General features: G+C 39.8%; 1 protein-coding gene across 1 annotated transcript; it reads right to left on the reverse strand.

Moving 5' to 3' along the window:
* Positions 1 to 17,475: 17,475 nt before the first annotated feature.
* LOC139749901 (glucose-induced degradation protein 4 homolog) lies at positions 17,476 to 41,571 on the reverse strand. Its single transcript, XM_071664298.1, has 4 exons — positions 41,348 to 41,571; positions 36,442 to 36,609; positions 33,222 to 33,454; positions 17,476 to 26,255 (listed from the first exon to the last, which is right to left on the reverse strand). The coding sequence occupies exons 1-4, from the start codon at positions 41,501 to 41,503 to the stop codon at positions 26,192 to 26,194; spliced, it is 621 nt and encodes a 206-aa protein (XP_071520399.1). The 5' UTR covers positions 41,504 to 41,571; the 3' UTR covers positions 17,476 to 26,191.
* Between the last annotated feature and the right edge of the window lie 30,518 nt (positions 41,572 to 72,089).

Here is a 72,089-nt window from a genome sequence, read left to right on the forward strand (position 1 = left end):
AGGTCAGACAGAAGAAAGATACGGCAAAGTGTTCAAATATATTGTTAACAACTAGTTAACATGTCTCGTACGAGTTTACTCTGGATTGATATTCCACTAACACATGTACATCTCCCAGATTATATCAAACTTGATTGTGATAAAGGTAAATACTCAGGTATGGTTAAGTTAGATCTACCACAAAAAGATTTTGATACAGTAAACCATTTCCCCTTGTCTAAATGAAACTGTGTTGGGCTTAATGAAAATTCTTTACTTGGGTTTCAGTCATACCCACCTGGCAAACCACAGGTCGTAGATGATGGTACACAGTCTGATGCTAAGAGTATAAAATGTAGAGTTCCACAGGGTTTCATATTTGGAGGTCTTCTGTTTTGGGAATATGTTAACGACATAATGGCAGCAGCTGTAGCAGCAGTGAAGTGTCAGTTCTACCGTACGCAGCCGACTCGGTTTGTTGATGTCTGGAAAGACTATATCTAGTGGAGACCTTGAATGTGGAGTATGGTCGTTACTTCTCATTTTTTATTGTTTGAAGATTGAGCATGAGATGTTATTAACATTTCCTATTACCTATTTTGTGATGCGTATGTGTACTAGCAAGATATATAAATATTACTCAGGGCTGAAAAAAATGTAGATAATTGACTGGTGGTTTCCTATCAACTGTACAGGCTGCATAACTACAAGCCATAAACTTTTAATGAAATAAACTGTTGTGAAAAGGATACTGCAAACTGGTTTATTAAATTAACCAATCTCTGCTGCCTGACTCTAACAGTAACTCATGAAGAGGGAGGGTTCTTGAGTATCGACCCCGACCACATCTTTGTCCCTCTGACAGGGATCAGGAGTGTCGACCCTTTCCACATTGTTTCTCTGACAGGGTTCGGGAGTATCGACTCCCTCCCACATCTTTTTTTCCTCTGACAGGGTTCCAGAGTGTCGACCCCTCCCACATTATCCGTCTGACAAGGTTCAGGAGTATCGACCCCACCTACATCTTTGACAAATCCGACTTTTTCCATTCGTCTCATCAGTATTCGTAGTCTTTCTAGTAACCTCTCTTTTGTTGAACTGCATCCAACTAGAACTTCTTATAATATCCTACTTAATTCTTTAACTCTTGTCACTTTTTTAACTATAATCTTAAGTCATGATTCAGCTTTAAAGAATTTTCTAACTTTGATATCAAGTTGCACAAGATTTATCATCCCAACTACCATTATTTTCCTTATTTCTCCTTTGCTCTCGTAACTTATAAATTGTACTAAATTCCTGCCATGGAGGCGTGACATCATCTCACCCTCAAACTGAGGTCTTCTACATCGGAGGCTTCAACGTACATCATAGGATATGGTTGAATTCCTACCATACGTTCTCTATTCTTAATAATCTGAGCACCTTATGACCAATCTAACCCACATTCCTGAATGCTGTGACCACTATTCTTACACTCTAGATCTATTTTTGCCCATAATCATTAGTGCTGTTCTTTCAATATGTTGGGATCTTGTCACAGACAATAGTCCACATCAAGGCTGTCCCTTAATTGAAACATACAGAGGTTAATGATATGAAAAAAAGAGATGAGATGAAGTATCAACGATTTCTAGAGAAGGTGAAATTTTTTTTTTTTACTTTTATTTATCATACTTTGTCGCTGTCCCCCGCGTTCGCGAGGTAGCGCAAGGAAACAGACGAAAGAATGGCCCAACCCACCCACATACACATGTATATCATTCCTATGAGTCCACGCGCAAAACTGTGATCCTTTCCAACATGTATATACATACACGTCCACACACGCAAATATACATACCTATACATCTCAACGTATATATATATATATATATATATGTATATATATATATATATATATATATATATATATATATATATATATATATATATATATATATATCTTTCTTTTTTTCTTTTAAACTATTCGCCATTTCCCGCGTTAGCGAGGTAGCGTTAGGAACAGAGGACTGGGCCTTTTTTGGAATATCCTCACCTGGCCCCCCTCTGTTCCTTCTTTTGGAAAATTAAAAAAAAAACGAGAGGGGAGGATTTCCAGCCCCCCGCTCCCTCCCCTTTTAGTCGCCTTCTACGACACGCAGGGAATACATGGGAAGTATTCTTAATCACGTATCCCCAGGGATAACACACACACACACACACACACACACACACACATACATATATATATATATATATATATATATATATATATATATATATATATATATATATATATATATATATATATACATATATATACATATATATATATATATATATATATATATATATATATATATATATATATATATATATATATATATATATATATATATATATATATATATATATATATATATATATATATATTTTTATTATTATTATTATACTTTGTCGCTGTCTCCCGCGTATGCGAGGTAGCGCAAGGAAACAGACGAAAGAAATGGCCCAACCCCCCCCCCCATACACATGTATATACATACGTCCACACACGCAAATATACATACCTACACAGCTTTCCATGGCTTACCCCAGACGCTTCACATGCCCTGCTTCAATCCACTGACAGCACGTCAACCCCGGTATACCACATCGCTCCAATTAACTCTATTCCTTGCCCTCCTTTCACCCTCCTGCATGTTCAGGCCCCGATCACACAAAATCTTTTTCACTCCATCTTTCCACCTCCAATTTGGTCTCCCTCTTCTCCTTGTTCCCTCCACCTCCGACACATATATCTCTTGGTCAATCTTTCCTCACTCATCCTCTCCATGTGCCCAAACCACTTCAAAACACCCTCTTCTGCTCTCTCAACCACGCTCTTTTTATTTCCACACATCTCTCTTACCCTTACGTTACTCACTCGATCAAACCACCTCACACCACACATTGTCCTCAAGCATCTCATTTCCAGCACATCCATCCTCCTGCGCACAACTCTATCCATAGCCCACGCCTCGCAACCATACAACATTGTTGGAACCACTATTCCTTCAAACATACCCATTTTTGCTTTCCGAGATAATGTTCTCGACTTCCACACATTCTTCAAGGCCCCCAGGATTTTCGCCCCCTCCCCCACCCTATGATCCACTTCCGCTTCCATGGTTCCATCCGCTGCCAGATCCACTCCCAGATATCTAAAACACTTCACTTCCTCCAGTTTTTCTCCATTCAAACTCTCCTCCCAATTGACTTGACCCTCAACCCTACTGTACCTAATAACCTTGCTCTTATTCACATTTACTCTTAATTTTCTTCTTCCACACACTTTTCCAAACTCAGTCACCAGCTTCTGCAGTTTCTCACATGAATCAGCCACCAGCGCTGTATCATCAGCGAACAACAACTGACTCACTTCCCAAGCTCTCTCATCCCCAACAGACTTCATACTTGCCCCTCTTTCCAAAACTCTTGCATTTACCTCCCTAACAACCCCATCCATAAACAAATTAAACAACCATGGAGACATCACACACCCCTGCCGCAAACCTACATTCACTGAGAACCAATCACTTTCCTCTCTTCCTACACGTACACATGCCTTACATCCTCGATAAAAACTTTTCACTGCTTCTAACAACTTTCCTCCCACACCATATATTCTTAATACCTTCCACAGAGCATCTCTATCAACTCTATCATATGCCTTCTCCAGATCCATAAATGCTACATACAAATCCATTTGCTTTTCTAAGTATTTCTCACATACATTCTTCAAAGCAAACACCTGATCCACACATCCTCTACCACTTCTGAAATCACACTGCTCTTCCCCAATCTGATGCTCTGTACATGCCTTCACCCTCTCAATCAATACCCTCCCATATAATTTACCAGGAATACTCAACAAACTTATACCTCTGTAATTTGAGCACTCACTCTTATCCCCTTTGCCTTTGTACAATGGCACTATGCATGCATTCCGCCAATCCTCAGGCACCTCACCATGAGTCATACATACATTAAATAACCTTACCAACCAGTCAACAATACAGTCACCCCCTTTTTTAATAAATTCCACTGCAATACCATCCAAACCTGCTGCCTTGCCGGCTTTCATCTTCCGCAAAGCTTTCACTACCTCTTCTCTCTTTACCAAATCATTTTCCCTAACCCTCTCACTTTGCACACCACCTCGACCAAAACACCCTATATCTGCCACTCTATCATCAAACACATTCAACAAACCTTCAAAATACTCACTCCATCTCCTTCTCACATCACCACTACTTGTTTTCACCTCCCCACTTGCGCCCTTCACCGAAGTTCCCATTTGCTCCCTTGTCTTACGCACCCTATTTACCTCCTTCCAGAACATCTTTTTATTCTCCCTAAAATTTAATGATACTCTCTCACCCCAACTCTCATTTGCCCTTTTTTTCACCTCTTGCACCTTTCTCTTGACCTCCTGTCTCTTTCTTTTATACATCTCCCACTCAATTACATTTTTTCCCTGCAAAAATCGTCCAAATGCCTCTCTCTTCTCTTTCACTAATACTCTTACTTCTTCATCCCACCACTCACTACCCTTTCTAATCAACCCACCTCCCACTCTTCTCATGCCACAAGCATCTTTTGCGCAATCCATCACTGATTCCCTAAATACATCCCATTCCTCCCCCACTCCCCTTACTTCCATTGTTCTCACCTTTTTCCATTCTGTACTCAGTCTCTCCTGGTACTTCCTCACACAGGTCTCCTTCTCAAGCTCACTTACTCTCACCACCCTCTTCACCCCAACATTCACTCTTCTTTTCTGAAAACCCATACAAATCTTCACCTTAGCCTCCACAAGATAATGATCAGACATCCCTCCAGTTGCACCTCTCAGCACATTAACATCCAAAAGTCTCTCTTTCGCACGCCTGTCAATTAACACGTAATCCAATAACGATCTCTGGCCATCTCTCCTACTTACATAAGTATACTTATGTATATCTCGCTTTTTAAACCAGGTATTCCCAATCATCAGTCCTTTTTCAGCACATAAATCTACAAGCTCTTCACCATTTCCATTTACAACACTGAACACCCCATGTATACCAATTATTCCCTCAACTGCCACATTACTCACCTTTGCATTCAAATCACCCATCACTATGACCCGGTCTCGTGCATCAAAACCACTAACACACTCATTCAGCTGCTCCCAAAACACTTGCCTCTCTTGATCTTTCTTCTCATGCCCAGGTGCATATGCACCAATAATCACCCACCTCTCTCCATCAACTTTCAGTTTTACCCATATTAATCGAGAATTTACTTTCTTACACTCTATCACATACTCCCACAACTCTTGTTTCAGGAGTATTGCTACTCCTTCCCTTGCTCTTGTCCTCTCACTAACCCCTGACTTTACTCCCCAGACATTCCCAAACCACTCTTCCCCTTTACCCTTGAGCTTCGTTTCACTCAGAGCCAAAACATCCAGGTTCCTTTCCTCAAACATACTACCTATCTCTCCTTTTTTCACATCTTGGTTACATCCACACACATTTAGGCACCCCACTCTGAGCCTTCGAGGAGGATGAGCACTCCCCGCGTGACTCCTTCTTCTGTTTCCCATTTTAGAAAGTTAATACAAGGAGGGGAGGATTTCTGGCCCCCCGCTCCCGTCCCCTCTAGTCGCTTTCTACGACACGCGAGGAATATATATATATACATATATATATATATATATATATATATATATATATATATATATATATATATATATATATATATATATGCATATATATATATATATATATATATATATATATATATATATATATATATATATATATATATATATATATATATATATATTTTGCTTTGCTGCTGTCTCCCGCGTTAGCGAGGTAGCGCAAGGAAACAGACGAAAGAATGGCCCAACCCACCCACATACACATGTATATACATACATGTCCACACACGCAAATATACATACCTATACATCTCAATGTATACATATATATATATACACACACAGACATATACATATATACACATGTACATAATTCATACTGTCTGCCTTTATTCATTCCCATCGCCACCCCGCCACGCATGAAATAACAACCCCCTCCCTCCTCGTGTGTGAGGTAGCGCTAGGAAAAGAAAACAAAGGCCCCATTCGTTCACACTCAGTCTCTAGCTGTCATGTAATAATGCACTGAAACCACTGTTCCCTTTCCACATCCAGGCCCCACAGAACTTTCCATGGTTTACCCCAAACGCTTCACATGCCCTGGTTCAATCCATTGACAGCACGTCGACCCCGGTATACCACATCGTTCCAATTCACGCTATTCCTTGCACGCCTTTCACCCTCCTGCATGTTCAGGCCCCGATCACTCAAAATATATATATTCTTTTTTTTTTTTTTTTTTGCTTTGTCGCTGTCTCCCGCGTTTGCGAGGTAGCGCAAGGAAACAGACGAAAGAAATGGCCCAACCCAACCCCATACACATGTATATACATACGTCCACACACGCAAATATACATACCTACACACATTTCCATGGTTTACCCCAGACGCTTCACATGCCCTGATTCAATCCACTGACAGCACGTCAACCCCGGTATACCACATCGCTCCAATTCACTCTATTCCTTGCCCTTCTTTCACCCTCCTGCATGTTCAGGCCCCGATCACACAAAATCTTTTTCACTCCATCTTTCCACCTCCAATTTGGTCTCCCTCTTCTCCTCGTTCCCTCCACCTCTGACACATATATCCTCTTGGTCAACCTTTCCTCACTCATTCTCTCCATGTGCCCAAACCATTTCAAAACACCCTCTTCTGCTCTCTCAACCACGCTCTTTTTATTTCCACACATCTCTCTTACCCTTACGTTACTTACTCGATCAAACCACCTCACACCACACATTGCCCTCAAACATCTCATTTCCAGCACATCCATCCTCCTGCGCACCACTCTATCCATAGCCCACGCCTCGCAACCATACAACATTGTTGGAACCACTATTCCTTCAAACATACCCATTTTTGCTTTCCGAGATAATGTTCTCGACTTCCACACATTCTTCAAGGCTCCCAGAATTTTCGCCCCCTCCCCCACCCTATGATTCACTTCCGCTTCCATGGTTCCATCCGCTGCCAGATCTACTCCCAGATATCTAAAACACTTCACTTCCTCCAGTTTTTCTCCATTCAAACTCGCCTCCCAATTGACTTGACCCTCAACCCTACTGTACCTAATAACCTTGCTCTTATTCACATTTACTCTTAACTTTCTTCTTTCACACACTTTACCAAACTCAGTCACCAGCTTCTGCAGTTTCTCACATGAATCAGCCACCAGCGCTGTATCATCAGCGAACAACAACTGACTCACTTCCCAAGCTCTCTCATCCCCAACAGACTTCATACTTGCCCCTCTTTCCAAAACTCTTGCATTCACCTCCCTAACAACCCCATCCATAAACATATATATATATGTATATATATATATATATACTGATAAATTATGAAAGAATGCATTTTTCTATGTATATGCTTATGGAAAGTCTAATAGTTTACCCTAATATTCACTGCAAGTCCAACTCACTATCCTCATCATTGCTTTGGTTTTCCAACAATAAAGATGGCCGAGCACACTTCTCCTGCAACTCACGCCAAGATCCTGAATGAACAAGGCAGACAAGAACAACAGTCACGTTGTCACACCCTAAACCACCCATCTGACAGTCAGGGGCCAGGCACCTTGTCATAAGGTCTTCACAAACATCCTCAGGTTCCATTCCTTGGGAAAGTCATAGTCTGACAAAATTTATGACTTCCTCATTTGTCATAACATCCCATATGCCATCACATGCTAACACTATGAACTCCCACTCTTCTGTTAAGTCTCGAACTATCACATCTGGACATGCTGTAACAATCTGCTCCTCTGGGCTTTTAAGTTCATTCTTCTTAACCTTTCATGGACACATAATAAATAATAAACAAATAACAAAGTCTACCTCTTGGAAACTGCCAGTCCTATTTGAATATCATAAATTCTTCTCTTCACAACAGTTGCTTCATTTATATGAAGGATTGATTCATCCTTGCATGGAGTACTGTACTCATATCTAAGGAGGCTATAACTATACATATTTACTGGACACAGCTCGACATTAAACCCTTCTAGTCTAATCTAACAACTTGACCCACTTGAAGCTATAATGTTGGTTCACTTTCCACTTCTGTGGGTATTTTTGTTATGTGCTGCCTCCTTTAGTTAGGTCCCTTAATACTCGACTATCTAATGTGTCACATGATCACTGTGGGGCCCCACTCAAGGGGAATGGGGTCATTTTGATGTCAGTGTCTGTCCCAACACCTCAAAGCTTTGGAACACTCTGCCTTCTCTTCCCTAAAACCTATAAAGTAACCTTTTTTGAATGGCAGGCTTTCTGTTTCCCCCCATATCCATAAAGTATCTATTCACTTTCATTTCCCTCTCAATAACCTCTTCACCGTAAGACCCAGCCTTGATGTAGACATTTGCCTGTAACTGAAACCTTTAACATAAATAAAGCTCTGTCTACATAAATCAATTGGGATACTACTTTCTTACACTTCTTGCTGCAGTAGTCTTACTGACATACATTTTGTGGAGGATATTCTCAAATTTTTTAAAGGAAAAATCCATTAGTTTATTATGATGATTAAACAAGGTGAAGATTTGTAAAGGTTTTTAGAAAAGAAGAGAATGTTGGGGAGAAGAGAGTGGTGAGAGTAAGTGAGCTTGGAAAGGAGGCTTGTGTGAGAAAGTACCAGAAGAGATTGAGTGCAGAATGGAAAAAGGTGAGAGCAAATGATGTAAGGGAAGTGGGGGAGGAATGGGATGTATTTAGGGAAGCAGTGATGGCTTGCACAAAAGATGCATGTGGCATGAGAAAGGTGGGAAGTGGGCAGATTAGAAAGGGTAGTGAATGGTGGGATGAAGTAAGATTGTTAGTGAAAGAGATGAGAGAGGCATTTAGATGATTTTAGCAAGGAAGTAGTGCAAATGACTGAGAGATATATAAACGAAAGTGGCAGGAGGTCAAGAGAAAGGTGCAAGAGAGAATAAAAAGATGTTTTGGAAGGTAAATAGAGTGCATAAGACAAGAGAACATATGGGAACATAGGTGAAGGGGGCAAATGGGGAGGTAATAATAAGTAGTGATGAAGTGAGAAGATAGGGTGAATATTTTGAAGGTTCGTTGAATGTGTTTGATGATTGAGTGGCAGATATATGGTGTTTTGGTCAAGAGTGGTGAGGAGGGTCAAGGAGAATGTTTTGGTGAACAGAGAAGAGGTAGTGAAAGCTTTGTGGAAGATGAAAGCCAGCAAGGCGGCAGGTTTGGATGGTATTGCAGTAGAATTTACTAAACAAAAGGGGGTGACTGTGTTGTTGATTGATTGGTAAGGATATTCATTGTATGTATGAATCATGGTAAAGTGCCTGAGAATTGGCAGAATGCATGCATAGTGCCATTGTACAAAGGCAAGGGGGATAAAGGTCAGTGTCCAAATTACAGAGGCATAAGTTTGTTGAGTATTCCTGGGAAATTATATGGGAGGGTATGGATTGAGAGGTTAAAGGCACGTACAGAGCATCAGACTGGGGAAGAGCAGTGTGGTTTCAGAAGTGGTAGAGGATCTGTGAATCAGGTGTTTGCTTTGAAGAATGTATCTGAGAAGTACTTAAAAAAACAAATGGACTTGTATGTAGCATTTATGGATCTGGAGAAGGCATATGAGGGGGTGGATAGAGAAGCTTTGTGGAAGGTATTAAGAGTACATGGTGTGGGAGGTAAGTTGCTAGAAGTAATGATAAGTTTCTACCAAGGATGTAAGGCATGTGTACAAGTAGGAAGAGAGAAAAGTTATTGATTCCCAGTGAATGTCGGTTTGCAGAAGGGGCTCATTATATCTTCATGGCTGTTCAATTTGATTATGGATGGGGTGGTTAGGGAGGTGATTTTAAGGTTTTGGAGAGGGGCAAGTATGCAGTCTGTTCTGGATGAGAGGGCTTGGGAAATGAGTCAGCTGTCGTTCGCTGAAGATACAGCACTGGTGGCTGAATCAGGTGAGAAACTGCAGAAGTTGGTGACTGAGTTTAGTAAAGTGTGTGAAAGAAGAAAGTTGAGAGTAAATGTGAAAAAGAGCAAGGTTATTAGGTTCAGTAGGGTTGAGGGACAAGTAAATTGAGAGGTAAGTTTGAATGGAGAAAAACTGGAGGATGTGAAGTGTTTTACATATCTGGGAGTGAACTTCTCAGCGGATGGAACCAGGGAAGCAGAAGAGAGTCACAGGGTGGGGGAGGGAGCAAAGGTTCTGGGAGCATTGAAGAATGTGTGAAAGGCAAGAATGTTATCTCGGAGGGCAAAAATGGGTATGTTTGAAGGAATGGTTTCAACGTTATACGGTTGCGAGGCATGGGCTATAGATAAGGTCGTGCGGAGGAGGATGGATGTGTTCGAAATTGAATGTTTGAGGACAGTATATGGTGAGGTAGTTTGATCGAGTAAGTAATGAAAGAGTGAGAGATGTGTGGTAATAAAAAGTGTGGTTGAGAGAGCAAAGAGGGTGTGTTGAAATGGGTTGGACACATGAGTGAGGAAAGATTGACAAAAGAGGATATATGTGTCAGAGGTGGAGGGAAGAGGGAGAAGTGGGAGGATGGAAGGATGGAGTGAAAAAGATTTTGAGCAATTGGGGCCTGAACATACAGGAGGGTGAAAGGCGTGCAAGGAATAGAGTGAATTGGAACGATGTGGTATATCAGGATCGACGTGCTGTCAGTGGATTGAACCAGGGCATGTGAAGCATCTGAGGTAAACCATGGAAAGTTCTGTGGGGCCTGGATGTGTAAAGGGAGCTATGGTTTCAGTGCATTACACATGACAGCTAGTGACTGAGTGTGAACAAATGTGGCCTTTTTGTCTGTTCCTGGCGCTGCCTCGCTGGAGGTGGGGGATGCTATTTCATGTGTGGCGAGGTGGGGACAGGAATGGATGAAATCAGCAAGTATGGATATGTACACGTGTATATATGTGTATCTGTGTATATCTACGTATGTATATGTTGAGATGTATATGTATGTATATGTGCATGTGTGGGCTTTTATGTACATACATGTGTATGTGGATGGGTAGGGCCATTCCTCGTCTGTTTCCTTGTGCTTCCTCACTAACACGGGAGATGGCGGTTAAGTATAATAAAATGAAATAAATACAATTTTCTAAATAATAGGAAATACAGTTTAAGTTGGTGAAACAATGTTTACAGCCTCTATGTGCCCTTTAATTTATCCTACTCTTTTGTTAGGATTATGAGGTACTCTACTGTACTGTTTTGGGATGTTTTTTTGTCATGAGTGCCAAGGGTTTTCATCACTAATATCCACAATCTTGTAAGGGCGTTAACAATTCACAATTGTATAACATGAGGGCACACATTTGTACACACTTTCTTGACATCACATACACTAATCAGCATATGGAAAAAAATTTAGGCTATAGCATCTGGGAACACCATGTGGAATGCCACTAGAAATATTAATGACCATATATTTCGCCCTACAGCAGAGGTGGGTGATTCAAATATTAATAAAACACATGCCCCCTGCTATAGTCATAAAAAAGAAGTAAAAAAAGTACTAGGTCGTATATGTTCCAGCCAGAGTGAGATTCAAAATTTTACTTAATTTCATAGGGGGATAGGGGATAGGGGAGAAAGAATACTTCCCACGTATTCCCTGCGTGTCGTAGAAGGCGACTAAAAGGGAAGGGAGCGGGGGGCTGGAAATCCTCCCCTCTCAGTTTTTTTTTTTTTTTTTTTTTCCAAAAGAAGGAACAGAGAAGAGGGCCAGGTGGGGATGTTCCCTCAGAGGCCCAGTCCTCTGTTCTTAATGCTACCTCGCTGTCGCGGGAGGTGGCGAATAGTATGAAGAAGAAAAAAAAAATATGTAAGTGGAAACTGTTATACCTTCTAGTTTGCTCTCTCAATATAAAAATTTCGTTTGTAAATGTCTGAGTTCTGATGTTCATATCTGGAACACAAAATGTGCAGATCTTGTGACCCCTGTGTTGAGAAACATTTCTGTATAAGCTACCTTTCCTGTAATATTGCTACACACTGACAGGTTATCTGATGATTTCATAACTTCAAAAAATGAAGGACATGGTATCTTTATCATTATTCATAATTAATAGGTATTCAGTCAAACCACTTGTAAAGGTTTCAGTTTTATGATGTTCAAAACAACTAACATTGGCTCTGGTAGGCTTCCACAGCTTCTCAAATATTCACAGAATATTCAAAAGCAGCATAAAAATACAACATTCCAGGCTTCTGAAATCCCTAACATATCTTGTGATACTGAGACACTTTCTTTTAATACAGTATCACTCATATCCTCAACCACAACATGAAAAATCACCCATTTTAAGAGTAAGAACCCAGCTTAGATGGAACTAGCCCATCTAGTGCAAGTATGTATGCTCCATCAAAGCAGAGTTACATACAAAACTGTGCTTAATATTGGTATATGATGGATGTTCTGCATGAGCCATCCAGTGTAAACTTGAAAGCTTATATGACACAAAAAAAAGTTTATATAACATTCTAGTACATCTTTCCTAGTTACTTATGTGATTTTTTTTTTTTCAGAAACTAAGTACTGACTTCAAGAGGAGAATGCATTATAGTATCAGTTAACCTATACATGTAGACTTGTTAGTTAACTGGGTGTGATAGACTCTGCATGTAGTGCCTGAGGACATGTCTATATATCATACTTACAAAATGTCAGCCATGGTATACACCATCTACAGATTACATCCACCAAATACTTGTAGGGCATGCAGCATCTGCAGATTACACCCAAAATCATTTACCATGGCTGCAGATTCCCCTCCCACCCCCCAACAACGAAAAAGTGGACAGCATCTACAAAGCTTTGTAAAACACTTGCCAGGATGTGCAACATCTGTATACCAGCTGCACAAAACAGCTGCCAAGGAATACATCATCTGTAGATCCAAACATAACCTCTCACAGTGTATAGCCTCTGTAATACCAAAGCAAAACACTTGCCAGGATATACAACAGCAAGATACAACAGATTCATATCACTCTGGGTATAAATGATAAAGCTGCATAACTAAACATTCCTAATCAATATAAAAAAAAATTGATAATCACACAAATGAATGGGAATACTAAACATTTATACCCTGACTCAAGAATAACACTAAAATATCCATGGAAAAACACCCAGGGGCAATTTTTTATTATATAACCCCAAGACCTCTCTTACTGGGCTTCTGCAGCTCTAAGGTCATACTACGATCAACAGTAAAGTTCTTTGATGAGATTGTCCTCTGTTTGTCCAGACAACAATACAGTCATGTTATGATTTTTCAATTACGAAGTAACCTCTTGCAGGTGGATTCTAACATCAACACATGCAAAGACATTCAACACCTGTCCACTGAAACAGAATACTTTCAATACAATCAATACAATGTCACTTCAATATGCTCAGCACCCAATTCTTTGCAACAGCCCTAGACCCTTCCATCCAAATCTAACCATAACCAATTACCAACACCTCCTAAAAAAAAAATACTGTTGCTTCTTTCTTTGCAATCTATACTCACAAATTGCACCCTCCCCAACAAATGTGACACTGATAAAGCACATACACTGAGTAAAATCCTCAAAAAACACTAAAAAAGTGCCCTCCCAACCCACTCTAAAATTTCACTCAACTAAACATACACATATTTGAAACTACATACATCATGCATGTGCAAGTGGCAGTCTCTCATCTCCATTATGGATACCATCCATCTCTACAACATTATAAACACAGATTCATGATGTTATAGGACCCATCATGCTTAAAATGTAACTTTCATGCTGACGACACTGAACATTTACTCCTTAACTATCTTGCACTCACCTCACATAAACACTCATCACCACACCTGCTGACCTGTAATCCTGTCCAGAGGACATGACAAGCTTCCTGTGCACTGCAGGAGCTTCATGGAAAGGGTTCCTGGGGCAGGAAAGTAAAGTATATATATATATATATATATATATATATATATATATATATATATATATATATATATAATCATTTCCTCAGAAATAATTTAAGCAAAATAACATCACTGTAAGTTGTGATTAACACTGATATGCTGTTATTGCTAAGAACATACTGATAATGTATGCACTATAGTAATGCACAATATAAAAACTCATGAGTACAATTTTAAACTTTTTGAAAACTTCCTATAAACAAAAAGGCATTTGTGTCACAACCTTCTAAGTGGGTCATTTTTTTTTTACGGTTTCCAGTTATCAGCCTACATTGTGCCATGTCTCACATCATTGCTACTTAGTGCTTGAGAATCTGGAATGATTGTACATCAGCCTGGGTAGATATCATGACCACATGCTTAGGAAATGTGGCTTTAAATTTCAAGGTCTGGAGTTGATCCTCAGACTCACTCAATCAAAATATGAATAGTTACCAGCTTATCTGAGAAAGTAAGCTACAATCCTTGAGGCCTATTAGTTGTGTCCACGCATTCTAATTTTGTCCAATTAGAACCAAGAAGATGGAGTTGGCACAGCCTACACCCCAAATCAAAATACTTCTGTTCAATCTTATAAATTTTCCATAACACTTGAATGATGACTTTCATACTAATCCTGAATCCTGAATGGCTGCATGGACAATTTTCTTTTCCTTAAGTCTTTCAATACTGTATAATCCACTAATAAAAAGCTTAACTGCACGAGCAAAAACTAATATCAATATTGTACAAACTGATGCTATAATCAATCTAGGTTCATAAATTTTCTAACTTCAAGATTAATGAAGCAAAGTAAAACTCACTTGTAAGATCCTTAAAACTTTTCCAGCAAACTTCAAGATTAATGAAGCAACATAAAACTCACTTATAAGATCCTTAAAACTTTTCCTGCAATCCAGTAAAAATTACCCCATTCTGTATTTAAATTCCTAAAGCCAATGTTTATAAACTACAGTATCAAATATGTGACTTTGCTTACTATACAGCCTTATGAAACCAGTCAAATATCTGTTGTTCTAAAATGACATCTATATACCTACAAGTCCTTTTAAACCTCTGGACTGAAATTGGATATGTAAACCACAATCTGGATGAATGTTGCAGCATAACACAGATCTCACTATTCATTTCAGTTCTTATGCTCCTAATGAGAATAAAGACACAATTTGCCACAAAACAACAAATAATTGTCATTTCATGATATCTTAGAGACACTGAGATAATGCAAATATACTGCATGACTCTGCTCTTATAAACTGTAAAAACATACAATGGATAACTAACCATTTCTTGAGGGCACAGTGTTTCCATTGTATTACTACAGTACACATAACTTGCTGTGGCAAGTCTTCAAATTGCATGTCACAACAGACCAACCCAGCACAACTGTTCACTGCCAAACCTTGCTTCACTGACACATGTTTGGAAAGAAAGAAAATAATTTGCCATGTATTCTTTCCCATATATCAGTGAATTAATCTGCACATATGAAAAGTGCACTACCTTACAGTAGTTTGAGCCTACCCATGAATATAATCTATACATATAGTAAATTTTCTAAAACTTGTAATGCTAAAAAGAAAATATCTCACTTATTATCACAAAATATCAACATTTCATTCATGATACCAAGTTAAACACAACATGTTTGGGGGTATTTGTGTTGTTGATGGTGACTAAGAGGGGTTAGAGCAGGGAGGGCTGACAGTCCTCCCCAACTGTATCATCACTTTCTAAATGCAGTAAAAGAAGAATGTGCTAAGCAAAACTTTTCCTCCAAGGCTTGGTTGTTTGTTCCTAATGCAACCTCACTAAGACAGGTAAAGGCAAAAATCATAAAACAAGGATGGCATACAATAAATGGATCACAGTCTTCACATGAATATGAACTAAATGAAGGCCGTGTTCTTCAAATTTCCAGGAAGATTCTTTTTACTATTACAGTATATCATCACAAGACCCAAGATATGTCCATTGTCTATTAGAATAGGTATCCAATAAAGTACCTAGGAGTATTAAATGTGGTGTATGGTCATATTCCTTCCTTTTTCATTATGACAAAAACACCTGGCTGGTTTTAATACCTTACAGTTTGTGCCATACATGTCAACTCTTGTTACCTCATAACATCACTCTCTCTTATGCTCCTTACCAAGCTAAATGTAATATCTCCATACTTGCAAAATACACCTGTTTTTTTAACTTTGTCTTCACATTCACTCACCCTCCCTTTCTCATTTTGCAAGGCCTGATCCTAATGAGAACTTCAGTCCACTACTAGAACCCTTTAAGTGGGGGGGGGGGGGGGGGGGGGGCCCCCCCAAATCCATTAATGCATATTTGTTTTTTGTTATGCTGGCTCTGTTATTCCAAAAATTTTTACAATAATTCCTCCTCAGGTGATAAGCATTCTCCTGGGGGTGACTACTTACAACTAGCTTCCTTTTAAATAATATAGGTATATAAGTCCACATACTAATAGTAGAAGTCTTACATGATGCATGTAAAACATCAACTATCATAAACACCGTGGTGATTACTTGCAACTTTACTAAACTAAACATTTGGAATCTATAATTTTTAGCACTAATGAGAGCACTGATTTCAGTTCAAAAGTCACAGAAATATCACTGACAAATTAGATGAATTTCCTGAGGCTACCGTATTATCTATGAGACTCTATGTAACACCAGATAATACAGGTAATCACCAATTACAAAGTTGGCTTCAAAGACATGAAATGAAGGTAAGGGAAACTCGCTTTTGGTGGGATGCTGAGGTGCTCATTAGTAAGCATCTGCATATGAAGTTAAAAATTGTGGACACACATCTGCATGCAGTCACAATAGGTAATAGAAAATTCTTCCTCTACTTCATAGATGCAAACTTAGAATACATCACAGTAAGATCCTCAACATTCTTTCCAAAATTATGAGCCAAATTCCTTTACATTGTTATAAAACCATTAATGAAATAGAATAGGCATGTAGGTACTATATTCAGACAAATGATTTCTTCTGCAATTAAGCACAATTTTTGTTCAATAAATATAATCACAATTTAACATATCCATCCATATCCAGTATGCTGTCTCCCATGATCCAGTTAGGTGGCACACAGTGTTTTCTTCATGCATTTTTCTTTCCTTATGCAATGCCAAACAACCTGCTGAACCTAATACTTCCTCACTCTGCTTTATATTATGTGAGGAACTATCTTTTGTTCTTTTTGCTTAAAAGGAAGCAGTCTTCCCTCTAACATCCCTTTTATCTATACTCTTAAATTGTAAACATTCAACTCTGCATTTCAATCATTAATCCTTTCTTATCTCAATGCTTCTTTTTTCTCTAGATGTAAAGCTTAGGATATTCATCTCAAGAGCTTGCACTACTTCATTCTCTTGCTGCAAAGCTGGCAACCTGTGTTACACTCTCATACATAAGGGCAGGCTAGAATACATCTGAAATGCCCTAACACACTTAGAAACTTGCATATTTACTGATCATAACATTCTTGGGTACTGAGAATCAATGTGAATAAAAGCATGGTTATCAGGTTTACTGGGGTTGGGGGTCAGGTTAGTAGGGATGTGAGTTTGAATAGAGAAAAAGTGAAGGAAGTAAAACGTTTTAGTATTGGAAGTAAACCTGGTGGTAAAGTGAAAGTGAGTCATAGGGCGGGTGAAGGGGCAAAGGTTCTGGGAACAGTAAAGACTGCATGGAATGTGAGATAATTGTTTGGGAGGGTAAAAATAGGTGTGTTTGAAAGCAGGGTAGTTCCAACAATGCTATATGGTTGCAAGGCATGGGCCATAGATGAAAACGTGCTGAGGAGCGAGGATGAGTTGAAAATGATATGTCTGAGGACAATATGTGGTGTGAGGAGGTGTGATCGAGTAAGTAATAAAAGAGTAAGAGAGGGGGGTGTGATAATAAAAAGTGTGGTTGAGAGAGCTGAAGAGGGGGTGATGAAATGGTTTGAACGTACTGAGAGAATAAGCTGGGAAAAATTGACAAAAAGGATATATGTACCAAAAGTGCAGGGAACAAAGAGTAAGCGGGAAGACCAATTTGGAGATGGAAGGATGGAGTGAAAAAGATTTTGAGTATTCGGGGCCACAATATGCAGTGGGTAAAAGGCATGCACGGGATATAGAAAATTGGAATAATATGGTGTGCATGGGTCAACGTACTGTAAGTGGACTGAATCAGTGCATATGAACAGGCTCAAATAAAGCTTGGAAAGGTCTGTGGGGCCTGGTTATGGGTAAGGAGCTGTGGTTTCAGTCCATTACACATGAAGCTATCGAATTGATTTCAGCTCATGTGGTTGTTCTTCGTCTGTTCCTGGCACTACCTTTCTAATGCAGGAAACAGCAATCAAGCATGAAAAACAAAGCATTTGTCAGAAATCTTTTAACCACCTAAACACCTGTGGATCTATTCCTCTGCCTTCAAGAAGTGATAATTGAATACCTGAATTCCAAATATGCACTTACCCTCCATACATATCAATAGTCAATCTCCCTGTCTCAAACCACCATTACCTTCCACTACAAGCATTCACTTCCAGCTTCTTACTCTCATGCCAACTTCCAAATTCTACTGATGCGACTTCCATTTCCATAATGAGCCCCTTGACTTACATCATCTTTAAAGAACTCCCTCTCCCCTTCATCCTTTCCTAGTCTCACTCTACCTTTACCTCCTGCCAACACCTTCATAGCTCCATTTGCAAGCCATCAAACAACCATGGACATTCAACACACAAATACAAAACCCTAACCTTAAAAACCCAAAACTCTCAATCCTCCACATGTACTGACACTTGCACTCTCATTGTTAAAAAGAAACCTTCATGACTCGCAGCAGCTTTCTTTGATGCCATGATTTCTGAAACATAATTCATCTACTACTGACGTGCATAATTCTTCCAAGTCCATACAGTTGTTTTACCAATAATTCCTCACAATCACTCAGAAAACATCTAGTGCATTTAACTATACCCTTCCATAAACATAAATTCATCCTTCTCATTTCTTATCCTGACACTATGATCCTTTTAATTTTCTCGAGTGCTACTGTCCCACATACCTCTCACTTATACTTAACCTTTTTGGTGAGCAACTGAATCTCTTGGCCTTGTGTGCAAAATAACTATTTTTAACTTTATGATTTATGAAAAAGCACAAAAATTAAAAAAAATTTTCTTATTACGACAACTATTCTTTGTTTACCAAAAACATTATTCATCAGATTAGCCACTGCAATGAAAACTGTAACTTATATTTATATAACTAGGTGCACACAAAAACAGAAAAACTATCAAAAGCATCATCTTTTATAAACTAAGTGTTAGACATTCCCAGTTAAGGAACAACACATTACTTACCATACTGGTCAGTCTTATGTATGGTAGCAGGGGTATAGCAGCAGGCACTTTAAGCATCAGTTTGTACCACAGACACAGAAAGTCTCAAAAGGTGTGCAACTGCCTACCATGGTCACCAATGGGTTACAGAAGCCTCCACACAACTCCAATGACTAACCCTATGTTTGGGTTGCTATCTATGGCCTGCCAACAGAGTCTACAATATGTGGGTACTCAACCTGTAGTCAAAAATTACATATACATTGATGCCAATCACACCCTGAACAGTAAGTTGTCAATTTAAGCCTGCAGCACTAATAAAGGTTAAAAACCTAATTTCCCTATAGTTCTTAAATCTTTATAAACAAATTTGCCCCTGACAAAAGTGCACTCCTTCAGCACATGACCTTTTTACCTCGTTTCACATTCTGTATATGAAAGACTCGTGCACTGATAACATCCCTTCCCCTTAAAAGCTGAAACTTTTACTGCAATCAAACATTTAATTTGGGAGGATTAAAATAGTAGAACGTCAGTTTACTGCACATTCTATTTTTTCTAATTCTACCACATGAATTAGACAAAAGGAAATTTTACAACTTAACACAAGCTTTCAAAATTCCATTCCAGAGGAATACCCCCTCCCTACCCCTTTGAAATTTGAGCATTTCCTTTAAAGCTTCAGCACACAAGAAGCCCTACTATAACACAAGTAGTGAGTAAATACAAACAATGCCTTGTTCAATCAATTCTCTTTTTTTAGCAAACACTCATGTAACTCATATTTTCCATCAACCCATACCACACACCGTTTCATAATCCACACAAGTTGCATGGACTGTACAATCTGCTCCTTCCTACACTCTACACTATCTTTTGTTGTTCTATTCAAGCAGCTTTCCCCCCAAAAAAGTTTTTCAACCTATTTGGTGAGACATGGCACATAAGAAAAAAGCTACAAAGAAAACATACATGTCCTGGCATACTAGATGGAATTGTTTTGAGAAAAAAAGTACTGCAGACAAGTTGTAAGGACTAATGGTATGAGGTTTTTAGATATTTCAGTTTACTCACAAGATGGCCAAGAGAGAATGAGGATAAAGAAAACCTTCAAATACATGTGTTCACTGTCTGCATCACATTAAGGTTCCTCTACAGAATATGGGCAGCCATGCTACTCTCATGCATTCCTTGGTTAATATGAACATGTGAAAGTATGAATTCTACTACAGAGGTTAGGATTTCTGAGACTTATTGAAGGCTCCCTATAGTCCCACCTTCAGACTTTATTTTGCTGGATCATTATATGAAGCTAAATACTTCCCAAAACTGAAGCACAGTTGCCCATTAAGAATCTTCTCTAAACACGAGATACCAGACACTCAACATCAACTTGTTAAAAAGTACAAGAAATCTACATGGAAAATGGAAGAGGCCTTCTTTTGTGGATGGCATAATTCCTGTTTACTCTACACTCTGTCATCTCACTTTAGCACCAATTCTATCGCACACACCAAATGCAGGATCTTGCAGTTCTACCATTTTTCTAGTAACAGCTATCCACAAAATCAGTTTAACTCACATGAACAAGGAGGAGACAACAGGCTGATAGCTGGTTCTACAAACTTTTATTTTTTCAAAGCAACTCTAATATCTTTGCAAGTGTATGGTCACCCTGTACTTTGGAAGAGCATAATAACCCACTGGGCAAGGCTCCCACCTTCTGTGAAGGATGCTCATACTTCCATCAACTTAATGTCACTTGACTAGGAAACTCCCCTTCAGCCAGAGATAAGTTCAAATAAATATGGAAATAAGACACAGTTCATTACAGTGAAAGATACACTTATGTCCTTGTAATGCACAACTGCCTATGTCATATATTAGTTTATTGCAGATGCCTGTTCCCAACAGTGCATGCAAACCTATGAATGAGATTATAACTGAATCTTAAGGTAATTATCCTTCTCAGATGAATTTCATTGGCTCATTTCTTAAAGATGATCATAAACAAATGAGAAACATTTTCACAAGGAAGTGTGAATTTTGCATTAGCACTGGCCTAACAACTAAGAAACTACATATTTCCACTAAGGAGTGTTTTGTATCAACACTGGCTAAGGCATCTGACAGACTAACATTTTCATTTAGTGTTTTTGTATTACTAAATATCGACCAAGAAAACTGAAAAATTACATATTCTATGGCAAAGACTGTTGTATCAGCACTGACAAAAGCAAATGAGCAACTAAATTTTTTATCCTTTTTACTAAGAGTATTTCTGTATCAGCATTGCCCTAAACATATAGGAAAATATATATTTCTACAAAGGAGTGTGTTCTGTATCTGAATTGGTGTAGGTAACAAAGGAACAAGGTATTATCACAAAGGGGAGCACTCATGTATCAACTTTGGTTTAAGCAAATAACAAACTAAATGTTTTCACTTAAAAATTTTCAGTATCAGCTCTAGCCGAGTGCAGTTTTGTATCACCATCTGAGAAAATAGATATACTTATTAAGGAGTATGTTTACTATCAGCATTGGTCTGGGCACCTGAGAAACTAGGTATTTTGACTATGAAGTGTATTTATGTATCAGCACTATCCTGGGCAACTCTAAAAATAGATACTTTTACAAAGGAGTCATTCTGTCAGCAGTGAAACAGCTGAAGTACAGATATAACCTTTGCCCAAAACCTAATATTTTTTTCCTCCAAAAGCTAATATTAATAGCATTACTTTTATCAGCTTTAAGTCATGAAAAGTATTATTAAAGAGTCTGGAGTCTTCATGTTGCTATCATATACAAAATAAAAATCCCAAAAGAAATATTGTAAGAACCTCAGTCACTTTTCTTACAGCGTACATTTACTTTACATCTTCCCATGAAAAAAGCACAGCTTTATCCATATGTTACCAGATAAATAGGTTTATATATCTTAAACGCACACAGGTTTGCATACTGATCACTTCCCTAGATTGCATATGATAAAAAAAAACAGTAACATTACCTAATGTTTTACATATGATGAATTTAAGCAACCATTATTTCAGTTAATGAGTTACAAGAATAATATACTCCTGCTGAAAACTTAAACAAGTTTTTAAACTAATTTTCTGAGCCATCCCCAACGTTACGAACATAGCTTCACAACTACTTTCCGAACATTATCAAATATTTCATAAACACCACAGAAAAGCAATTTTAACAAAAATTAATGATAAATTCTTCATTATTTCTAACAAACTTTTCATGTTAAACTTTCTTATTATATAAATTTCACTATCATCTTGAGACTAGGAGCTTGAATGTAGTAAGGAGCAAGAGGACTGGTTTATAACAGTCATCTTTAATGTTACTCTGTTCCTAAAACCAAAAACTGTTAATCAAATCATCAATCTATACCTCTGACACAGTAAAAATTCAACTCAAAATCTACTTCTTCAGAGCAGTAATATCTCTCATTTACAAAATCTACACTAGTTCCTCCATAACTGAGAAAACACTCCTCTACTCCTAATTCTTGTGCGGACTTAACCTCAAAGAATGACTTTAGAATTACAGTGCTATACAAAGATTCTGCCTCAAAGGTTTAGTCATCTGCTCTTGATGGGCAATAGGGAACATGCATGAAAGAAAAAAGATTTTTTCAAACATTAGATCCTGCTCCTCCAAAAAACCAAACATCACAATATTCAAACTAATAAAGAAACAAAGATCTTGGTATTAATGATGAAAAAGTGATCTTCACAACGATCTTATGAAAAGCAAATGTATTTCAATATCAAATGTCAATAGTGACAACATAAATTATGGAATATTTCGGTTAATAATTGGTGAGCTGATTTTTTTGGTTAATATCCTTCCTTACATTTCATTCATTATAACCCTAAAGAGATTAAGTCTATAATGTGCTCTGCCACTTCATCATGAAAGAATTCCCAGAAATGATTATTTCAGGTTCTCAAAGAAAACACTGTTCTTTTCATTAAAGTCACAGTAAATATAAATATGCTCTTTTGTATGGGAGTGGTAATTTACTGAAACATTCTCTGCCATGGATTACATATCTATATAGAATACATATAGAGAAAATTTCTACTATATGATAAATCATTTCAACTCACAAGTTAATGAAATAAATCAAACTATTTTCAAAACTTGATTTTGAGATAAATTTCTTGTAAAAATACAATATATCAATTTCGTCAAACACTGATTCCTGTTTCCTTACTCATACATGTGTACATATGTATAGTTAAAGAGATATGTACCATATATGACTGCATACAATTATAGGCAGACCTGTGCACAAATATGATTTTATCAAATACATTGTACATAATTTCATGGGTACATGTAAACAAATATCAATTGTATGTTAAGTGCATAGGTGCTGATTTACATGTTTATGAAGACATATACAGCACATGAAGTTGCTCATTTTCATATTCCACTAAATCGATTCTGTCATATGGGGTTCAGTATCATTTGGCCAAAGATCTATAAACAATATATCATAACAGGAAATTAGACCTAAAACTTACGTATGTTATTCAACCACTACTCATGCTTAATTAATGCTGATAATCTTTACTTTGAAAAGTATAATAGCTTGTGAATACCATTACAACAAACTTTTCATGCCATAGAAAGGTAAATAATATGAGAATTATGATAAATATCAACTGAGAACAAATAACATCTTTGATTTTACAGTGTAACTACAGGGAAATGAGATATAAATCAATTCCGCAAGAAAATCCTTTTGACTCCATTTACATAATTAACAAAACTTCACTGATCTAAACAGACATATCACTGATAATATAACAAAATACAACCACTAGTTCTCATTAATAGTGATCAGCTTTATCACAAAATACTTTGGTGACCGTTGGGTACTGCTAAATAGCCACTTTTAAGCAGTGTCAATTTAGCAAAGATTACATACATATTCACAAGCTAAAAACACAAATACAGCAAGTTTAAGAATCATTAGTGGCTAAACAATTGATCCGTGGCCAAATGTTTTTAAATTAAGTCATATTTGCTTAAAGGGAATATGAGAACTCACACATACAAAAGGTTATACACTATTCCTCACTTTCACCAAGTCTGGTAACGTTTAATAAAACACTTACTATATACAACCCACATGAATCTGATCTTTTGTGTCTCACATTTGGCTAACTTGGAAAAAGGTGTATAACCCAGAGAGTATAAGCTCCTTACATTTGAAATATGATTTCCTATTCACGAGTATTCTAACATTAAAATCAAGGTGTATAATAAACTAATTCACCTGTTCTAACATAGAGAATGGACCGATAACCCCCAAAGTATAAAAACTAAACCATATTGTATTTCAGAATGAAATAATTACCAACAGTGGTTCATAAATTCTGCAAAAAAAAAAAATGAAGAGTTCTCTAGGAAATGAGTTTCACAAAATAATACTAAACCATTGTCTATAACACCGCAGAACACAGAAATATACATTAGTCTAAAATACACCTATAATACAGGAGATATTGAAATGATAGAAAAGGTTTAGCTACAGTTATAATACAAACCCTGACAATTATATTTCAAAAATAAGTTAAATAAATCTATATTCCACCAACTCCTTGGCAAGATGGTCAGTACTGATGAGACCTGTTAAAATCCCTATTTCTCAAGGGGAAATATTTTCATTAAGTCTGCACAATGATTCTAATGTCCTTTTCAAACAAATTTTCTTTATAAAATCTTAAGTTCTCTTACAACATCCAACACAATACTGAGAATGAACAAGGGTCATTACAAATTTCCTCATAACAACCAAGTACATGACAACTAAAATTAGGAACCAAATAAAGTATCACATACTGTCTCAGCAAAACAAACTTGCTTGCATCATACTGCAATCATATCTAATGAATCTGGCTAGTCATTTTAGCATTAGATTTTTAGATTAAAATGGAATAAGACCAAAGTAAATTATTTCCAAACTGAGATTTTTAAAGTAGTTTTATTTTTCTTGATACTACACAGAGCAATGTTTATTCATTTGGAAAAGATTACATGAAAGTTTTATCAATTTTATGTAATAATACTTTTTGCACCAATGACTCTTCTTAGTGGTCTATCTCAACCACATAACAGGCAAATGGTCTGTTAAAAAGGTGTCTATCACTTAATCCGCCTTACAAGTGAAGTAATGAAAAATATATATATTTATATATTTATAATGGCATAAACAGTACTAAAGAAATGCTGTTCTTTTCTGAAAAAAGCAGCTGCACACATTTGCATTTCAAAAACAGCAAATCCCCACACACTAAAACATTTAAATTAAAGTGATTAACTAATGTGACAAAAATTACATCATAAAAAGCTATCCTTTACAAGTAAAATTAGTAAATTACTGTATGTTACAAAACTGCCGAAAAGAATAAAGTTTTAGGTTCATGGAGTGAATGAAAAATATATTTTAGCCTTTTAATAAGAGGGACCATTAGTTACTTGAAACAAATGCATAAACTGCTCTCTCCACTGAATGACAGCATAGGCTGATTGATACATACATGAGCTATAAAGCCCTATCTAATAAAATGATTCAGCAACATCCCAATAAAACATCTTTCTTTGAGGAGGAACAAATAAAATATAAATCACATATGCACTAAGCCTTGAGAGTAGTAACTCCCATACGAGCCCCTTTATCTGAATTCATAAATCTGAACGCTGTGCTCCGGTACGTGAGTCAGATTCAATGATTGGTACCTGAAATTAAGCAAAGACCAATGAAATGGTATTCAGAAAAGGCAAAGTATAAACACTTTGGTACCTGCAGCACAAAATAAATCTTACATGAAAAAAATAAGACATTATCACATTGGTACTTGCACCACTATTCTTACCAGAAAAAATGATTATCTATAATCCTCAGTGAACCAAAAATCCTATCAGCAAAATTCTTAGGGAAAACAAAGTGCTCTTCATTCCACAACAGTCACTTCCCAGAACATTTCAGTATAAGAGTGTTTGCTGCAGTGTACCCAGGTTAGCAGAAGCTTCTCTGGATTGTCTTATATGCAGACTCAATCTCATTAAGCTATGCAAGAACCTGCAACTTCAAATATCAAGTGGTGTAAAAAACAAACATGAAGAATTTCTTCCGGTCACATGTGCAGACTGATACTGGATAATATAATGTAGGCTCTGTTCTACTACACATTCTTTACAGTCTTAGGGGTACCAGAGTACAGCACTAACATATTTTACAACCTGGGGTATGTAGGTATGAGCTAAAGCTACACACAGTTGGATAGGTAGTATGCTGTATGTAGGTCATGTCACTTAATGTCCCTAAAAAACTGCTACTGCTTATCTTTTGTCCCTGGATGTATAGCTTGAAAAAAATTTGCAAGCCTCTCAAAAATTATGAGGTATCCATGAATGACTGGTCCAAACCAGTAAGGTGCCACTCAAAATGAAGTCCAATAAAGGGAAAGTCATTTTATTATGTTCTTAGACTAGCTAATCCTACTCAAAAGTGAGGCACATTAAAATCTGTATGTTCTTTTACAGATTACCTAAACATTTCTGGGGATGTCATACAGGATATCAAAGTTTCCTCAAGTGCTATTGGCAATGGGGCTGGTGTAAATATGAGTAATCCTACCCAAAAGTGAGGCACATTAAAATCTATATGTTGTTTTACAGATTACCTAAACATTTCTGGGGATGTCATACAGGATATCAAAGTTTCCTCAAGTGCTATTGGCCATGGGACTGGTGTAAATATGAGGGATGTGTAAACAGCCAAGTGAAAAAAATTTACACTTTAAACTCTCCATGCAGTGAATTTGTTGGTCTCATTTATTGGATACACCAACATGGAAGAAATGTTGTTTCTTCCATGAATTTTTTTCTGTTTATCTCATCATATCCTGTTGCATTTTCCTGCCTCAAGAGCAGGATAGGCTATAGAGAATCTTCCTTAAACATCTGTCATCCAACTGTACATGTTACAAGAAAAAAGTCACAACTGCAATGCTTTAGAAATACAATGAATTTTGCATGCTCGTCAATTAAACAAATAACCAAAGCAGTTGCCTCTCAGCAACACACACACACTCACACACATATACCTGGCATAAACTAAGTGTGCTTGTGTGTGTATATCATTTCATATTATTATACTTTGTGTCGCTGTCTCCCGCGTTAGTGAGGTAGTGCAAGGAAACAGACAATAGAATGGCCCAACCCACCCACATACACATGTATATACATACACATCCACACACGCACATATACATACCTATACATTTCAATGTATACATATATATACATACACGGACATATACATATATACACATGTGCATACATATATACATACATATATATATAGGAGTAAAGACATGGTACACATTTACAGGGTTAAGACAGATAAACACATGTTTAAAACACAAAAAGTAATTAAGAACACACATTGACCTGATAGACGACATGGATAGCAAGCAATCCTTAGAGAGATGTAGGTACTGAGACACCTGGGGAAATAAGAAATTAAGCAAGAAACTTCCAATAAAAAGTAGAGAAAGACTTTCACAGTAGAAGAGTGGCAGATGAATGGAATAAAATGACTGAGGACATGGATAATGCACACAGCATAAATAAATTCACAAAGTTGTATGATAAGAGACAACCTTACTATCACATTACAAATCCCTGACACCATAACAGCAACATCAACAATGCAACACTAAAATACACAACTGGAACAAGGGCTTACAAAGAGCAGAATGTCTGCATCTCCAAAGAGGCTTCAATCACTCTTTTTATTCCAGGCAGACATGACACTCTTCACACCCTCCAATCACCTTGAATTGACAGTCTCTACCGCCAAACAAAACATCAACTATTCAAGGAATCATATACACCAGACACAAGATACTCATTCTGCAAACCAAACCATTCAGGGAATCCTATAAACCAGACACAAGATAATCATTTCCCACACCAATTACATATACAAAAAAGCAACATGCAAACTAAATACCCTCACAACACTAACAGACACCAGATTTAGACAAGAAAAAGAATCCCTTAACATCTTATAGAAGCAATTCATCCACTCCACTTTAAAGTATGCCACACCTACCAAGTCTTCCTCCCATTCAAAGCATTTATAACAAACATGTAAACCAAACAAAATATTGTACTCAAAAAAATCATTGGCTACCTAGCAACCACAAACACTCAACATCTTTACAATGAAACAAAGATCCTCCCAGTTTAGACCCACCTCAACATGTATGGCAAATAATTCTATGCAACATCACTAGAACCCTCCCGCCCAAATATAACTATCCACCAACCCCCAAATAGAAATTAAAGCTTACCTCTACCTTGCACTATGGTAACCTCTAATTGCAGATCCTCCTATCCAAACAAATTTAACAATGACAAAACACATACAGAAATAACCCAACAAGTACTAGATAATCAACCTCCTAACTCAGTCCTGCACTTCAACCCACCAGTCACACACCCATCAGAAAACACATTCTCCAGTCACCCATCACTACAACAATACAGACACCATTTCAAATATCCCAAGACCATTCAAGCCCATGATGAAACTAACATAAATATGACACCAAGCACTTACAACTCAATTGCCTTTCACTCTCTGCACATATATGCACTTTACGACCTATGGTCCTAACTGGTGAACATGGTCAGCCTCCTGGGTGATGCAGAAGCCTCATAAGAACAGAGAGAACTTTTTTCTCAAAGTTGTTTGCCATTTCCCACATTAATGAGGATGCACCACTAACAAATGAAGATATGCTGTATTCACTCATATCCATTCTCTATCTGTCATGAGCAATTTACTGAACCACAGACTCCTATCAACACCAACATCCCACAGAACTTTACACCCTGGCTACTTCACATGCCTTAGTTCAGTCAACTGACAGCATGTCGTCTCCTGTATACCATATCGTTCCAACTCACTTAATTCCATGCACATCTTTCACCCTCCTGCATGTTCAAAACCCAATCACTCAAATCCTTGTTTACTTCACCTTCCATCTCTAATTTGGTCAGAATTGTTCCCTACAATTCTGACACAAATATCCTTAGTCCAACTCACCTCACTCATTCTCCAAATATGTAATCCCCAAACCATTTCAGCACACCCTCTTAAGTCCTCTCAACCACAATCTCCTCATAACTATAGCTCTCACTTCCACTTTTACTGCTTACTTGATTAAACTACCTCACACAACAAATTGTCCTCAAACATTTCATTTCCAGGACATCCACCCTCCCCCTCTCATTCTCAACTATATCACATGCCTCACATCCATACAATATTGCTGGAACTACTATACCTTCAAACATAACCATTTTAACCCTCCCAGGTAATGACCTCCCTTTCCACACATTCCTCAACACTCCCACAACCCTCACTCCCTCATCTACCATGATTCACTTACATTTCCATAATTACATTCACTGCCATGTCCATTTCCAGGTATCTGAAACACTTAACTTTCTCCATGTTTTCTCCAATCAAACTCACACCTGAACTGACATGCCTCTCTGCCATGCTAAAGCTAATAACCTTGTTTTCATTCACATTTACTCTAAACTTCCTCCTTTCACAAAATCTAAACTAAGTCACCAACTTCAGCAGTTTCTGACTAAAATCTGCCACCAGTGCTGTGTCATCAGCAAACAACTGACTCACTTCCCAAGCCCTTTCACCTACAGACTATATATCTGCCCCTCTCTCCATTCATCTCCCTCAACAATCCACCCATAAACAAATCAAACACCCAAAGTGACATTAAGCATCCCTGCCACAAACCCAACTTCACCTGGAACCACTCCCCTTCCTCTCTACCTGCAATCTTTACTCTCTTGACAAAAACTCCACATATATATGAGCTATAAGCTGACTGGGACCATACCATCATGTCAAGAGATATCCATCAACCATATTTTTCAAAGACCTTCCCAAGCTGTTCAAGCAAATCCAAAACTATACACACTCTGTAAGTATATGGCCCCTGCCAGAAGAGTGTGTGTGTGTGTGTGACAGAGACAAGGAGGTTTGGATACATCAAATAGGAATGTAGATTCGGAGCCACTAACAATGAATGGGTGATTACTGATTAGTAAAGGGCATTAGGATAGGAGATTAGAGCTCTCTAGCCACTACAGATCATGCAAATTCCTTTACATCCTGTGGGACAAACTGACCCTAAAGAGAAAATGCATGAATTTTGAGAATGACTGAAAGAAAAAAGTCTTAAGTCTCTTTCTATACTGATATGATTCAACTTCCTATTCAACTCCCTGAGTGTTACTGGAATCCATCTACTTAAAGTTACACTGTGAGTGATATAAATCACCTTTAGTAAGAGTGCATTATCATCATCTGACGAAAGGGATTTGAACTTGGTAAAGAGACTTCGTGTTCCAAAGGAGTACACCATTCCCCTACAAGACACCATTGGTCATTACATACCAGTATGAAAAGGTGTGTATATGGAGAGTGCAGGAGCTTTGAAAGAGATCATATGAAAGCCGCCTAAGGATGGTTGCAATGTTAGCAAGCTAAAGAAAATGCTTATAAAATACCCAACCATGTTTGTTTTATGCCAGAAGTGGGTCTCAACCTGATCATGACAAGCGCTATTGTAATGTGTGTACTAATTATAGCAATGAGTGTTTTGATGGGCACTGTGCCACTGTATACTTACTCTTATGGTATGGAAAAGTCCAAAAGTAGACACTGTGACACTGTAATGTCCAAGATTAGAACAGGGTATAGATATATCAACTTTGACAGAATGTGGTTCTGGATGACAGACAACTTGGGTAAAGTTGCATACTGTCCCATAAAAGAACACACCACACTACATAACAGTGCCTTTCATCACTGACTTTAGGTCTCCAGGTGTCAGGTTTTATGATCCTTGTGAGCACACTTCAAGATATCCCACTCCTAAATCCAGGCTTTGCAAGACTATGAAGCTCATTTATGGAATCACCTGTACCCTACTGTTGTGTAACTAGCTCTACCATCTCTATACATGTATGCTAATTTAAATGCAGTCATTTCCTTTATATATTGGTCCTGTCTACATAAACATGTGCTGAGTTCAACCGTGTCCCTATAAAGAGAATACATATGGCCCTCTACCCACCTTTAAACTTATTCATGCACTGCTTAACACTCCATATGTATGTGTACTGACCCAACCTATGATGTATGTATATCTATACAATGAATTCTTATGAATTTCTGCCCATCCATGTGATACGACATACTTTTTTTCTATGCTGAAAGCTCAAGTCATGGATGACAGTCTCAATCAAGGCTGGGCCTTAGCTGAATTAATGGAAAAATTAATGCCAAGGAAAAGAATTTAAGAATTTTGGAGAAAGTGAAAAACTCTGTCTTTTGAAATGTGCCAGATAATCATTATCGAGACACATGAGAAGGTAGAGAGTTCTAGAGCTCAGAAATGTAGGGAAAGAAGCAGGTATCAAAACGGCCCACCCTTGAGTTGCTGGTGGCCACACAATAATCATGTAGTGCAGCAATTTGCCGAGTATTGCATGGCCAAGCTAGTGGTGTTGGCACACAAGCAACCAGCTCGCGGTAGCAAAAACCAAAGTAATGCCAATAGAAGAGGGAAAGTAAAACAACATTGAGGCAAAGGGCAACAGGGTCAAGTTTGGAAGTTAGCCTGGAACAGTTTTTAAGTCAGACCACTTTCGACTCAACTCTGTCAAGTAAGGATGAAGAGCTAGAACCATCTCAAATGTGAGAACAGTACTCCATACAAGGATGAATCAATCCCTTGTATAAATGGGGCAGCTGTTCAGAAGAGAAGAAGTTGCAACATTTAAACAGGACACCCAGTATCTTTGAGGCACACACAGCTATTCCTGGAATGTGGGGTTTCCAATAAAGAGTGAATGTTACAGTAATATCAAGCATGTTTATTGTGTCAAGAGGTGGAATTACAGGACCATCAAAGGGGAGATGAAAGTAGTGGGGAGTTTTCAAATGAGAGATAGGAAGAAACTGGGTCTCAGAGGCATTAAACTTAACAAGATTCTGTGTACCCCACTGAGATATCCTGTCCAAGTCTGAGTTTACTTAGGAAGCTGTGTCAAGACGAGATATAGATTGAGTGAAAGAAGAGGGAGCAGAATTGAAGGATGTGGATGAATGTAGTGTTACTCGACTGGCAATTTCTGTGGGTAACGACTCAACCAGAAATATGTGTGTCTGTGTACTGAATAAATAGGGCCATAAGCCCACCTCTGTAACCAATCCATACAGTATATCACTTTACTGTCCCTGTACATGAGTAATAACCTTTTGTGTACTGTGCTTGCATATATGTATCAAACACAGCAGCCCTCAACCTAACTCATCACCTTATTTCACACTCCATATATGTGTAACTCTACATACATAAGTTTTTGAATGCCTGTAATGTCTTTTACCATCCTACAGAATATTAATGATAAACAGAGGGGTTAAATTAACTTTTCTCTATGAATGCAATACTTTATCCACAAAGAACCTTCTTTAATAGATACCTGTGAGCAGTATCACTACTTCATGAGGCAGTGAAATGTTATATTTAAATTTCATATTTCAGAATGAGTGAATTCTGATACGCTTCCCTAAAGTGAATGGTTACTTACCATTCTGAAGTTCTGTGGTAATAATATCCATCAATAGTTGCAGCACTCTTCTGGAAACATATATAATAAAAACCCGCAAACGAAGCTCCATTTATATCCTTAACTGTGTGATCTGGAACAAGAAAATGTTCCTTCCAACGCATAAATACATGTTCTGAGTCCTTTAACACACTGTAGTCAAATGTGTCGGAGTTGAAAGTTTTTGTATATTGATAGAAGGGTGGAAATTTTCCCTGCAAAACAAAAGCACAAGAATATCACTAAATGATCATCCACACACTGTACTTTGTACAAAATCAATAAATCAAAAAAATTACAATTTCATAATTTTATATACTGTACTTCTGTAGATGATGAATTAATCATGAAGATTATGATTATACAAATACATATAATGTAATTCTGCAAAATACTTCCATATCTTCTTCATGGTAACTGATTAATATCACACTATACAATAATCTCTTTAAAAGAAATCTACAGGCTGGAGCATATAAAATTGGAAGCACTAATGAGTGCTCACTTTGTCTAAAGATTGTCAGAGAAAAACTAAATGAACTTTCAAACTAGTGTTTGGTACTGTTTAATTTATAAATACTACTCTGGTCCAAGGGGTATAACTGCATGAGCTAAATCATAAATTTTTTTTTTTTTTTTTTTTGCTTTGTCGCTGTCTCCCGCGTTTGCGAGGTAGCGCAAGGAAACAGACGAAAGAAATGGCCCAACCCACCCCCATACACATGTATATACATACGTCCACACACGCAAATATACATACCTACACAGCTTTCCATGGTTTACCCCAGACGCTTCACATGCCTTGATTCAATCAACTGACAGCACGTCAACCCCGGTATACCACATCGATCCAATTCACTCTATTCCTTGCCCTCCTTTCACCCTCCTGCATGTTCAGGCCCCGATCACACAAAATCTTTTTCACTCCATCTTTCCACCTCCAATTTGGTCTCCCTCTTCTCCTCGTTCCCTCCACCTCTGACACATATATCCTCTTGGTCAATCTTTCCTCACTCATTCTCTCCATGTGCCCAAACCATTTCAAAACACCCTCTTCTGCTCTCTCAACCACGCTCTTTTTATTTCCACACATCTCTCTTACCCTTACGTTACTTACTCGATCAAACCACCTCACACCACACACTGTCCTCAAACATCTCATTTCCAGCACATCCATCCTCCTGCGCACAACTCTATCCATAGTCCACGCCTCGCAACCATACAACATTGTTGGAACCACTATTCCTTCAAACATACCCATTTTTGCTTTCCGAGATAATGTTCTCGACTTCCACACATTCTTCAAGGCTCCCAGGATTTTCGCCCCCTTCCCCACCCTATGATCCACTTCCGCTTCCATGGTTCCATCCGCTGCCAGATCCACTCCCAGATATCTAAAACACTTCACTTCCTCCAGTTTTTCTCCATTCAAACTCACCTCCCAATTGACTTGACCCTCAACCCTACTGTACCTAATAACCTTGCTCTTATTCACATTTACTCTTAACTTTCTTCTTTCACACACTTTACCAAACTCAGTCACCAGCTTCTGCAGTTTCTCACATGAATCAGCCACCAGCGCTGTATCATCAGCGAACAACACCTGACTCACTTCCCAAGCTCTCTCATCCCCAAGAGACTTCATACTTGCCCCTCTTTCCAAAACTCTTGCATTCACCTCCCTAACAACCCCATCCATAAACAAATTAAACAACCATGGAGACATCACACACCCCTGCCGCAAACCTACATTCACTGAGAACCAATCACTTTCCTCTCTTCCTACACGTACACATGCCTTACATCCTCGATAAAAACTTTTCACTGCTTCTAACAACTTTCCTCCCACACCATATATTCTTAATACCTTCCACAGAGCATCTCTATCAACTCTATCATATGCCTTCTCCAGATCCATAAATGCTACATACAAATCCATTTGCTTTTCTAAGTATTTCTCACATACATTCTTCGAAGCAAACACCTGATCCACACATCCTCTACCACTTCTGAAACCACACTGCTCTTCCCCAATCTGATGCTCTGTACATGCCTTCACCCTCTCAATCAATACCCTCCCATATAATTTACCAGGAATACTCAACAAACTTATACCTCTGTAATTTGAGCACTCACTCTTATCCCCTTTGCCTTTGTACAATGGCACTATGCATGCATTCCGCCAATCCTCAGGCACCTCACCATGAGTCATACATACATTAAATAACCTTACCAACCAGTCAACAATACAGTCACCCCCTTTTTTAATAAATTCCACTGCAATACCATCCAAACCTGCTGCCTTGCCGGCTTTCATCTTCCGCAAAGCTTTTACTACCTCTTCTCTGTTTACCAAATCATTTTCCCTAACCCTCTCACTTTGCACACCACCTCGACCAAAATACCCTATATCTGCCACTCTATCATCAAAAACATTCAACAAACCTTCAAAATACTCACTCCATCTCCTTCTCACATCACCACTACTTGTTATCACCTCCCCATTTGCGCCCTTCACTGAAGTTCCCATTTGCTCCCTTGTCTTACGCACTTTATTTACCTCCTTCCAGAACATCTTTTTATTCTCCCTAAAATTTAATGATACTCTCTCACCCCAACTCTCATTTGCCCTTTTTCTCACCTCTTGCACCTTTCTCTTGACCTCCTGTCTCTTTCTTTTATACATCTCCCACTCAATTGCATTTTTTCCCTGCAAAAATCGTCCAAATGCCTCTCTCTTCTCTTTCACTAATACTCTTACTTCTTCATCCCACCACTCACTACCCTTTCTAATCAACCCACCTCCCACTCTTCTCATGCCACAAGCATCTTTTGCGCAATCCATCACTGATTCCCTAAATACATCCCATTCCTCCCCCACTCCCCTTACTTCCATTGTTCTCACCTTTTTCCATTCTGTACTCAGTCTCTCCTGGTACTTCCTCACACAAGTCTCCTTCCCAAGCTCACTTACTCTCACCACCCTCTTCACCCCAACATTCACTCTTCTTTTCTGAAAACCCATACAAATCTTCACCTTAGCCTCCACAAGATAATGATCAGACATCCCTCCAGTTGCACCTCTCAGCACATTAATGACAATGACAAAAGTAACTGCAGTTTATACATATAAATTGTTCTTTATGAGAAACAGAATTATAAGACAAAGAGATCACAAAAAACATAATGTAATACAACTTACCCAATGTTTCTTGTCGACTTCCTCATCTGCATCCCATTTTCGAGTAAGGAAGGGATATTTTTCGCTAATAATTTCACCGTCGAAGAAAGTAGTTAAGGTTGGGTATTCCTCAGTGAGGCCCTTAATTTTGAGGTAGCCACAGAGGTATGAGTTAGCCTCATCCACATGCTGCCAACAGTAACAGAAAATTTAGTTTGGATTCAGGAAATCACTCAAAGTTATATTAATGAAAACAACAATACTAAAAATATCAAAAGGTAAAATGATTACTGATGGTTATCAACAAAAATTATGAGAGTACTCATATGACTATAGAAGAAAAATAATACATACAGAAAACACATTTCTAAATTCCTCTGCTTCCCACACCTCCCTACTAACATGTCATTCCCTAGTCAATCAACACTCTTCACACCACATAGTGTCCTCGTGCATTTAATTTCTAACATAACACTAAAACGACTTGACCTGTAAAAGACTCATGGTCCTGGTGAAATTTTACTAAATGTCCTTAAGATGTTTCAGATGTTACTTGAGAGCAGCAAACTAACAAGCAAATGGAATGGAGCAAATATCATACCTATCTATAAGAAAAGAGACCAAGAACAGACGAACCTTCTATAAGAAAAGAGACCAAGAACAGACACTAAACTACAAACTGGTCTCCCTAAGGAGTGTGGTATGCAAGGTTCTGAAAAGGACTAATAGAAAGCAAGTTGATGACTTTTCATTAAGTAGAAATTACCTAAGTGAGAAACAACACTGATTTAGGGAAAGAAAGTCAAGTGTAACAAAACTCTTAGATTTCTAAGAGAAAGTGAGCTCTGTCTGAAGACAAACTGGAGGACTGGGTATACTGTTTGTATCTGGAATGTCACCAAGAATTTGAAATTATACTGCATCGGAGGCTGATTAAGAAGCTGGATTACCAGCTATGAATAAAGGGCAAATGCCTTCAAAGGAAAAAAGATTATCTCAGTGGAAGGGAACAAATGCCATATGTCATACGACCCTTCTCCAACTGGGTTGAGGTGGCCAGTAGAGTGCCACAGGGCTCTTTAAGAAGACAATTACTCTTTCTGTTCTATGTAAATGACTTGCTTGAAGGTATGGATTCCAACCTGAATATGTCTGCAGATGATGCACAGGTCATGACAGAAGTGAAAAAAGAGGATTGCATCAGCTGACAAGGGGAACCTAAAGACTCCAAAATTGGTCTGATACATGGCTGATGAATTTCAACCAGAGGAAATGTAATGAGGATGGTGCAAAGTGAAAGAAGGCATAACAATTAATATTATGAAGTAGGAAATAATCTTCAAAATTCAGTATGTGAAAAAGACTTAAGTCAACATTATCTCTTCATCTACTACCAAAGTCTCGTATTAGGAGAATACTTAAGGTGACAAATTGTCTGCTGGTAAATACTAGAACAGCTTTCAAGTATCAGGTATGGAAACATTTAGCAATTTGTTCATATCCTACAAATGGCTAAAAGTAGCATATGCTTTTCGAGTTTGGTCATCACGCCTAAAAACAAAGATAAAAGATAATAGAGTCCACAGGAGGGCAACAAAGATGGTAAAAGAATAAAAAGAATGGATTTACATGGCAAAGCTAGAGGCTTTAAATTTTGCCTACCTTAAAAGAGAAGAGTGAGGGGTGACATGATCATGACCTTTAAGTATATAAAACAGAAAGATGAAGTTACAGTGAACAGTTCTTTGTGAGATATAGGGATAAAGCAACCTGAGGGCATACCATGAAATCAAGCAACCTGAGGGCATACCATGAAATTAAACAAGAAAGTTGTTAAAAACAACGTCAAGAAGTACTTTCATTGTATACAAAAGGAACAGGATAACTGTGGATATGGTTAAAGCAAACAGCATACATAAATCTAAAATATTGTATGATAGCAGATAATGTTTAAGAGATGGGGCCCTACGAGTGTTAAACTCCCTCCCTGTAAAGTACAAATAGGTAGTAAGTGCAATTAAGTAACTACATCTACCCTCTTAGTAATTCTGCATATAAGCCCCAAAACTTGCAACCACACAGCACACAATCAGGACTACTAAACCATTTAAAGAACCTATCTCAGCACTAACAGACAGTGGCCTCTTCTTATACACTCCTCAATACAACCACAACTTGTGGTCCCTCCCCATGGTTCACTTCAACTACCATGTACCCACAACACTTCACTTCCCCCAGGCTCTCTCAACTCAAACCAATCTATCACTCTCCACTGTTAAACATCATAACCTTACCTTTACAGACATTAGCTCTTAACTCCCTCCTTTCACACATTCCCCAAATCCTCCAGCTTCTTCAGCTACACACTTGAGTGTGCCACCACAACATGTTATCTGCAAAATGACTGAACTAATATGTATTCTGGGGATAATTGGCACATATGCCACTCCTCTCCATTACCTAATCTAAATTCTAGCCTTGAAAAGATAGGAGCAAGTCACTGTGCTCTAGGCAGCTTTGTCACTTCATTTTCAGTAAAACAATACCTTAACTCCAGGCTTCTAGATATATCTTCACAAATGCACAAAACTGATAATACTGTGTTCCCATTATAAAACATCAGTTGTCCATCACATCATCCAAAGTCAAACTACTTAAGACAAAGACAGTCCCTGAAAAATCATATGTGGGCTGCACTCATCAAAATTATGAGAATGTTTAAAGGGCCAATATTAGGACAAATCTTCATATCTAAAAAATATTCTATTCGTGAAATGCAAACAGCGAGCTGTTAAATGCCAATAATGTAAACGTGTTGATCAATCTATGCTTTTGATAAAACTAGAGTAATATTAACCTCAGCACTGTGACAAATCTATTTATGGAAACTTGAAAAAATCCATATCGACGAAATCATTACCAATACAGTCATCATAAGAAAAAGCCTAATTTGGCTCTCCATATTCAGCAGATTTGGATATGGAGTAATCCTGTTCCGCAGAGTTTAAGTGAATATTATACAACAACAATGTAATAATGGAGCGTGATTTGTAGCATTATATTTTACCGAACAACTAAAACTGTACTATATAAGTGCTAGGGATTATATGGCGGCTAGCTGTGACATAATGCTTTTTGGCATGATGCATTTTTTGCCTAGAAAAAGGGATATCTATATACATCATGAATGCAACAGGAGTTAGGAAAGGTATCCATGAGTTATACTGTTTTACAAGTGTGTGATGTACAACTATTTTAACCCCCACATTTTCCCAATATACATTACTATTACAGCGTTACTCAAAACAATTCAATAGAATATTATCTTCAGAACCATGCTCTGCAACCATTAATGTATTCTCTATACTTGCTTAAAGAACAAAATAACTCAATATCCAATGCTTAAAGTGATGCAGAGTTAAACTAGACTATCAAAATTTTTGCCATAACAAATAAATGGTGGACTCCATGTTGCAGAAATGCAGCTTAAGTATACAAATACAAAGAAATACAAAAGGAAAGCATAGGACTCAAGAAAATACACCTGCAATGGTATGGTACCGTGTGCCACTATACTTATACATGGCTCAGAACAACAATTGTCTAAATCAATGTGACTGCTGGTGAACCTTAATAAACTACAGAGAATGGTAATGCATCACTGGAATGGAGATTATGAAACAAAACAAAGGTATAAAAAGGAAAGCAATTGACTGCAAACATAAGTTTCATTAGCCGACTGGGTCCTTACAGTATTATGGGTCTCTTTCACCAACCCAACTACAATCCCCTGATTTCTATTTACTTAAGATGTGTATTAGTGTTCTGGGATACCAAAATAATGTATAAATTTATCTTTTATGATACTCTTTTGGTTCACTACACACTTATCCACAATTCAATCACACCCAACAAGATAGTCATTCAATGCAACTTAAAATACTGTGGGTTGCCTTCTCTTTCACCCTCTAAATTAACTAATGAGATGTAGAAATGTTCACACCCACTTAGAATTTTTTTTCTTTTGATGATTTGTTGCTGCCCTTTCATAACCACAGGCAACATTGCACAATAGCTCACACCCCTTAGAAATTAATATTTCAAAGTTGAAACAAACACAGAATTATGAAAAATAATGCATCAAAACATTTTTTAGATAATGTTATAAATTCAAAACAAAGAGGAATGGATTTACAAAGTACATTACTAATACTGTTGCTGCAACATCCCAGTAACATATGTGACAGTAGAAATGTAAGAAATTTTCATATCTTGCATTATAGATCTACATGTTATGTCACCAAGCTTTGATATTTTCCAGTTAATAACTTCCAATGACTTTGGTGACCTACCCCACCTCAATAATCATGGCATCATGAACATTCTAGATAAATATTTTTGGAACAGGATGAAAGCTCACAAAGTCCACTAACAGTCATCTCTTCCTCCTTTACTTCTGACAATCTTTTAATTATTTCCTTATTCCATAGAGGTCAATTTTTTCTCCCACTGTGCTTTGGCAGACATCCAACATCTACAAGGCTGTCATTACCAATCACCATCTGCAGTTCCCTTCAGAGATCAAGGATTTTCAACACAAAACGGTGTAAGGTTGCATCATAATGATGGCTTTAAGACTTAAAGTAAACGTCAAAATATATGAACACCCAAGATGAATGACCACAGCCTGCACAAGGACACATATCGCTCGCATTTCCACAACTTTCACTGACAGTAGAAAGTGACATTGCTTTCATCGTGATCGCATACGAATAACCGATATGTAATTCATTTTCCTGTGAATCACTCCCACAAGACTGCCCAGAAACTATGGCGTACTAGAGAGTACCAAGGACACAGTTGGGATTATACGCAATTCTCCCTAGGCCGCGAGTTGTGTATGAATGAAACACCTCGACCACCGCACCTGCAACACCACCTCGACGTCATAAGATTGGCCCTTAGACTTCTGGTGTCCCTGGAACCTCGACCCGTTGTACAGGAGGCTACGGGTGACCCCCGGCTGCCCTGAATTTGCTGGAGGAGGCGGATCCAACGAAGCCATCTCTGTTTTAACGGGCATGTTGCTCTACTTAACCCAGCTCGTCACTTTTCGAGATCTGGTAACATAAACAAGACAAGACGTGTTATCAACGTCATATGGTAGAGTCTCCTGAAAAATTACTATATTGTACGTAAATTTTAGGAATCACTATCACGATTGGGTAATAAATTGTGTTATCTTATAATTAATATTCGATGAAACTATCTACAAATGATGATGAATAGTTGTACAATGTGTAATGTATGTTTAAAAAAACAATTATTGGAACGTGAATCAGAGGCCCTATCAAGGCACTGAGAAAGGTTGTCAAGTTCACTATGATAATGAGTTAAACGGGTACATATTCTGCTATTTGTCCTACTTTAGCTGGAGTACAAGTACGCTAAAAGTCCTTTTCTGTCTGAAAGAAACGAATGAAGCCCTAATGTCGTACACAGATTCGTCTCTTATGATAGTGAGGGCTTTTTAAGTTATCAACTCCTATGTCATCAGTATGACGAATTATAAAGCGTCTACAAATGAATTCTAATCAGTAGGTACTAATGAACTTGTAAGTACCTTTCAGGAAGATTATCGAAGTATTTACTGTGCCATATATGCCAATTACACGCATATATTGTAAGTTGCCGGTCCATTCCATACTATTACGTCACTTTTTCTTCTCGCCAGTGGCTCTAGGAAAATTATGCGTACAACTTGTACATCACATTTGCATAATCTGCGTACATATCTATGTATCTAATATTAGTTTTGTTGTCCAAGACAAACGGTAAAATCAATATGAGGCAGCTGTCTTACACGCCTAGCGATCCTGCAGGTCAAAGATGAACGAAGACCTCAAATACTCTTATACGACTTTTATTAATAAAACAAAGTACTATTATGATTTCTTTATTACCATACAGTTTCTTTCATTATACACATTACTGTCCACTAAAGTCACCAGGGCCAGCCACAAGAGCATGGGAAGAATGATGCAAAATTCTCTGGTGGCTCTCCCACATGTTGGCCCCTGAAGACTGATGCAGTAGGAGTAAGATAATGCTATACGTGGACTGAACTACAGATCCTGAACTGCATTAATATTTTTTTCTTTACTTTTATATACAATTTCTGAAGATTATACCAGCATAGACATCCCTGACCGTCAGAAAGTGACACAGTGCCTATGAAAAAAAATAGCTGACAGAGAAGAGGATTATATGTTTAAATTGCATTATTTGCACTTATTTGTATTGCATTTTCTACGGCATTATTTCTCTTTGGTTCACATTCAAGGATAAAAAGGGAGGAACATTTATCAAAATTATATCATTACACTATCGTCTTGTATTATTGCTGTACTTTCTTGTACTTTCTTTCTCTTTCACAAAATAATGATATTTTTGGCATTCGGTATTTCCTGCACTGACGGAATCAGGAAAATGAACTAAATAATACTAGAACTAATGAGATGCAAGGCCCTCGATCTTCGCCATAGCACCAACGTAATTCTACATTGTAGAGAAACCAGGAATTTACAGTTTTATAAATGTATCAATTGGATGTTTCTCTGAATGGAGATATCTAGTTCCTGGAATTTAGGGGTTCATATAACTATTAGACATGGCCTTCATCTATATAAATCTGATTTTCACTAATATTTCACCTCTGCTAGTTTGCATTATGAAATTTTTTGGATGCGAATTGGTCAGTTTCTCCCGTTTGCTCATAGCACAGAGGTTATGAAGCATCGTAGATTGAATAAATTACTCTCAAGGATTTAGGAGTTTTATGTACACCATTGTACACCATTTGTTCGATGGCTTGAGCCCCTGTGGATGAGCGAGTAATAAGAGCACACTGGGACTTTGTGAGTAGTTGATGCTGCAATATTCGCCTCACGGGGAATATCATATGCCACACTTAAGACACCAAGACTTTAAGCTGGCCCATCACGAGCCCCTTAATACCTAAGTTAATATACTCTTGATACTTGGATTAAATGTCATTTGGTGTACATGATAGGGATAATATGAGTAAACAGTCGGCCATGATGGCTCTGTAGATTACATGTTGGCACAATGTACACACACAAGGGGTTAAACTGCTAGATATATTGCGTCAAAAGGTATGTGTTTGGATTCGTTTCATTAGTCCAGGAGTTGAACAGCTTCTTGTAACTATAATACTTACACGAATATCTCGAAAATAGAAATAGTTTTATCTATCAGTCATGTTGCCTCGATATATATGATAAAGATTGGTGTGCTCCGTCAAAGTGCGATGTATTTTATCAATCAGCAATTCTGTCTGTACTTTTTTTGTTTACCCACAATACCAGTACGTGGGGTTTTGTTGTATCCACCAGTAAAACTTCAGTAGTTATCTTTAGCAATTTTCAAGCAATTTTGAACAGAATTTAAGGATCCTGAGGTTATGCGTGGATTGCTGCAAACCCACAATACCAATATATGGGTTTTCGTTGTATCTCCCAGTAAGATGTCTGTGGTTATTTCTATCAACCATCAAACTAATCTGAGCAGAGGTTAAGAGCCATGAAATAGTGTGTAGGTTGCACCAATGGACGACTTTGAACTGTATTCGTGGTCGAGTATATTGTGCTAGGCTTATCGGTTGCGGAGGTCCTTTGAGGCCGTTAGTGTCAGGTATAACAAAAAGAAAAAAAAAATTCTGACTCTTTCTTAAGGTGTTCAAGATGATCTAAGGCCATACACGCCCTCATTGCATATATGGCACATGATATTAGCCCGTGGCAGTTCGCCGTATCTGCTGCCGACATTAAAAAGTTGAAAGATTGGTTGGTCTTCTTTGCGAAATCAGTTTATTGCTTATATTAGTATAGTGAGTATATTAACCTTAGGAAGATCGTGCCCATGGACACATCATAGCCTAATGTTTCAAGTAGAAAAGAAGCATGAATAGAATATTTGATAATTTGATTTTATTTATGTTAGTATGTCAAGGGATGTTAGAGGTGTATAATATTTTGTTCCATGAAATTGTGTTTAGGCAAAGAAGCGCTAGAACCTGTCTCTCACAAGAGGCAACAGGTCCATCCAGGATCACATTAAGGCATAATTGAAGCTTTGTTACTTATACATTTTAAAACATAATTTCTTAAGAACTTTGAGCTATCTTTAGAAAGTAGAAGACAAACACGAAAAGTGTTTGATTCATTGTATCATCACAACCAGTATGGTACGGACGCTCATTGGCGCTCATAATCTCCGAAGACAGTCCTTTTCTCCCCACAAGGGTAGTGCAACCACACATCCTGCACCTGGAAATTGCTTTGGGGAAATTCATCGTCATACTCCTCAGAAACTGTTTAAGATTCTCATATACCTGTTGGTGTATCTCCTGTTTGCGCTCCTGTAGTTTTCCTCAAGAACTCTGGTGCACTTAAGCCATTCCTTCGTCAGGAAGTCCTCAGGTCCTGATATTCAGTCGCAACTCTTACCTAGTCATCCTTGCATGTGTGTTGTCCTTGGTGTCAATATTATTGAGATCGGGATGCGATTAGCAAAGTTCATAGCTTCCGGCGCCGTTCCTACCCTTGGCACACAACTCGGCTAGATTTTGTCCATGCTTGGAACTCTCCATCCGTTCCCTCTGATTGGGATATTAAGGAAGTGTTCGGCTGTGGTTGGAGTATAACTCGTTCGTCGTACCAAAACGATTTAAGAACTGGCTTATCTCTTGCAACTGTAGAGGCCGTATGGCTTGGGAATCCATAGGCTTCTAGCTATAGAGTGAAATAGTCATTGTCGATATAGTTCTATCTGTTCCAGGCCTTTGTGACTGGTTGTGATCCCTATATGGCGACTGTGATAAAACGGCAGAGAATCTCGGCCTCTCCGCTTGGATCCATTCTTGTCACACGCAATTCATAACACTTCTGCGTTGTGACACGTGCCACTCTTGTAAAAGTTCTAACAGAGTTTGCTGTTTTCTTCATCTTAAGATGACCGTTGGGATGAATATGCGATGGCAAGCTGCATCGTCGGTACAGCGGTCTGTCAGGACTTTCTGACATAGCCATCTCCTGATGGTGCTCCAAGACCCTGTTTAACCTCAGAACGTTCCACTGTGTCCAGTAGCTCTTGGTGATGTGACACTTGGTTGCTAACTTTCCCAAATCGGCTTGGCTGAATTCCACATGTGATGCACGGTGGGCTGTTAATCTCGGTCCTCCTCTAGTGGCCTTATGATATTCGCTACGTCGCAAGCACCCAGGGAATTGACCAGGCAACATTTGTGCACGGGAACGTCTCTCCTGCATTGGCGGTGAGTTAAACCACGCATGTAGGTGCTGCTGGCTGTGACGGGCTTTCCTAGGAATAGCCAGTCTCTCCTAGCTTTGATTAATCGATCTAATTCCCTGTCCCTCTGAAGTCCTTATGTCCTAGGCCTACACTCCACAGGTGTCCCATCTTTACATATGCCCATTATGGTCTCATTTCCTACTATTCAGCGCCGATGGATAATTCCTTTCTCATTTGGAGAGCCAGTTACCATACGTGGCCTCAGAATAACATTCCCTTCGGCCTTCCTTGTCAACACGGAGCGTGGTTCCCGCGCTGCTGTATCCCCCTCAACCCGGAAGATATGCAGGTCCCGTTGCACCGCTGTCGGCAATCATATCTAGGTCCTGGATGCTCGTTTTCCTTGCCATAAACCCGTCTAACCTGAAATGGTCGCCTCACTCTGGCTAGACTACGATAGACTCGACCTCCAGTACACTGATCCAAGGATTTCTGTATTTGGGCTGACCTGGCCCACTCGAACAGCAATGTCGATGCCTCGCTGCCCAGATGAACACTTCCGACCACCAGGTACCCCGCTTGTACTATCCATTCCAGATCGAGTGCCAGAGCTTCTGCAGAGCCTCCCTTGGTGTTATGACTCTGGTCCTGAGTACAAAGGACCACGTTCTGGTTCTGTAATGCCTATGCATTGCGTCCACTAAGGTCTTGTAGCAGTGCAGCTCCCAACGTACAGGTGTCTTCCTGTATTACCAGGCATGACCATGTCCTTGTGAGAGGTTCAGGTTTGTTATGATTTAGGACTGAGTGTCGAGTGCCCTGCTCACCTGTTATCCCAGTATTATCCTGACGCTTGCTGGTCCTTGCGACCCATGTGCTGGTCTCTCCCGTCCATACGATGGTCTCTGTGGTCTGCAAACTGGTTCCTTAGGTTCACACCTTTCACACTGTCTTTCATTCTAGTTACTGTCTGGGTAGGTACGCTTAGCGGCTGCCCTTGTACATGCTGTCAGAACTATGCTTCTTACTTTCCATTCAACTGGCCTGGCCATTGCCCCTACTGAGCACCACCTCTCCTTACTGGTCCAGCTGCTGAGTATTGTTGCCTCCTTGTTCCTCCTCCTGGCCTAGTCATGGTACAGGACCATCTGCATGCTGCTCCTGCTGACCTAGCCCCTGTGCCTGCTTCACAGGCAATTCCTACAACTCCTGCTTGATCATATATATAAAATCCTCTGCCTCACGCTTTACGTAGCCCGACAACTTTCCATCATTTCGTTCTTGGCTGTTTCCTGCTGCTTCTGAGCCCTCTGCTTTATCACGTCTACCTGCTGTTGTTGAAGCTACTGCTGCAGCTGTTGTCTTAGGATATCAGACATTAGCTGATGCTCAGATACGGTCAAGTATTTGTGATCAGGTCGCTACACATCTGATGCTGTTACTGCGTCAGGCTGTCGGACATGTGTCTCAACATCGTGATCGCCTCCGTCGGGTTCATCTCCGTTCCCTGAATCGTTCCTGGCCGTCTGGTTCTGTCTTCAGGAGCGTACTCCTGTCTGACTATTATAAGACATCATTGTTTCCACAAGTCCCACACTCTTTGGCTGTAGGAGGAGTGTAGGGTTATGCGGCTGAACTGCGTTTCGAAGTCGAGGTTTATCCCAATGTGTGACTGATTCTTTCAGTTGTATTTAAGAAAAGAAATCGGTGACGGGCTCTGTCTAGCCTCAGCAATATGTACGACATTACCTTTCAAGAAGAATGTTCAGGAAGGTTACGCTGGCTGCTTGCGACGTGACACAGGGTGAAGAGTTCCTTCTCTTCGAATCCAGCTGAGGAACTGGTTCACTCTGGGCGACGCACTCATCTGAATCATACAGAAGACCTCGGTCGACACACTTACACCACAGCCTGCCTGAGATGCAGAGGCAGATCCTATCACACTGCCAGACTCTCGCCCGCACATTACGAGCCTTCGTAATGCTGGGGTTATCGCTGCCAGCCATGATGTAACCTGGGCCAGGTTCGAATCCTGGACAGGGTAACCGCCTCGCATCCAAACCACCTGCTGGTCCTTCCATTTATGTGTGTGTGTGTGTGGCGTAGGCTGATGATGTGTGTGTGTGTGTGTGTGTGTGTGTGTGTGTGTGTGTGTGTGTGTGTGTGTGTGTGTGTGTGTGCGTGTGACGTAGGCTGATGTGGTGCCCAAATTTCCCGTTAAGACACCGTCAGTGATCATTGTGGACACAGAACTTGATTGGTTTTCCCTAGAAGTACAATTGTACCCACGATGATACGACCCTCAAACGTGGCTTTACGACCCTTGAACATGACGATACGACCCTTGAGAACGACGGTACGACCCTTGAGCACGACGGTACGACCCCTGAGCACAACGGTACGACCCCTGAGCACGACGGTACGACCCCTGAGCACAACAGTACGACCCCTGAGTACGACTGTACGACCCCTGAGCACGACGGTACGACACTTGAACATGGTGGTATGACCCTTGAGCATGAAGGTACGACCCTTGAGATTGGCGGTATGACCCTTGAGCACGAAGGTAACGACCCTTGAGCACGACGGTACGACCCTTGAGCACGACGGTACGACCCTTGAGCACGACGGTACGATCCTTGAGCACGACGGTACGATCCTTGAGCACGACGGTACGACCCTTGAGCACGACGGTACGACCCTTGAGCACGACGGCACGATCCTTGAGCACGACGGTACGATCCTTGAGCACGACGGTACGATCCTTGAGCACGACGGTACGATCCTTGAGCACGACGGTACGATCCTTGAGCTTGGCGACACGACTCTTCAGCACGACCGCGACCCTTAGGGTTGATGGATGACCTATGACCTGACCCTTATGAGTCGACTCCTCGCCCTTGGTCTGTGTCCTCCAGAGTCAGTGCACAGTCCTCCTCCTCCTCCTTCTCTCGCTCCTCCTCCTCCTGCTTTTCTTCCTCTTCCTCCTCCTCCTCCTCCTCCTCCTGCTTCTCCTCCTCCTCCTCCTCCTCCTCCTCCTCCTCCTTCTCTTCCTCTTCCTCCTCCTCCTCCTTCTCTTCCTCTTCCTCCTCCTCCTCCTCCTCCTGCTGCTTCTCTCCCACTCCTCAAACGTTTGCTTACAACCGCTCATGTCTAGCGGTTAGCGTTGCTGGCCCCGATGCTTCCACGGGCTGTCCAAGGTTCGAATCCTAGTTTCATAGATGGAAATTTATTTGAATCTGCTCATTTATACAGCTGACTGGTGGTAAGAATATGAAAGTTAATAGAGGAGTATTTAGTGTAGACAACGTCATCATACATTTATGTCACAGTGACTTGAGCAAGAAGGTTGATGACCTGACACAGGCGTAGTGACCTGGGTAGTAAGGTCGGGTTTTGTTACCCGAGTGTCCTCTGACTCCACAGGGGTTCCCATACTACCCTCACTGACTCCACAGGGGTTCCCATACTACCCTCACTGACTCCACAGGGGTTCCCATACTACCCTCACTGACTCCACAGGGGTTCCCATACTACCCTCACTGACTCCACAGGGGTTCCTATACTACCCTCACTGACTCCACAGGGGTTCCTATACTACCCTCACTGACTCCACAGGGGTTCCCATACTACCCTCACTGACTCCACAGGGGTTCCCATACTACCCTCACTGACTCCACAGGGGTTCCCATACTACCCTCACTGACTCCACAGGGGTTCCCATACTACCCTCACTGACTCCACAGGGGTTCCCATACTACCCTCACTGACTCCACAGGGGTTCCCATACTACCCTCACTGACTCCACAGGGGTTCCCATACTACCTTCACTGACTCCACAGGGGTTCCCATACTACCCTCACTGACTCCACAGGGGTTCCCATACTACCTTCACTGACTCCACAGGGGTTCCCATACTACCCTCACTGACTCCACAGGGGTTCCCATACTACCTTCACTGACTCCACAGGGGTTCCCATACTACCCTCACTGACTCCACAGGGGTTCCCATACTACCCTCACTGACTCCACAGGGGTTCCCATACTACCCTCACTGACTCCACAGGGGTTCCTATACTACCCTCACTGCCTGCTTCACTACCGTGTATGATGTGATCCTGGTAACATCTACTGGTGTCTATGTTGTCCTCCATCTGTGATATGTTACTATTTGCTGCTGAAGATGTGTTGAAATACACGAAAGCGCTTAAGCAAATTTTCCTGCTTTGATTACCCCTTGTGGTCTACAAGTTCATATATAAATGTATATTTTTTCATACATATTCGCCATTTCCCACGTTAGTGAGGTAGTGCTAAGAACATAGGATTCAATCTAAGAGGGAAAAACTTCACTTGGCCCCCTTCTCTGTTCCTACTTTTCGAAAACTAAAAACAAGAGGGGAGGATTTCCAGTCCCCAGCTCCCTCCCCTTTAAGTCGCCTTCAGCGACACGCAGGGAATACGTGGGAAGTATTCTTTATCCCCTATCCCCCGGGATAATCTCTCTCTCTATCTGTCTACATATATATATATATATATATATATATATATATATATATATATATTTTTTTTTTTTTTTTAATTTATACTTTGTCGCTGTCTCCCGCGTTGGCGAGGTAGCGCAAGGAAACAGACGAAAAAATGGCCCAACCCACCCACATACACATGTATATACATACACGTCCACACACGCAAATATACATACACGTCCACACACGCAAATATACATACCTATGCATCTCAACATATACATATATATACACACACAGACATATACATATATACACATGCACATAATTCATACTGTCTGCCTTTATTCATTCCCATCGCCACCCCGCCACACAAGAAATAACAACCCCCTCATGTGTGCGAGGTAGCGCTAGGAAAAGACAACAAAGGCCCTATTCGTTCACACTCAGTCTCTAGCTGTCATGTAATAATGCACCGAAACCACAGCTCCATTTCCACATCCAGGCCCCACACAACTTTCCATGGTTTACCTCAGACGCTTCACATGCCCTGGTTCAATCCATTGACAGCACGTCGACCCCGGTATACCACATCATTCCAATTTACTCTATTCCTTGCACGCCTTTCACCCTCCTGCATGTTCAGGCCCCGATCACACAAAATCTTTTTCACTCCATCTTTCCACTTCCAGTTTGGTCTCCCACTTCTCCTCGTTCCCTCCACCTCTGTCACATATATCCTCTTGGTCAATCTTTCCTCACTCATTCTCTCCATGTGACCAAACCATTTCAAAACACCCTCTTCTACGCTCTCAAGCACACTCTTTTTATTTCCACACATCTCTCTCACCCTTACATTACTTACTCGATCAAACCACCTCACACCACATATAGTCCTCAAACATCTCATTTCCAGCACATCCACCCTCCTGCGCACAACTCTATCCATAGCCCACGCCTCGCAACCATACAACATTGTTGGAACCACTATTCCTTCAAACATACCCATTTTTGCTTTACGAGATAATGCTCTCGACTTCCAAACATTCTTCAACTTGCGCCCCCTCCCCCACCCTATGAGTCACTTCCGCTTCCATGGTTCCATCCGCTGTCAGATCCACTTCCAGATATCTAAAACACTTTACTTCCTCCAGTTTTTCTCCATTCAAACTTACCTCCCAATTGACTTGACCCTCAACCCTACTGTACCTAATAACCTTGCTCTTATTCACATTTACTCTCAACTTTCTTCTTTCACACACTTTACCAAACTCAGTCACCAGCTTCTGCAGTTTCTTACATGAATCAGCCACCAGCGCTGTATCATCAGCGAACAACAACTGACTCACTTCCCAAGCTCTCTCATCCACAACAGACTGCATACTTGCCCCTCTTTCCAAAACTCTTGCATTCACCTCCCAAACAACCCCATCCATAAACAAATTAAACAACCGTGGAGACATCACACACCCCTACCGCAAACCTACATTCACTGAGAACCAATCACTTTCCTCTCTTCCTACACGTACACATGCCTTACATCATCGATAAAAACTTTTCACTGCTTCTAACAACTTGCCTCCCACACCATATATTCTTAATACCTTCCACAGAGCATCTCTTTCAACTCTATCATATGCCTTCTCCAGATCCATAAATGCTGCATACAAATCCATTTGCTTTTCTAAGTATTTCTCACATACATTCTTCAAAGCAAACACCTGATCCACACATCCTCTACCACTTCTGAAACCACACTGCTCTTCCCCAATCTGATGCTCTGTACATGCCTTCACCCTCTCAATCAATACCCTCCCATATAATTTACCAGGAATGCTCAACAAACTTATGCCTCTGTAATTTGAGCACTCACTCTTATCCCCTTTGCCTTTGTACAATGGCACTATGCAAGCATTCCGCCAATCCTCAGGCACCTCACCATGAATCATACACACATTAAATAACCTTACCAACTAGTCAACAATACAGTCACCCCCTTTTTTAATAGATTCCACTGCAATACCATCCAAACCTGCTGCCTTGCCGGCTTTCATCTTCCGTAAAGCTTTTACTACCTCTTCTCTATTTACCAAATCATTTTCCCTAACCCTCTCACTTTGCACACCACCTCGACCAAAACACCCTGTATCTGCCACTCTGTCATCAAACACATTCAACAAACTTCAAAATACTCACTCCATCTCCTTCTCACATCACCACTACTTGTTATCATCTCCCCATTAGCGCCCTTCACTGAAGTTCCCATTTGCTCCCTTGTCTTACGCACTTTATTTACCTCCTTCCAGAACATCTTTTTATTCTCCTTGAAATTTAATGATATATATATATATATATATATATATATATATATATATATATATATATATATATATATATATATATATATATATATATATCATAAATGGAATATGTTGAGAGAATCTCTTACACATTAGACGTAGATGAAATAGAATTATAAAGTAATACATGATTTTTTTCATAATCACAATTTCATATCATTCTTTTACATGATGGTACAGAGGGGAAAAGAGAGCCATGAAGTTTGTTATCCCAAGAATTTGGCGTGAACTCACTGACCATTCAAGCAACTGCTACTTCTGCATGATGGACCTTCCAAACGTCGGACTGGCAAGACTTCACCTACTTTCACGTATCCGGACTTTCACTGTACATAAAATTAAACCTTATGAAACTCTTTGTCACAGCTCTAGGTAAGGCGTCTGCAGCCTTCAAGTACCTTCAAGACATCTTCGCTAAGCTGTCTGAGGCAAGGGTCAATGCCTGTGTCTTCGTCGGACCACAGATAAAGAAGGACCTGGAGTGCAAGGAATTCCCCAAGATGTTCGCTAGGAAGGAGGAAGCAGCTTGGTACAGCTGTGTCGCAGTGGGTCGGGGCTGCCTGGGCAATACGTATGTGGAGCTGGTTGAGACTACGGTGAAGAACTACGGCAATATGGATTGCAGGATGTCCCTCAAAGTCCATATCCTTAACGCTCATCTGGATCAATTCATGGAGAACATGGGAGCGTATTCGGAGGAGCAAGGCGAGCGCTTCCACCAGGATATACTAGGCTTTGAACGTCGCTACCAAGGAACATACAACGAGAACATGATGGCAGATTAAATTTGGTGTCTGATTCGTGAAAGTGATTTACAGTACAGTCGTAACTCTCGAAAAACTACTCACTTCTAAATATTTTGTGGTCAATTTATGTTTAGCATTAGTGTGAATACATATTAGATTCATATCTTGTATTTCTGCCTTTATGTGGATAAACATGTACAAATTGGCCCGTTGTCCAATTGGAAATAGGTCTATTACAAAATATCGTTTTCCTGGTCACAAAAGCAAAGTTTGAAGGGAATGATAGCCTGTTTCCCTACTTCTTACGCATAAGTAATTAGGTTATAGCACTTACTACCCAGGAACATAAATTGTGTTACACAATGTTATCTGGGAAAGCCAGATATCAGAGGAGCTGATGGTCCGCGACGAGATTATCTGCCGGAGGACAGTATATGGGATGGATTGATAACAGAAGACCTGCTGGTTCATGACGAGGCTATCAGGCCTGGAGGACAGTACATGGGGAACTCAAATAACACAAAGGCTGATGGCCTACGACGAGATAGTCTGCTGGAAGAGAGTAATGGTACCCTGTATTCCTACTGTGCCGACAAGAACGGAATAATCAAGCAGAGGAGCAGCCTTTTCTCGTGAGGATCGCCACTGGTGACGATCCTTTCCGCTAAAGGACGGAAAAGAAATAAAAGATGCCACGCTTCGGCATTCAGTGAGTGAGCTGAGACGATCCTTCGCTGATATGCGTCCGCAATTCGCCCAGTATATTGCTCGCTGGGTCTTTTAAGGTCTTCGTCAACTCTGTGACCAGCTGAAGAATGGTAGATGATAGTTCATGATCCTGAAATTAAGCGTTTTTGATCATGCTATTGAAGTGTGACGAAGGATTCATACAATCGCGATAACTTGAAAGAGAATCAGTAACCTAATTAGAATGCGATTAGATTAACAGATATGTATTTGATAAGAGGTTCATTGTCCTGTGGAATCACGATATCTAATGTGCATTATATCTAAGGGCTTGGGGTAGTGTGGGGACACTCTGTATGTCTAGTAACACTACGTCCCACATACGGGTACAACATCCCAAGCATACTTTTGCATATTGACACACTTCTCTCCCTCATACTGTCTAATTCTAATTCTTTCACCTCATCCTGTCTTTTCATTACACTCATACTGCTCTACTCTATGCTCCCGCCTCATACTTTGTCTCTCCCAGTATTACACTCATACTGTCTCACTCTACCCTTCCACCTCATGCAATGTCTCTCCTACCATATCCCTCATACTGCCTTACTCTAACCTTCCGCCTCATACTTTGTCTTTCCCAGCATTACCCTGATCCTGCCTCACTCTCACCATCCACCTCACACACTGTCTCCCCCAGCATCCTCCTCCCTTCATCTCCCTTCATCTCCTTTTATCTCCCTTCCTTAACCAGTCAGGGAGACGTCTCTCGTATGTCCTCACCGTCTCTGTACTCACCCTTCACTCCCTCAACCTTGCGCCCCTGGCGCACATGACTTTTGACTACTTGAGCACGATGGTACGACCCTTGAGCACGATGGTAAGACCCTGAAGCATGATGGGACGACCCTTGAGCACGATGGTACGACCCTTCAGTACGATGGGACGACTTTAAACATGATGGTACGACCATTGAGCATGATGGTACGACCTGTGAGCACGATGGTACGACCCTTGAGCACGATGGGACGACCTGTGAGCACGATGGTACGACCTTTGAGCACGACAAACCCTTGGGATATGTGCTGGCCTCAGGCGTGATCTTCAAGGGCCAGGCTATCGGACTCCAAAGGCCTTACTGTCGTGCTCAAGGGTCGTACCTTTGTGCACAAAGGCTGTGCTATCATGCACAAGGCTGCATATTCGTACTCAAGGGCGTACCGTCGTACTCAAGGGCCGTACCGTCGTGCTCAAGAGTCGTACCGTTAAGCTTAAGGGTCGTACCATCGTGTACAAGGGCCATACCGTCGTGCTCAAGAGTCGTACCATCGTGCTCAAGGGTCGCACCTTTGTGCTTAGGGGCCGTACCTTTGTGCACAAGGGTCGTACCGTCGTGCTCAAGGCTCACATCTCTGTGTACAAGGGTCGTACCGTCGTGCTCAAGGCTCACATCTCTGTGCACAAGGGTCGTACCGTCGTGCACAAGAAGACAAAGTTCTCTGACGTCACTCGGTCTGGACTCCTTATCTCGAGGCAGAATCAGAGAGAGACGATAGGTTATCAACCATGTCTGGGGTCATTACGGGTCATCGCTCCCAGGAACCAGAAGTGGACCATTAGCACGAACAACCTCCAAGAGAGAGAGAGAGAGAGACATACCTCCAATACCCAGAGTTCACTCCAAGCCAGAGCACGCTGTCACTCCAATCCTCCCCACAGGTCCAAGAATAAATAGACCAAGACTGGATGGTAAAAATCTTACTCATAGCGCAAAAGGGTAGGAATTCTGCTGTTGTCCTGGATGTGTTGTCATCAGAGGTGATGGTATAGCAGATATTTAGCCTAAAGCAGCTATATCTAGCGGTCTGTGTACGAGAATCATAACTGTGAGACAATTCTCAGTCGACTGAGAATGGGTCGTATTGACCCATAGCCAGCCCATGGAGGGGAGACCCGTGCCTTGTATTTGAGACATATATGCATGTGCAGATCACCATGGAACACGTACTTAGTGAATGGTAAAAATATAAGAGTCTACTTTATGTTATGTTATGTTATGTTATGTTATGTTATTTTATGTTATGTTATAAGTATGAGTTTGTATTTGTGGGATGAGAGAGTGGATCTTAGGTTTGGTGTGGGGACAGAGGGCCAGCTGGAATGCAACCCATTTTTTTAATCTGTAAAACTGTGTTTGCTTAACATGGATGTATGTTATAACAATGACAAGGATAAAGATGTTGGTGACATTTCATCCGTTAATTTTGATATAGATGTACTGATGGTTTTTCTACAGGAAGCCAAAATAGTGGGTTTTGTTTAGCTTCATGCTTTTAGGTACCTTATAGAGGAAGACAAAAGATAAATACTTTTTATGAATGGTTTTAAGGGTTTTAGTGATATTCATGACAAAACGCTGAATAATCGTATGGTTCCAGCCTTTCACAAATTCAAAATAAGATCAGATCCCATGCAATGCTCCTCCCTGTGTCTCATGACCACTCCCAGGCACCAGAACACTACCCTCCCTCCCACAGTGCTCCTCCCTGTGGTTCATCACTCCCACCAGACATCAGCTCTAGACCCTCCCTGAGCTCCCTACCACACGACTAGTAGTCGACAAAGCCCACAGACCCTGGCGAGGTCTTCCCATATTGGCGTTCAACATAGCTGCTCAGTGATTTCATTCGAGTCATCACGCAACGTTACGATGTGCTCTGCTATGTCACTCATTTCGACGTTGTCAGGTATTACCTCACTGTCGACTGTACGCCATGCTGTAGTGATGTACGGTGCGTGTTGTTATGATGAAAGGAATGTGTGGCGCATATCCTTCAGCACAACGCTACGGTAGTCTAGATCTGACACTGTAGGACCATGTGCATACGCACACACACATCATATATATATATATATATATATATATATATATATATATATATATATATATATATATATATATATATATATCATACAAACCTCCAACAGCCAGGATCGAACCCGGGACCCCTGCATGGTAGCACTCCCGCCTGCCACACAGGGGTCCTGGGTTCGATCCTGGTTGTTGGAGGCTAGTATGCTATATATATATATATATATATATATATATATATATATATATATATATATATATATATATATATATATATATATATATATATATATATATATCATACAAACCTCCAACAGCCAGGATCGAACCCGGGACCCCTGCATGGTAGCACTCCCGCCTGCCACACAGGGGTCCTGGGTTCGATCCTGGTTGTTGGAGGCTAGTATGCTATATATATATATATATATATATATATATATATATATATATATATATATTCATTTATCTATTTTGCTTTGTCGCTGTCTCCCGCGTTAGCGAGATAGCGCAAGGAAACAGACGAAAGAATGGCCCAACCCACCCACAACACATGTATATACATACACGTCCACACACGCAAATATACATACCTATACATCTCAACGTATACATATATATATACATACACAGACATATACATATATACACCTGTACACAATTCATACTGTCTGCCTTTATTTATTTCCATCGCCACCTCGCCACACATGGAATAACAACCCCCTCCCCCCCTCATGTGTGTGAGGTACCGCTAGGAAAAGACAACAAAGGCCCCATTCGTTCACACTCAGTCCCTAACTGTCATGTAATAATGCACCGAAACCACAGCTCCCTTTCCATATCCAGGCCCTACAGAACTTTCCATGGTTTACCCCAGACGCTTCACATGCCCTGGTTCAATCCATTGACAGCACGTCGACCCCGGTATACCACATCGTTCCAATTCGCTCTATTCCTTGCACGCCTTTCACCCTCCTGCATGTTCAGGCCCCGATCACTTAAAATCTTTTTCACTCCATCTTTCCACCTCCAATATGGTCTTCCACTTCTCCTCGTTCCCTCCACCTCTGACACATATATCCTCTTGGTCAATCTTTCCTCACTCATTCTCTCCATGTGACCAAACCATTTCAAAACACCCTCTTCTGCTCTCTCAACAACACTCTTTTTATTTCCACACATCTCTCTTACCCTTACATTACTTACTCGATCAAACCACCTCACACCAAATATTGTCCTCAAACATCTCATTTCCAGCACATCCACCCTCCTGCGCACAGCTCTATCAATAGCCCACGCCTCGCAGCCATACAACAGTGTTGGAACCACTATTCTTTCAAACATACCCATTTTTGCTTTCCGAGATAATGTTATCGACTTCCAAACATTCTTCAAGGCTCCCAGAATTTTCGCCCCCTCCCCCACCCTATGATTCACTTCCACTTCCATGGTTCCATCCGCTGCCAGATCCACTCCCAGATATCTAAAACACTTTACTTCCTCCAGTTTTTCTCCATTCAAACTTACCTCCCAATTGACTTGACCCTCAACCCTACTGCACCTAATAACCTTGCTCTTATTCGCATTTACTCTTAACTTTCTTCTTCCACACACTTTACCAAACTCAGTCACCAGCTTCTGCAGTTTCTCACATGAATCAGCCACCAGCGCTGTATCATCAGCGAACAACAACTGACTCACTTCCCAAGCTTTCTCATCCCCAACAGACTGCATACTTGCCCCTCTTTCCAAAAAATCTTGCATTCACCTCCCGAACAACCCCATCCATAAACAAATCAAACAACCATGGCGACATCATACACCCCTGCCGCAAACCTACATTCACTGAGAACCAATCACTTTCCTCTCTTCCTACACGTACACATGCCTTACATCCTCGATAAAAACTTTTCACTGCTTCTAACAACTTGCCTCCCACACCATATATTCTTAATACCTTCCACAGAGCATCTCTATCAACTCTATCATATGCCTTCTCCAGATCCATAAATGTTACATACAAATCCATTTGCTTTTCTAAGTATTTCTCACATACATTCTTCAAAGCAAACACCTGATCCACACATCCTCTACCACTTCTGAAACCAACCTGCTCTTCCCCAATCTGATGCTCTGTACATGCCTTCACCCTCTCAATCAAATACCCTCCCATATAATTTACCAGGAATGCTCAACAAACTTATACCTCTGTAATTTGAGCACTCACTCTTAACCCCTTTGCTATGTACAATGGCACTATGCAAGCATTCCGTCAATCCTCAGGCACCTCACCATGAATCATACATACATTAAATAACCTTACCAACCAATCAACAATACAGTCACCCCCTTTTATAATAAATTCCACTATAATACCATCCAACCCTGCTGCCTTGCCGGCTTTCATCTTCCGCAAAGCTCCCACTACCTCTTCTCTGTTTACCAAATCATTTTCCCTAACCCTCTCACTCTGCACACCACCTCGACCAAAACACCCTATATCTGCCACTCTATCATCAAACACATTCAACAAACCTTCAAAATACTCACTCCATCTCCTTCTCACATCACCACTACTTGTTATCACCTCCCCATTTGCCCCCTTCACTGAAGTGCCCATTTGCTCCCTTGTCCTTCGCACCTTATTTACCTCCTTCCAAAACATCTTATATATATATATATATATATATATATATATATATATATATATATATATATATATATATATATATATATACATATATATATATATATATATATATATATATATATATATATATATATATATATATATATATATATATATATATATATATATATATATATATATATATATGTGTGTGTATATATATATCCCTAGGGATAGGGGAGAAAGAATACTTCCCACGTATTCCCTGCGTGTCGTAGAAGGCGACTAAAAGGGGAGGGAGCGGGGGGCTGGAAATCCTCCCCTCTCAATTTTTTTTAATTTTCCAAAAGAAGGAACAGAGAAGGGGGCCAGGTGAGGATATTCCCTCAAAGGCCCAGTCCTCTGTTCTTAACGCTACCTCGCTAACGCGGGAAATGGCGAATAGTTTGAAAAAAAAAGGAAAATATATATATATATATATATATATATATATATATATATATATATATATATATATATATATATATATATATATTATATATTTTATTTTTTTATTATACTTTGTCGCTGTCTCCCGCGTTTGCGAGGTAGCGCAAGGAAACAGACGAAAGAAATGGCCCAACCCCCCCCCCCACACACATGCATATACATACGTCCACACACGCAAATATACATACCTACACAGCTTTCCATGGTTTACCCCAGACGCTTCACATGCCTTGCTTCAATCCACTGACAGCACGTCAACCCCGGTATACCACATCGCTCCAATTCACTCTATTCCTTGCCCTCCTTTCACCCTCCTGCATGTTCAGGCCCCGATCACACAAAATCCTTTTCACTCCATCTTTCCACCTCCAATTTGGTCTCCCTCTTCTCCTTGTTCCCTCCACCTCCGACACATATATCCTCTTGGTCAATCTTTCCTCACTCATCCTCTCCATGTGCCCAAACCACTTCAAAACACCCTCTTCTGCTCTCTCAACCACGCTCTTTATATTTCCACACATCTCTTACCCTTACGTTACTCACTCGATCAAACCACCTCACACCACACATTGTCCTCAAACATCTCATTTCCAGCACATCCATCTTCCTGCGCACAACTCTATCCATAGCCCACGCCTCGCAACCATACAACATTGTTGGAACCACTATTCCTTCAAACATACCCATTTTTGCTTTCCGAGATAATGTTCTCGACTTCCACACATTCTTCAAGGCCCCCAGGATTTTCGCCCCCTCCCCCACCCTATGATCCACTTCCGCTTCCATGGTTCCATCCGCTGCCAGATCCACTCCCAGATATCTAAAAGACTTCACTTCCTCCAGTTTTTCTCCATTCAAACTCACCTCCCAATTGACTTGCCCCTCAACCCTACTGTACCTAATAACCTTGCTCTTATTCACATTTACTCTTAACTTTCTTCTTTCACACACTTTTCCAAACTCAGTCACCAGCTTCTGCAGTTTCTCACATGAATCAGCCACCAGCGCTGTATCATCAGCGAACAACAACTGACTCACTTCCCAAGCTCTCTCATCCCCAACAATATATATATATATATATATATATATATATATATATAATATATATATATATATATATATATATATATATATATATATATATATATATATATATATATATATATATATATATATATTCCTATGAGTCCACGGGGAAAATGAAACACAATAAGTTCCCAAGTGCACTTTCGTGTAATAATCACATCATCAGGGGAGACACAAGAGAGAAATATAAGTTAGGTGATATACATCGAAGAGACGAAGCTAGGACGCCATTTGGTAAACATGCGATTGTCAAAGACATACAACGAGCGTTCATAAACTTATCATATTACAACTTTTATCAACAATTATCTAATTTGTATAGACCATCACTAATATTAAGATTATAATTCTTTGTGTATTTGATAATAGAATATTCAATGATATTTCTCGTTGTAATAGATGTAGAGTTGATAACTGAGATGGCATTATTCCAGTCAATACAATGATCATAGTTTTTAACGTGATTAAACAAGGCACTTCATTCTTGTCCTGTCCTTATACTATATCTATGTTGCTTAAGTCTAACAGAAAGATCCCTGCCAGTCTGCCCAACATAAAATTTATCACAATTTCCACATGGCACTTTATAGATGCATCCAATGCATCCAAGAGAATTTTCTGGTGAATTCCTGATCAAGATATTCTTTATAGTATTATTGTTGCTAAAGGCAACATTTACATTAAAGGATTTAAGCAACATGGGAGGTAAAGTAAAATTATTAATAAAAGGGAGAACTAAAAGATTCTTGATGTCAATGGGAAGGTTGGGCTCAACTCTATAAAATGATTTCTTTGCTAACTTAAGGGATTTATCAATGAAAGATCTAGGGTACTTTAACTTAGATCCAATAGAATTTATCTTCTCAAATTCATCATCAATAAACTCTGGACTGCAAATACGTAATGCCCTAAGGAACAGATTGAAATGACGATAATCTAACTCTGTCATGTTGAAATGAGTAATAATGGATATATGAGTATACATTGGTAGGTTTTCTGTATATGCTAAACTAAAACTTGTTTCCTTGCCTATGGATCATGCAATCTAAAAATGGTAACATACCATTATTTTCATTTTTTACAGTAAATTTGATGGAAGGTACTAAATTGTTAAGTAAGGGGAGAAATATTTGTAAATTTTCATTTGTTGGCCAAACACAAAGAACATCATCTACATACCTATACCAAATTGCATTAGAAGGTAAGATATCCATTAGTAATTTTGTTTCGAAAAATTCCATATAAAGATTACTTAGTACAGGTGAAAGAGGGTTAACCATTGCCATACCAAATTTTTGAGCATAATAATCTCCATTGAATTGAAATACACAGTCTTTTATACACAATCTTATCAGTTCATTGAAAACAGGCTTTGAAACAGGTAAATGAATATCATCCAAGACATCAAATAGATATTCTAGAAGGTCATCAACTGGAACTTTTGTGAAAAGTGAGGAAACATCAAAGCTAACAAGTTTGAGATCAAAATTAACATTGATATTGTTTAGCTTGTTGACTAAATCTACATTGTTCATGATATTAGAATCTGATATCTTACCCACTAAAGGGCTTAATAAAGAAACTAATCATTTTGACACTCTATATGTGATGGAGCCTACTGAACTCACCATAGGTCTTGCTGGAAAATTTTGTTTATGTGTTTTGATAAGTCCATACATATATGGCAATGAAGGGGACAAAGATGACAAACTTTTGATAAGAGAACTATTACCTTTCGACAACAACTTCATTTCTTTATTGAAGTGAGAATTAACTGCTTCTAAGGGAGTTTTACGAAGTTTAGACTATGTTGTGTTATCATTCAAAAGATCATTCATTTTAGATAAATAGTTACTTTTGTCTAAAATCACAACAGTGTTAGCCTTATCTGCTTAGTAATATGTATATCCTTGTCTTTTTTTAAGGTGTTAATAGCTCTTATAAATCTTTTACGGCAATTAGGTTCCACTGGTTTTGACAAACTGGCATACACTAAACTCTCACAGATATTAATTTCATCATTACTTAAATTACTGTATTTCTCTAAATCACAAAAAGACTTTGTGACATCAACACAGCTGGCTTCCCTGTTAGAGCAAACAAAACTCAAACCATAGCCTAACGCACATAGAATTGAATTCGGCAGCATATTTGCTGTTATCAATCTCTTTTTATGTTTTCGAATTTACTCAATATTGATATACCATTAGGCGGGTTCTCAGACACCAGTTGTCCAAGGTTATTTAGACTTTGTGGCCAGAAACGGCAAGGCGATTGATGAAGACAAGGATATCAGTGTGATGAAATATTATAACAATCCGAAAACATGTTCACTCTGGAAGTCTGAGTCGTACCGATATTGTATATGAGTACCGATGCAATATTGGGGACTGTAAGCCCCACCACATGAACTACATTGGACATACAGCCTGTATCCTGAATCGCCGCCTCTCGCTCCACTTACAATAAGGTGGAATCAAACATCATGAAAGCATGGAACGAGACTAACGAGGGAGATTATGGTGAATAACAGTAAAATCATTACTAATTGCAGTGATCAGAAGAGACTGCAGGTATTAGAGAGAAAACACCTGTCATAACCACCGGCATATAGCACTTTGATGGCCCGTCAATAGGATTTAGACCTAACGCCGTTTTAGAACAGGAGGAACGCGTCACTGACGCGCCACAAGCTACCAAGTCCGCCATTTCAGGATAGGGGGGAACGTGCCACTGACCCACCCGATCCTGATGATGCCTCTTTGAAGGCGAACGCTTGATTGAAATGAAACGGGTAATTTTGGACAACTGGGTTTGAACACCCACTTTATGGCAGAATAATGTTGAGAGAATTAGAGAACGTAGAAGAGAAGATTGATAACTTTAGATACGATTTTGTATTCACTTCTATGTGCATCAGAGGATACGAAGTGACCTTCATAACCCTAGGCCCTCTTTCACGGTGCTGGTATGGCATCAAGGCAGCGATCAGTCAGTAGGAGGGACGTAAGTGGACTCCGGAATGAGAAGCTCCTCGACAAGTCTTTACTCCTTTTTGTCCACTGGCGATAACACACCAGCGCCTCTCCTCCTGCAGTGCAACCCCCGTATATCACTACATATCGTGCCTGGACTCGCATTTTCCATTTCCATTCGACAGTCGCCGTTCCTCACCATTAGAAGGCACTTTGGTTGAACCTTTCACCTCGTGCACGGAAATCTGCTCCTGCGCTAGTCAACAGATCACAAGCGCTACTTCAGACTCGTGTATCTAATCATACGGTGTTGGTGGGGGTGTGTGTGGGGTGTGTGTGTCGCTCTGTATGTAGGTGTGGGGGCGGTGTAACACACTGACACGTCTGGGTGCAATAGAGAGAGAGCGGGGTCGTCAAAGACAGCCTTGTCAAGTACCATTCTGGCGAAATGTGATGTCTTCGATGCTTGGCCTGGTGCCGTCTTGAAATGGAAAAGCGATTGACTGTCTCCAGTTTGGACAAATGGTGGCTTCCCCCCCCCCCCCCCCATGTTTCAGGTAACGTATGATTTCATCATATATTCACAGCTCAGCTGATAGTTATACCGTGCATGGCTGGAGAGAGAACAAGGCGTCAGGCATGTGCTCGGCAATGGACGAAAAAGAATAAAGTTATTGTTCCTGATTTCAGATGACGACAGCGACGACGAGAGGCGACGAGAAAAGACGACGAGGGACGACGAGAAAAGACGACGAGGGGCGACGAGAAAAGACGACGAGGGACGACGAGAAAAGACGACGATGAGCGACGAGAAAAGACGACGATGGGCGACGAGAAAAGACGACGAGGGACGACGAGAAAAGACGACGAGGGACGACGAGAAAAGACGACGAGAGGCGACGAGAAAAGACGACGATGGGCGACGAGAAAAGACGACGAGGGGCGACGAGAAATACCTTTGCCACGCGGACACTCTGAGTCGGTAGGTACACACACACACACTCTCTCTCTCTCTCTCTCTCTCTCTCTCTCTCTCTCTCTCTCTCTCTCTCTCTCTCTCTCTCTCTCTCTCTCTCTCTCTCTCTCTCTCTCTCTCTCCTCCTCCTCTCCCCCCAGATCCTTGGTCGTATATCGCTGGCATCATCTCCGCGCCACGTCGTGTTGGCCTTTATTTGGAGAACTGGTCTGGTCGGGAGCGAGCCATTTCTGTCCAGTTTACACACCATCCGTGCAGTTTATATATATATATATATTTTTTTTTTTTGCTGTTGTCGTATCGCCTTTGCAGTTTAGACGGAATCTCTGCAGTTTGTACACCATCTGTGCAGTTTATACTCCATCTGTGCAGTTTATACACCATCTGTGCAGTTTATACACCATCTGTGCAGGTTTATGCACCATCTGTGAGGTTTATGCACCATCTGTGAGGTTTATAAACCATCTGTCCAATTTGTACACCATCTGTGTAACAAATATAGCACTTGCATTGATATTTTTTTCTATAGCCACAACCCCCACGGAAATGAAGCATAGAAAAGTGATGCACTTAAGTATAAGTAAGTTGTTCTTTACATGGTACTTAAAGGTTTTTATAAGTATAATACAAGTTAGAGCAACATATTCTAAGTACAAGACATAGAAGTTTGTAAATACATGAAGTGGAACTAGTAACGCGTTACGAATAGACCAGTGCGTTAAGGCTAGACTAACGCGTTACGGCTAGACCAACGCGTTACGACTAGACTCACGCGTTACGACTAGACTCACGCGTTACGACTAGACTCACGCGTTACGGCTAGACTCACGCGTTACGGCTAGACCAACGCGTTACGGCTAGACTCACGCGTTACGACTAGAGGCACGTTACGGCTAGACCAACGCGTTACGACTAGACTCACGCGTTACGGCTAGACCAACGTGTTACGGCTAGACTCACGCGTTACGACTAGAGGCACGTTACGGCTAGGCCAACGCGTTACGGCTAGACTCACGCGTTACGGCTAGGCCAACGCGTTACGGCTAGACCTACGCGTTACCGCTAGACTCACGCGTTACGGCTAGACTTACGCGTTACGGCTAGACCTACGCGTTACCGCTAGACTTTAAAGTGTTATATCGTAGAATTTAATTCATATCTTGAACGCGACTGTGTGACTGATGAATATAACGACCTGACCTTTGACCTGACCCTAGCACGACAGGTTGACCCTGAAGTATGATGACCTGGCCTAATGACCTGACGCTACCACGACAGTATTACCCTGAGGTTTAATGGCCTGGCATTATGACCTGACCTTTAATCTAACCCTACCACGACAGTACAACCCTGAGATATGATGACCTGACCGTATGACCTGACCTTTGACCTGAGCCTGCCACGACAGTATGACCCTGAGGTATGATGACGTGGCCTTTTGACTTGACTTTCGACCTGACTGTACCACAACAGTACGATCTTTATGGCCTTATGACCTGACCTTTGACCTGACCCTATCACAACAGTTTGACCCTGGTTTGGCTTACGACCTGATCCTTAAGGGTCACGCCAAGGGCTAGGCCATTACATCTTAAAGGGTCGTACCGCCTTGCTTAAGGGGAACGACCCGTCGTGTTCGAGGGGTCGTGTGCTGGATGCCGTCCATAGCGACCTGTGGGTATAAGAAGGCAGAAACGAAGACTGAGTCAGTATACTCCTGAAGAAGACGTGGTCGAAGTCACCCGAGGAAGAGTTAAGTCCTACCTCTTATCATCAGTTTTCTTTGATGCATTTATATTTTTTTTTTATACCCAGGTTGAACTTTGATACATTTATATATATTTTTTTTATTCCCAGGTTGAACTTTGCCTCGTCTATTTTGAGTAGTGAGCCATGCCTGATGACAGCTCACAATGGGGGGTTAGTTTTATGAATATTTCACTTCATTACGCTGTAAATGAGGAACGTGTGATCATTAATCTGTCGACGGTAAATTAACTTGTCTTCGAACATTAACTTGTCTTCGTACATTAACTTGTTACCTTCGAACATTAACTTGTTGCCTTCCATCAACTTGTACTCGAACACTAACTTGTTGTCTTCGAACATTAACTTGTTGCCTTCCATTAACATGTATTCGAACATTAACTTGTCTTCGAACTTTATCTTGCTGACTTCGAACATCAACTTGTTGCCTTCGTACATTAACTTGTTGCCTTCATACATTAACTTGTTGCTTTCGTACATTAACTTGTTGACTTCGTACATTAACTTGTTGCCTTCCATTAACTTGCATTCGAATATTAACTTGTTGTCTTCGAACATTAACCTGTTGCCTTCGAACATTAACTTGCCTCTTCAAACATTTACTTCTTTTCTTCGAAAATTAACTTGTTGCCTTCCATTAACTTGCATTCGAACATTAGCATGTCGTCTTCGAATATTAACTTGTTGCCTTCCATTAACTTGTATTCGAACATTAACTTGTTGCCTTCGAACATTAGCTTGTTGCCTTCAATTAACTTGCATTCGAACATTAACTTGTCGCCCTCGAACATTAACTTGTTGTCTTTGAACATTAACTTGTTGCCTTCGAATATTAACTTTTTGCCCTCGAACATTAACTTGTTGTCTTTGAACATTAACTTGTTGCCTTTGAATATTAAGTTGCTGACTTCGTACATTAACTTGTTGCCTTCGAACATTAACTTGTTGCCTTCGAACATTAACTTGTTGCCCTCGAACATTAATTTGTTGTCTTCGAACATTAACTTGTTGCCTTCGAATATTAACTTGCTGACTTCGTACATTAACTTGTTGCCTTCGAACATTGACTTGTTGTCTTCGAACATTAACTTGTTGCCTTCGAATATTAACTTGCTGACTTCCTACATTAACTTGTTGCCTTCGAACATTAACTTGTTGTCTTCGAACAATAGCTTGTTGTCTTCGAACATTAATTTGTTGCCTTCGAACATCAACTTGTTGTTTTCGAACATTAACTTGTTGCCTTCGAACATTAACTTGTTGTCTTCGAACATTAACTTGTTGCCTTCGAACATTAACTTGTTGCCTTCGAACATTAATTTGTTGCCTTCGAACATTAACTTGTTGCCTTCGAACATTAACTTGTTGCCTTCGAGCATTAACTTGTTGTCTTCGAACATTAACTTGTTGCTTTCGAACATTAACTTGTTGTCTTCGAACATTAACTTGTTGCCTTCGAACATTAACTTGTTGCCTTCGAACATTAATTTGTTGACTTTGAACATTAACTTGTTGCCTTCGAACATTAACTTGTTGCCTTCGAACATCAACTTGTTGTATACGAACATTAACTTGTTACCTTCAAACATAAACTTTTTACCTTCGAGCATTAACTTGTTGCCTTCGAACATTAACTTGTTACCTTTGAACACTAACTTGTTGCCTTCGAACATTAACTTGTTGCCTTCGAACATCAACTTGTTGTATCCGAACATTAACTTGTTTTCTTCAAACATTAACTTTATACCTTCGAGCATTAACTTGTTGCCTTCGAACATTAACTTGTTACCTTTGAACATTAACTTGTTGCCTTCGAACATTAACTTGTTGTCTTTGAACATTAACTTGTTATCTTTGAACATTAACTTGTTGCCCTCGAACATTAACTTGTTGCCTTCGAACATTAACTTGTTGCCTTCGAACATCAACTTGTTGCCTTCGAACATCAACTTGTTGTCCTCTTACATTAATTTGTTGTCTTGTTACATTAACTTGTTACCTTCTAACATTAACTTGTTGTCTTCGAACATTAACTTGTTGCCTTCGTACATTAACTTGTTGTCCTTGTACATTAACTTGTTGTCTTCTATCATTAACTTGTTGCCCTCGTACATTAACTTGTTGTCCTCGCACATTAACTTGTTGTCTTCTATCATTAACTTGTTGCCCTCGTTACATTAACTTGTTGCCTTCGAATATTAACTTGTTTTCTTCGAACATTAACTTGTTGCTTTCGAACATTAACTTATTGCCTTCGAATATCAACTTGTTGTCTTCGTAAATTAACTTGTTTTATTCGAACATTAACTTGTTGACTTCGAAAATTAACTTGTCTTCTATCATTAACTTGTTGTCTTCGGACGTTAATTTGTTGTCTGCGAACATTAACTTGTTGCTTTCGAACATTAACTTGTTGCCTTCGAACATTAACTTGTTGCCTTCGTACATTAACTTGTTGCCTTCGTACATTAACTTGTTGCCTTCGTACATTAACTTGTTGCCTCCGAACATTAGCTTGTTTTCTTTGAACATTAACTTGTTACCTTTGAACATTAACTTGTTGCCTTCGAACATTAACTTGTTGCCTTCGAACATTAACTTGTTTTCTTCAAACATTAACTTGTTGCCTTCGAACATTAACTTGTTGCCTTCGAACATTGACTTGTTGTCTTCGAGCATTAACTTGTTACCTTCGAATATTAACTTGTTGTCTTCGAACATTAACTTGTTGCCTTCGAACATTAGCTTGTTTTCTTCGAACATTAACTTGCTGACTTCGCACATTGATTTGTTGCCTTCGAACATTGACTTGTTGTCTTCGAGCATTAACTTGTTGCCTTCGAATATTAACTTGCTGACTTCGATCATTAACGTGTTGCCTTCGTACATTAACTTGTTGCTTTCGAACATTAACTTGTTGCCTTCGAACATTAACTTGTTGCCTTCGTACATTAACTTGTTGTCTTCGAACATTAACTTGTTACCTTTGAACATTAACTTGTTCCCTTCGAACATTAATTTGTTGCCTTCGAACATTAACTAGTTTTCTTCAAACATTAACTTGTTGCCTTCGAACATTAACTTGTTGCCTTCGAACATTGACTTGTTGTCTTCGAGCATTAACTTGTTGCCTTCGAATATTAACTTGTTGTCTTCGAACATTAGCTTGTTTTCTTCGAACATTAACTTGCTGACTTCGCACATTAATTTGTTGCCTTCGAACATTGACTTGTTGTCTTCGAGCATTAACTTGTTGCCTTCGAATATTAACTTGTTGCCTTCGAACATTAACTTGTTGCCTTCGCACATTAACTTGTTGTCTTCGAACATTAACTTGTTACCTTTGAACATTAACGTGTTACCTTCGAACATTAATTTGTTGCCTTCGAACATTAACTTGCTGCCTTCGAAAATTAACTTGTTGCCTTCGTACTTTAACTTGTTGCCTTCGAACATTAACTTGGTGACTTCGAACATTAACTTGTCTTCGATCATCAACTTGTTGCCATCGTACATTAACTTGTTGCCTTCGAACATTAACTTGTTGCCTTCGTACATTAACTTGTCATCGATCATTAATTTGTTGCCTTCGTACATTAACTTGTTGCCTTCGAACATTAACTTTTTGCTTCGAACATTAGCTTGTTTTCTTCGTACATTAACTTGTTGCTTTCAAACATTAACTTGTCTTCGAACATTAAATTGTTGTCTTCGAACATTAACTTGTTGCCTTCGAACATTACCTTGTTGACTTCGAACATTAACTTGTCTTCGATCATCAACTTGTTGCCTTCGTACATTATGTTGTTGCCTTCGACCATTAACTTGTTACTTTCGAACATTAACTTGTTGACTCTGAACATTAGCTTGTCTTCGATCATTAATTTGCTGCCCTCGTACATTAGCTTGTTGCCTTCGTACATTAACGTTTTGCCTTCGAACATTAGCTTGTTGCCTTCGTACATTAACTTGTTGCCTTCGAACATTAACTTGTTGTCTTCGAACATTAACTTGTTGTCTTCGAACATGAACTTGTTGACTTTGAACATTAACTTGTCTTCGATCATTAACTTGTCTTCGTACATTAACTTGTCTTTGAGCATTAAGTTGTTGCCTTCGAACATTAACTTGTTGCCTTCGAACATCAAATTTCTGCCTTCGAACTTTAACTTGTCTTCGATCATTAACTTGTTGCTTTCGAATATTAACTTGTTGCCTTCGAACATTAACTTGTTGACTTCGAACATTAACTTGTCTTCGATCATCAACTTGTTGCCTTCGTACATTATGTTGTTGCCTTCGACCATTAACTTGTTACTTTCGAATATTAACTTATTGACTCTGAACATTAGCTTGTCTTCGATCATTAATTTGTTGCCCTCGTACATTAGCTTGTTGCCTTCGAACATTAACTTGTTGTCTCCGAACATGAACTTGTTGACTTCGAACATTAACTTGTCTTCGATCATTAACTTGTCTTCGTACATTAACTTGTCTTTGAGCATTAAGTTGTTGCCTGGAACCTCCAACATGAAAGAGGAAAAGGTTATAAGGCTTAGAGAGAGAGAGAGAGAGAGAGAGAGAGAGAGAGAGAGAGAGAGAGAGAGAGAGAGAGAGAGAGAGAGAGAGAGAGAGAGAGAGAGAGAGAGAGTGTAAGTGTTCTTCAACATTGTCTGGGTTGTCTTTGAGTGGGTGGCGAAAGGGTTGTTGTGACCCCAGCAACTCCGGGTCCACGGCAGCCCTCCTCCAGCCTAGCTTCCATGTCACAATGACAGATTTGTTGTAGGAGTTCCACTTCGTGTCTACAACAGCTATCGTCTCGGCAGTTCCTCTTCGTGTGTACAACAGCTATTGTCTAGGCAGTTCCACTTCGTGTCTACAACAGCTATCGCCTCAGCAGTTCCACTTCATGTCTACAACAGCTATCGTCTCAGCAGTTTCACTTCGTCTCTACAACAGCTATCGTCTCAGTAGCTCCGCTTCGTCTCTACATCCTCATTCGTATTCGTGTATCGTGTCTTTGAAATATGCGCTGTGATTAGTGTTCAAGTTCGCCTTTGACTGCTTCTGCTACTACTACTACTACTACTACTGCTAATACTACTACTGCTATTGCTGCTATTACTACTACTGCTACTACTATTAACGCTACCGTTGCTACGAATACTGCCACTCATCATTTACGGCTTAGTGAACAAAATACTACCAAGAAAATAAGATGAAATGAACACAAGCAAGACAGCGAGTTTATAACATGAGGGGGGGGGGGGGGCTTTAATAGAC

This window comes from Panulirus ornatus, chromosome 8 (assembly GCF_036320965.1).
Source record: "Panulirus ornatus isolate Po-2019 chromosome 8, ASM3632096v1, whole genome shotgun sequence".
Classification (NCBI taxonomy): domain Eukaryota; kingdom Metazoa; phylum Arthropoda; class Malacostraca; order Decapoda; family Palinuridae; genus Panulirus; species Panulirus ornatus.

Coding starts and splice junctions, on each gene's coding strand:
- LOC139749901 (XM_071664298.1), bottom strand. CDS start 41,503: ATGCCCGTTAAAACAGAGATGGCTTCGTTGGATCCGCCTCCTCCAGCA. Junction 36,610..41,347: donor ACGTCGAGGTGGTGTTGCAG/GTGCGGTGGTCG, acceptor TACTGTTGGCAG/CATGTGGATGAGGCTAACTC. Junction 33,455..36,441: donor AAGTCGACAAGAAACATTGG/GTAAGTTGTATT, acceptor TTTGTTTTGCAG/GGAAAATTTCCACCCTTCTA.